This window comes from Salmo trutta, chromosome 30 (assembly GCF_901001165.1).
Source record: "Salmo trutta chromosome 30, fSalTru1.1, whole genome shotgun sequence".
Classification (NCBI taxonomy): domain Eukaryota; kingdom Metazoa; phylum Chordata; class Actinopteri; order Salmoniformes; family Salmonidae; genus Salmo; species Salmo trutta.
Genome location: NC_042986.1, coordinates 12749803 through 12821891, shown reverse-complemented (window position 1 = coordinate 12821891; position 72089 = coordinate 12749803). Strand labels below are relative to the sequence as shown.

The window sequence follows — 72089 nt, the reverse complement described above, 5'->3', positions numbered from 1 at the left end:
TGGGACCTTTTAAATTCAGAAATAAAGAGTTTTTGTTTTTTTTTATAAAATTTTCTTCCTACGCCATACTGCCACCGACTCCAAAAGACTCCATAGTCTCTGGAAACATGGGTGGTGATGATGATGTAAGGTGGGGCGACCACAGACCTCCATAAAGGCTACATGGCATCTTTCTTTTCAGCTGATATTATTTTGGGTTTGACGGGCAGTGTTGTGTCTGTAGAGCCCTGGAGGAGAGATATGTTGAGAGAAGGAACGAACAGAGGGGAGATGTTATAGCCAGATACACTCTCCCTGTCTGCTGAAAACTCACATTAGAGACAGTGTAAGAAAAAGAGATAGCGAAAGCGATAAAGACTTCTCATGATGGATTCCAGAGATATTGTTGCTGAGTTTTGCTTCCAAAAATATATGCTTTATTTTTGTATGTGTAGATTTTGATCTTATCAGTTGCAGTGGAAACACCCTCTTGTTACATATATGGACATTGTTGTACTGTACAAAGGCATAGGTTGTATTATAACACGTTATAGGGTGCTGCCGTGGCCATCAGAAAGACGTGGTTCTATGTCATGTCCTGTCCTGCTCTCTGTTCTCCTCAGACAGCATTACCATTCGTTATCAACATGATACTCCAGACCAAGTGGACAGAACCCAGCTCTGACTGTAACCCATCAGCCCTGTACAGGAACCCACAAAACGCATCCGCATCGTACGGAGAACGGACCTCCTCTGAGGGGGTCAAAGTTCAACCAGCATGCTTATCGACCCCAAACCCCTGTACCCTGTGTGATACGAGGAGATCCACAGGCCCACAGAGCATTTAGCTTATAAGGACAACAACAACCAGCATCCTACTGGTTTCTAGAAGACTCTCCTCTGCAGTAACGCCATCTGTATGTACTGTGAATGCACAAATGCTGATGGGACTTTTTCATTTGAGTTTGTTTATTAAACAAATAGGAGTTAGTTGAACAGAACTTTAATGGCAAGATAGATGGCCAACTGAACATCCGTCCAAGTCCCTTTACCCCTGTCACCATCATTTACCCTGCTACCAAATCCTCTATCTCTACCGTAAGAGGGTGTGTACTATACAGTCTGTAATGTAGCCGTAGTTGCCGTGGCTACGCTGCTCTTAACGTACAAATGCCATAATATACTGGAGACTAGATTGTAGAGTCTGCCAAGCTGGGGACTGAGGCTGGCGGCAGGAGTGAAAACACTCCGTTATATAACTGCTGTTTGTATCGCTTTAGGGGGATCGGATCAAATGTGTGTGTAAAACTTGCATGCATCGTATCACATGTCAGAAGAAGTGTTTTCAAGTCCATCTTTGTTTGTTTTTGTAAGTGCCAATGGATCAGGCCAGCTAGAGCTGGCCAGCGGCTAAACGCTAGCGAACTGAGTTTTCTACCCAACTATGTACCAACAACGTCTTTCCAAACGAGAATAAGAAAAAGCCTGTGTAGTGCCAAAAGATCCCGTTGTTTTAAATGATTCATCGGTTAATGCTTTACAGAGGGGGCCATCCAAGCCCTCCAACTGAAGTAAAGAGCCTGTAGAGAGGTGCTCATGTAACTGTAAGCTTGTGAACAAGCAGCAGGTACGAAAGCAGGACAGTCGCAGGCTCAGGAGAGAGACAGTTCTGTACAATATATAGTTACTTGTCGAAAGTTGTCATTTTTTTTTGTTTTTGTCAAGAAGGAAATATCTGAACTGCTAGCATGGTCAAAAGAGGATATAAACATTAAAGATAATGTGTGTTACAGTACCAGGTAGATCTTTGGTAAGATTGGATTGTCCTGTACCAAACTTAACCCATTTATGGAAGGATAGATCGAGGGAACCTTCATGTACTCATCCTAGCTGGATGACAACATAGTGTAGATTCGTTCTGCTGGTTTGAATGACCACCACCATTCTGTTTTCTCCAGACTTCTTTGTTGGCTCACTGTTTACATCAAGTACTTGAAACTAGGTAGTATTAAAGGTGAACAGTATGATGAAATGATTTATGGAGGGAGAGAGCATAACACCAATGTTAATGGATCTGCTTGTTTTGTCTGTGGCTTTAGAACACCAAGCTAACCAACCAACCATCAAAACCACTAATCCACCGCCTCTGTTGGCACCGTTTTGTTGAAATTGGCACGGTCCTTTTGATAAGGCACCTGTCTTGCCACGGTGTGTAAAGACCTGTTTGAGAAGGATAGGAAAGGTGAAGAGGTTATGGCCTGTTGCTGTACGGGCAGGCAGTGCTTCAGCCGTCTCGCCAGAGCTGTTTGAAGAGTAGAGCTCAGTCAGAAATGAGAGCGAGAGAGAGAGAAACCGCTTTAGCTCTAGTTTCCTGCTCCCGGCTTTGAAGCAGTGCTTTGATCTGAGTGTAGTCGTGTGCAGAGTGTGATCGGGAGATGAAAAAAAAAACACATCAAAAACAGGCATAGAGAAATGCAAGGCGATCACATGATTGACATGGTATTAATGTGTCCTGCCAGGAGGGCGGGCTGGCTGTTGGCCCTCTGCTACACAAATATCTATAGGTACACTTTAAATACAGACACACGCTCAAACACGAATATGAAGCATCCACCGTGGAACAATGGTGTCCTCCCTTCTATTCTCTTCCTCTCATCCAAGCGAACCAAGCCCCTCTCATGCCTCATATTGCTTGTCTGTGTTCTGGTGCCTTTTATATTCCATGTGATGAAACCTCCTTATAGTATGTGTTCCACTATATTCTCCATTTGGCTTGATAGGAATGGGCTAAATGAAATAGAGAGGCCTAGTTTGACTGAAACAAAGTTAGTTTTTCTCTTGAGGGACCGTTGCTTAATGTTCTGTTTTTGACTTGTCTTTATTTTCATAAACCGCTATCTGCTGGTTATTTCATTACCGTTCTAAAAATCTAATCCAACCTTGTCTTCTGGCCAGCATGTTATAACACCATGACCTTGCTAGTCAATAGAAAATATGTTTCTACATCTTGTTATTATTATTATTATTATTATTATTATTATTATTATTATATCTTATTATAAGTCTTAACTCACTGCCGTTTTGTGAAAGAGATTTGAATGAATTGTAACAGATTGATGTCATACTGTACACTTTGGAGATGATGACGACAAATGAAAAGGTGGAAGTTATCATTATAGTTTGTTTACCATTCTGCAGCTCAGAATTGAATTTCACAGCCAGTTAGTTGTCTCTGAGACATTTTGCAGTTGATGCACGTTGAGGATTATTAAAATGGCAACTTCCATTTCCGCTACAGAAGAGATGGAACCTAATTGAAGAAGATGCAGGATGTTGTGCACTTTTTTACTCTTGGCTTACGTGGTGGCGAAGTGATGGGTCTACTGGCATGCTTCATTACTTACAGAAAAACAAGACAATAATTCACTTTTTTTTCTTTTCTCATGTCATCAGTCGGGTGAATCGAAAAGTCAACTATTATTCTCAAGGCAGAAGTATCAATATGAAATGAATATCCTTCTTCCATTCTAAACACAACCCAATGTAGACAACCCTTTGTAGACACTGGAGTTCTGTAATTTGGTATATACAAATGACGATAATAATAATAATGGCTGTCTGTTCTTGTTGTTTTATAAAAGTGCTGTGAAAATTCTAAGAAAGTTTAAAGTATTTAAAGTTGTTCTCGTTTTTTTTGTTGTTTTTTTTTGCTTAGGTTTTGTTATGATAATATATTATTGTGTACCTATTGTAAATATGAAGCACCTATTTTGCAAGCCAGGAATTCACTTTTTACTGTTGTTATATATAAATAAACTTTGCTGGTTAAAAAAAAAACGCATAGACCTGAAATACACTGCCTTGTCTCGTTGACATTAGAAGAAACAAACTGCCTCAGGAGGGTCAGACTAGGAGAATCCTTTCCAAGCATACTGTATGTGTTAGCTACTGTATAACAAATACAGAGAGGTAATCAGAAGTAGGTGATATCCAATAATGTTTTTGATGATGATGGAACTGCCTAACATTAGTCAAATTCCTGGCTGGACAGTTGATATAGCTACTGTGGTAGATTCCTATAGTAGCCTAGCCACTCCACTTTATGCCCTTGCCACAGGCCATCAGCCTACAGGGAACAAAGGGCTGCTCTCTCATTCATCCCATTTAGCCTGGGTTATTCCTGGGATTTAATCTAAACCCTGCCATCAATGGACACACACACACTGAGGCTAGCCGCTTAGCCGCTAACAAGATAACCCATCAATGGACACACACACCGAGGCTAGCCGCTAACAAGATAACCCGCCAATGGACACACACACCGAGGCTAGCCGCTAACAAGATAACCCATCAATGGACAGTCACGCCGGGGCTCTTAACAAGATAGCCCATGCCTCTAATATGGAGAAGTGCAAACGTTTGTCTTCTTCATGCAGCAACATTGACTCAGGCTGCACAATCCTCCACAACACCGGGGATGGAAGAATCCCATTAGGATGGTAAATAGATGGCCCCCGGCTAGTCTGATGCTGAGGTTGACCACGCTGCTCCTGTCTGTCCATATTAACCCACCAATACGAGTGCCTGAAAAAGCCATAGTAGGGCTCTAACGTAAAATATTCGGTTATCTATCTAACTGGAGACCCAGGACAATAGTTCCTTATCTTAAACCGGCCCACCTCTTGAAAGGTGGTGCTCCTATTATGGTCCTACGAGACGGATATGAACCAGCGCATGGTTGCTAAACAACACAGATTATAGAACAGTGCGTCTAACCCTCGGTGAATAAGTCCCTCCGACTGCCATGGTTGGGAGTCAGTGTGTAATATGCAGGATAAGCAGGCGTAGTCATAACCCAGTACATGAAGTCCAGAAGATCTTAATGATCCTCCATCAATATTCAGCCAGACTGTAACTGGACAGACAGGCTAGGCAGCTGGAGATGGCTGGATATTTGACCAGGTTTTCTGTGCTGAGGAGACTCCAAACAAGGTGGGAGACTGGGGTGGAAGAATCTTCATATTCGTGAATGAATGAAAACAGGATGTGTCACACTTTGCATAGGTATTTCACTCATTCTGCATATTTTCTGATGGCAACAGATTAGAAACAATGCATCTGAATCCATCTCTTGCACATTACATGAGATGAGTCAGTCCTGGTGGTTTGGTTCCTAACAGTTAGAGATATGGATCCAGGTAATTGGCTCTGGCTCATCTGATCCAGCTCTGTGTAACTGAGAGCTTTGGCTGAAGGTGAGGTGTCAGTGTCAGCAGCTCTAAGCGGATCCTCAGTGGGACGGGACTCGGATATACTTTATCCCCCGTACCCCATCCCCATCCAGGTCGCAATTGTAAATGAGAACTTGTTCTCAACTTGCCTACCTGGTTAAATAAAGGTGAAATGAAATGAAAATGAAATATCCCCCAGCCACCCAGCCCCAACCTTATCCCCCAGCTCCAGCCCTATCCCCCAGCCACCCAGCCCCAACCTTATCCCCCAGCCAATGGGTCACCCCTGGTCCTGGATTTACTGCAGAGGGCTAATCCTCACATACTGTATCCCCCATACCCCAGCCCAAACTCCAACCTCTATCCCCTAGCCCCACGGCGGGCTACTCCAATTCCCTATCCCCCAGCCCCTGGGCTACCCCCTGCTCCTACCTCCAGTATTTCCTAAGGGGAGGGCTAATCCCCACAGTGCTGTAATCCTGTACTGATGAGACCAATTCAAACCCACATGGGACTTAATGCCCTGTAATGCCTTTACAAGGATGTTGCGTAAAGCTGACATTCCATTTGTTCTGGGTGGGATTCCCTGCTAGGATTACAAGACAAATTCTCAAATAATGAATGCAAGATGGCACAAGGGGTAGGCTATGATATTTCAACCTGGTTTGTGATGCATGGGATATTAACTTCAATATGAAACCAAACCAGACCCTACTCTATGTACCTTGTTAGCTATCGCCAGACAACTTTGGGTTAGTATTGTTCCTTCTGTTGGGTTTGCATTGCCTTGGCATCCTGATTCAGGAATGCCTTGAAGCATTGTGGCACTGTACTTAACACCTGTCACCTGCCTGCCACCTTACCTTTCAGAACTAGAGTGCTCTGTGCTCTGAACACAAGTGTTGTTGCTAATTGTATATTCCACTGACACTAGGGATTACTGCTGAAGGTTTCTTGCATGACAGCAAACCGAACAGCTAAGACAGAGTTCCCCGTGTGTATTCCGGGGCTTTCTCAGTAAAAGCACTCGGATCATTGAGGGCTTTTTGGAAGTGGATCTGGCCTGTTTAACTTTGCATAAGACTCCTCCACTCCAATGTCCATGGCTATCAACTCTCACTGTCAGTCAGAAAGGATGATAGATCAGCTGGGACCTCTGGTAATGATTTCTTAGAGAATGAAAGTGAGGCTTTTCCTCATGAAGCTCCTCTCTCACCTCCTACCTGTCTGAATGAGAGAAGTGGAGTGACAGACTTGGAGAGAGAAGGACATATAGAGAGGAGAGAGGGAGGAAAGGAGAGATGGAGTGAGTGGAGTGAAAGGGAAAACAGTCAGAGAGATGAAGAGATAATGATTTGGAAAGTGAGAGGAAGTGCAGTAGGAGAGAAAAAGGGACCAAGAGAGAATGAGAGAGAGAGAGTGTGAAGGAGAGTGAGAATCCAGGTGTCATCAGCTTCTGGCACTGGGTCTATTTATAGTGTGGTGTCCTGCTGTTTGTCTGTCACTCTGTGTGCTCGCCTGGTCTCTCTCTCTCTCTCTCTCTCTCTCTCTCTCCATTTGTGTGCACTCTGCATATTTCAAAGGTCAGAGGCTCCTCCAGCAGCACACGCCCACTCCACACAGACATGCATGACACACACACACACACACACACACACAAACAGACTCACAAATGCATTTAAAAATGGAAAAAAAGCTTGTTCTGTACTGTGGACACATAAATAATGCACATGATGTAAACACACACTTATATGCTCAATTTCAAACCTAAACAAATATTTGTATAGGTACACCGACAGACACACACACAGGGATATAGACATGCAGCAGGAACATTTTTCACATTGTAGGAATGTTGACCAGGTGCATGGATGGACTATAGGAAGTTACTGGCTTTGTAAGGGTTACAATTTGTTTCCCTCTTCTTGTCCCTTCTCACCAGTTAGTGTCTCTCTGTGGGTGTCTTGTCTCTCCTCTCATTGATGGTAATGAGGACGTGTCCTCTCCTTTAGCACCGCACAGGAAAAACTAAGAATGGGTAGGGAGGCACACAACCCAGTCCCCCTGTTCCTTAGTAAACTAAAACTGAAAGTAAAACAAAAACTAACAATGAAAAAACGATTTAGTAACCTGAAATAAAATAATTAACAAACTATACTGAAACTATTATCTTTGACTCCTCAATGGGGGTTTCAATGGGGGTTTTCAAGCTTTTTTTTCGAATTGGTTTTCAAGTTTCTGAATCTGGCAGGCCACATTGAGATTGAATTGAATTTAAAGTTAGACTCAGTGAGATGACGTTGCCACAAGCAACACCACAGATACTGGTAGCGTTCACCTGCTCGGACGTTGCGGATGCATGCTAGATCTTACAACGCCTGGACAGCAGTGGAGGCTGGTGAATTGGAAAATGGAGGAGGATTGGAGACCCACGGTATAAGCGCGGAACACACGGAGACCACAAAGTGTGTTTTAAAAATCGTCAAAGACTAATTATTTTAACCTAAAGCATTTTATAAAGACATTTATAGTACAATATTTTGTGGGAATGGGAATGAGAAGGCTACTTACACAGTGTTGGAAAGGGATCACAGTAGTTATTGAATGAGGGTATGAGGCATGAGTTGAGGTGTTCAGAGGCTTGACCAGTGCAGGACAGGATTTTACTGGCAAGACAAAAAACAATAACACAACACACTGCACAGTTAGACAAATGAGCTTAGAATGAGTTAGTCCAAGCAAGGAGTAAATTCTTTCATGTGTAAAAATGTGATTGTGTATGTGATTGACTCTAAATACAGTAATGAGAGAAAATTGATAGGGGTACTCACAGTGCTTGGGCTGAGCTTGCTTTATGAAAGTGCAAAACCTACTTGAGCGCATGCAAAAAATGTGCTCTCTCTTTAATCTAACTTTTAATGGAGGATGCTATGGAAGCTATCAAATCATTCGGAGTTGTTTTCGACATCCCAGGAAAGATGTGCAATTACAGGCGGCTTGATGATAGGCTGCCTGTTAACCAGCTCTACTTTTGATACCAGTTGGTATTGAAAGCCCTCACCTTTTCATCCTTCTTCGTGAAACTGATCTCAGGCAGAGGTCGATACTCGCTTTTAATTCACACCTTTTCCGTGTACCCAAGAGAATGAAAAGTGTTCTTCAACAAAAAATCCACAACATTTTCGGCAGTGTTGGCCATTGTACCATTCTGGCGAAGAAAACTGCACATTCACGCTGGTAGCAAGCTAGCAAGGCAAATTTAAATACTGGACACAAAAATACAGTTCTAAACCCAGGAAAACAATGTATAACATACCTCCTCCATCTCCTGTAATTTGAAAAACAAATTTGAATTGAATAATGTCCCAAAAATGCTCAACTATCACTCCTCACTCTTAATTTCTATCCAACAATGTCACCAAGCTTCTCAACACATAGAACCCCCATAATGCTCTGTGGCGCAATCCCAATACAACACACTAGGTTCAGTCTCTGATCCTACATCTATGATTGGATGGACAACATGCCAGATCATACTGCAAAAGCTTTGATTGGTTGGAGGAGGTCCTCTGGAAGTGGTCATAATTACCATGTATATCTGTGGAAGGGGGTGAGGCCTACAAACCTCCTAGGTTTTGTATTGAAGTTAATGTAGCCAGAGGAGGATGGAAGCTAGCTGTCCTCCAGCTACGCCATGGTGCTAGCCCAGACAGTGCTGTTGAAGTTACTGTAGACCTTCATTGCAAAACAGTGTTTTTTAACCAATTATTTGGTGACATATGAATATATTCATTATAGTTTTATCTAAAAAGAATAACTTTTTAAAATGTTAAACTATTTTTATTTTTATGAAATTTCACTGAAGAGGATGGTCCTCCCCTTCCTCCTCTGAGGAACCTCCACTGCTGGACAGGTATTTTGCGTCTCAGCTAACCACATCATATGGCATAGGAGTCTGGTGCCCGACTGCACCATGATGTGGTTAGCTAATACGTAAAATACCTATCCAGGTGTTGTAAGATCTGGCAGGCGTCAGCAACGTCTGAGCAGAGCAACACGCCCATGGAGATGAGCAGTCACAAAGAGTCATACTGCTACAATGGGGTAGCTACGGGACCAAAACAGCGAGTCAAAACAGAGTAGAAGTTTAGCCTCACACTTCCATTACTACTGTTTACTGTGTGAATCTAAGTCATCTGGCTGAGTCTACGCTTAAAGCTAACCTGACCTATGAACTGACCAATCACCTTTATGCATTACTGCCCCACAGTGGCAAGAATGGGCATCCCCAAAAACACACAAACTATGCAACACATACATGGCTCCTAGCCTCCCACGGATAGGCTACTTTGTGTCCCTAACACTGAAACTAAAACTGAAACAAAACAATATAAAACGAAATATATATATTTTTAATGAAACGTAATCGAAATAAAAACTAGTAAATCAGATCTGAAGACTAACTGAAACTAAACTGAATTTCAAATACAAACTTAAAAATAACAGAAATAAAAACGTATATGTAAACATTAAACTACAATAACTTAGCCCTGGTCCTACCCTGCCATCGGCACTCGCTGCAGAAAAACGCTGGCGTATGTATTTCTCAGCCACGCAAATATACACAGAGACAGAAACACACACGTATGCACAAACTTACACACACACACCCCACTGTCAGTCGAGACGCAGGTGAGAAGCGCCTGCCAAATTTCCCCTGCAGACGCCTCATTTTCATATGCAGATGTTAATTACCACTGGAACATGTCTCGGCCAATCAGCAGCAGGCCGTCTGGAACAGCTTGTGCCTCTCCTCTCTCCCCGCAGGTCATCGTTTCTACGGTTACTCCCCTGGCTGATAATAAAGATACCCACCTCAGTTTTCCTTCATGCCTAATTTCTCCCGTCCCGACCGGTTGCTACAGTACAGAAAGGTTCTAGTCTAGCCTGTCTCTCTCTGATTCTGATTCTCCACAGCCAGGCCTTATCAGTATACTGCATGACAGGGCCAGGGTAGGTCCACACCATACACAGACACCAGAAGAGACCGTTTAGTCAGAGTCTCAGAGGCGGAGATGTGATTGGCCTTGGATTAGCCCAGAACGTTTGATGTGGTCGTGATGATATTATGTGGGTGAGACACAGGCCAGATGAGATCTGATACTATGATGGGCTGGCAGCTGGTGTGTTGTTAGTGCCCAGGCGGGGAGAATATTTGCCTGACGACTCATACTGAATCTAATCCCGCTGCTCTATCGATCGCTCCATACATTCAGTCTGAACCTGCCATCTTAGAAGTTGTTTGTGCTGACGTCAAAATGAAGGGTGTTGTGCAAAACAAATTCACCAGGGATTTGATTGTCCCTAACAAACCAGAGTATCAAAGCCAATGACGGCTCTGGCCCTGGCTCTGGCCCAACCCATCGGGATCTGGGACCAATCAGAATGGTCAGAATGTGTTCGCATTCTACACAATGTCAGGGAGGAAAGCAAATCTAGATTCATTGTGGAGAGGAAATGCTGGGCGTGGCATTTAGCTGGAGCGATGAGAGTGGGTAGTCAGGCTAGGAGAATAGGGAGACGCTGAAGGACATTTGAGGCTCTTTTGGTATGGTGTTGGTCATCACTGTGGTGTCACAAGGGTGGTCTGCCTTTAAATGGCTGCCAGTTGGAACACTACACCTCCCATAACCCCCTTCCCTACAGGTCACCTAACCAATTAAGCATTGGGTATCTGTGTGATGGGTTAAATTGGCAGTACCTGTGCTGCATTGGGAGCCAGCCACAAGAGAGAGAGCAGCATGGCCTGCTGAAGGCTCTCCAACAGCTCTGTGGAAGGACATTTGACTCATTTGATGTTTTGAGTTCCATGCTCTAGAGTTACAGAGCTAGGCTTGTTGATTTTCAGCTTGTACCATGTCACTAAAAGCCCTTTTGACCCTGAAATCTTTGTGCTGTTATCATCTTGCCTGTTCATGGTCCTGGTATCTCTGTGGTCAACCCCTGGCTACACCACTGCCACAATGCAGGTAAGCATTCACGAGCTCTGGACAATTTGTTTTATGATACACTACATGGCCAAAAGTATGTGGCCACCGGCTCGCCGAACATCTCATTCCAAAATCATGGGCATTAATATGGAGTTGGTCCCCACTTTGTTGCTATAACATCCTCCACTCTTCTGGGAAGGCTTTCCACTAAATATTGGAACATTGCTGCGGGGACTTGCTTCCATTCAGCCACAAGCATTAGTGAGGTCGGGCACTGGTGTTGGGCGATTAGGCCTGGCTCGCAGTCGGCGTTCCAATTCATCCAAAAGGTGTTCGATAGGGTTGTGGTCAGGGCTCTGTGCAGGCCAGTCAAGTTCTTCAACACCGATCTCGACAGACCATTTCTGTATGGACAGACCATTTCTGTATGCTTTCTGTATAGGGGCATGCCTTCCTCAAACTGTTGCCACAAAGTTGGAAGGACAGCATTGTCTAAATGGTCATTGTATGCTGTAGTGTTAATATTTCCCTTCACTGGAACTAAGGGGTCTAGCTCGAACCATGAAAAACAGCCCCAGATCATTATTCCTCCTCCACCAAACTTTATAGTTGGCACTATGATAGTGTTCTCCTGGCATCCGCCAAACCCAGATTCGCCTGTCAAACTGCCAGATGGTGAAGTGTGATTCATCACTCCAGAGAATGCGTTTCCACTGCTCCAAAGTCCAATGCAGGTAGCCTAGTGGTTAGAGAGTTGGGACAGTAACCTAAAGGTTGCTGGATCGAATCCCTGAGCTGACAAGGTAAAACTCTGTTGTTCTGAGCAAGGCAGTTAACCCATGGTTCCCCGGGCAATGTGGATTCAGGCAGCCCCCCACACCTCTCTGATTCAGAGGGGTTGAATGTGTTAGACACATTTCAGTTGAAGGCATTCAGTTGCACAACTGACTAGGTATCCCACATTCCCCAATGGTGGTGAGCTTTACACCAGTCCAGCTGACACATGGAATTGCGCATTGTGATCTTAGGCTTGTCTGTGGCTGCTCGGCCATCGAAACCCATTTCATGAAGCTCCTGACGAACAGTTCTTGTGCTGACGTTGCTTCGAGGCAGTTTGGAACTCGGTAGTGAGTGTTGCAACCGAGGACAGACAATCTTTTATGCGCTTTAGCACTCGGCGGTCCTGTTCTGTGAGCTTGTGTGGCCTATCACTTCACGGCTGAATCGTTGTTGCTCCTAAACTTTTCCACTTCACAATAGCACTTACAGTTGACTGGGGCAGCTGTAGCTAATTTGACAAACTGACTTGTTGGAAAGGGGGAATCCTATAACAGTGCCACATTCAAAGTCACTGAGCTCTTCAGTAAGACCATTCTACTGCCAATGTTTGTCAATGGAGATTGCATGGCTGTGTGCTCGATTTTATACCTGTCAGCAACGGGTGTGGCTAAAATAGCCGAATCCACTCATTTGAAGGTGTGTGTGTGTGTGTCTGTGTCTGTGTCGTCCACACTCTATTCCTCTCCTACCCTAAATCAGACATACATGTGTCCTATGCCCATAGATTGATTAGTATTTTGTCAGTAGACAACAGGTAGCTAGTTTTCACTCCTTCCTCCCCCATTTGCTTTCAAGCCTTTATTTAAACCGTTCACTATTTGCTAAACACAGCATGTTGTGCAGTGTCCCCTACCTCCTCCCTCAATTACTGTTCAAAGCAAGCCATCTGTAATATACAATGTAAAGAATACATCTAAACCAACCCTGTCTGTTTCTCTCACTCGCTTCCTCTTTCTCTCACTTCTTTTCTCTCCTCTCACTTTTTCCGTTCCCTCTATCGTTTCCCTTTGTGCTCCCTTGGATCTATTGTCCAGACAGTGAACGTGCCTGGGGTAGCAAAGGCTTGCTTTCGGCACACTTCTTTGAGAATTATTTAAGGCTGAGGAGTTTCAGTGAAATGAATATTTGATGTAGAGGACCTGAGCGGAGTGCCTCTCCCCACCTCCCCTCTTCCACTGGCCCAATGCAACACTTCAGAGATGGGTTGAGGTGAGACTCCACTCCCCCCTGCCTCCACCTTCACCCCCACTACAAACACACTCCACCCCATACCTTTTTTTTTGTCAAGGGTGGAGTAACATTCTCAACACACAGGAAGAGCTGGTATGTTACACGTGGATATACAGTGCCACATATATGTGCTGATCCAGTTCTATCAGATCCAGTCCTACTGCTTCGAGAGCAGTCTTTTTTTTTTTTTGTCTCACACTTCTTCCTTTTCCATGCCTCTCCAGTTCTTTACCACATAGTGTGCTGTCTGTGTCAAGAATATCGATGACATAATGCCATGGTTCTTCAGTGTTTTAATCATGATGCTTTTTTTTAATGAACTTTTGATTCCTAGAATGGCCACAAGAGGAAGGTAACGAGTCCGACAGAAATGACTTTGCTTTCTATTAACGGCAGCTTGGTTTTAGAAACCTAGTCTTACAGTGGCATCTTGTGGCCAACTCAATAGTTGTCCTTGTTTGTACTCAAATTCACTATAATGTATCACAAGGTCATGGCCAGAAAAGCCTGAAAGCAAAGAAGTCAAGCTACACAAAGTACAGTGCCTTCAGAAAGTATTCACACCACTGGATTTTTTTCCACATTTTGTTATTACAGCCCGAATTTAAAATGGATTAAATGTAAATGTTTGTCACTGGTCTACACACAATACCCCATAATGTCAAAATGGAATCATGTTTTTTGATTTTTTTTACAAATGAATTAAAGGAAAAGCTTTTTTAGTCCTGAACTTATACACATTCAATTATCTGTAAGGTCGAGCAGTGAATTTCAAACACAGATTTAACCACAAAGACCAGGGAGGTTTTCCAATGCCTTGTAAAGAAGCGCAGCTATTGGTAGATGGGTAAAAATAATAATAAAAAGCAGACAATGAATATCCCTTTGAGCATGGTGTTATACACTTTGGATGGTGGATCAATACACCCAATCACTACAAGGATACATGCGTCCTTCCACTCAGTTGCTGGCAGTGGTGAAAAGTACTTTAAAGTACTACTTAAGTAGTTTTTTGGGGTATCTTTACTTTAGTATTTATATTTTTGACAACTTGTACTTTACTTCACTACATTCCTTAAGAAAATTTCCTTGACACCCAAAAGTACCTGTTACATTTTTAATGGACAGGAAAATAGTCAAATTCACACACTTATCAACAGAACATCCCTGGTCATTCCTACTGCCTCTGATCTGGCAGACTCACTAAACAGAGAACATCCCTGGTCATCCCTACTGCCTCTGATCTGGCAGACTCACTAAACAGAGAACATCCCTGGTCATCCCTACTGCCTCTGATCTGGCAGACTCACTAAACAGAGAACATCCCTGGTCATCCCTACTGCCTCTGATCTGGCAGACTCACTAAACAGAGAACATCCCTGGTCATCCCTACTGCCTCTGATCTGGCAGACTCACTAAACAGAGAACATCCCTGGTCATCCCTACTGCCTCTGATCTGGCGGACTAACTAAACACACATGCTTTGTTTGTAAATGATGTCTGAGAGTTGGAGTGTGCCCCTGGCTTTCTGTAAATGATGTCTGAGAGTTGGAGTACGCCCCTGGCTTTCTGTAAATGATGTCTGAGAGTTGGAGTACGCCCCTGGCTTTCTGTAAATGATGTCTGAGAGTTGGAGTACGCCCCTGGCTTTCTGTAAATGATGTCTGAGAGTTGGAGTGTTCCCCTGGCTTTCTGTAAATAAAACAAGAAAATGGTGCCACCTGGTTTGCTTAATATAAGAAATTTGAAATGATTTATACTTTTACTTTTGATACTTAAGTATATTTTAAAACAAAAACTTTTAGACTTTTACTCAAATAGTATTTTACTGGGTGACTTTTACTGAGTCATTTTCTATTAAGATATTCTTTCCACCACTGGTTGCCGAAGAGGAAGGAAATCGCTCCGGGATTTCTCCATGAGGCCAATGATGACTTCAAATGAGTGACAGAGTTTAATGGCTGTGATAGGAGAAAACTAAGGATGGATCAACAAAGTTGTAGTTACTCTACAATACTAACCTAATTGGACAGAGTGAAAAGAAGGGAAAAAATACTCCAAAACATGCATTCTGTTTGAAATAAGGCACTAAAGTAATATGGCAAAAAATGTGTGTCACTTTTTGTCCTTAATACAATGTGTTATGTTTGGGGTAAATCCAATACAACGCATTACTAAGTATCACTCTCCATATTTTCAAGCATAGTGGTGGTTGCATCATGTTATGGTTATGCTTGTAATCGTTAAGGTCTAGGGAGTTTATCAGGATAAAAAAGAAATGGAATGGAGCTAAGCACAGGCAAAATCCTCTGAAATCTGGTTCAGTCTGCTTTCCTCCAGACACTGGGAGATGACTTCACCTTTCAGCAGGACCATAATCTAGACTGGAGTTGCTTACCAAGAAGATAGTGCAGGTTCCTGAGTGGCCGAGTTAGTTTTGACTTAAATCTACTTGAAAATGTATGGCAAGACCTGAAAATGGTTGTCTAGCAATGATAAACAACCAGTTTGACAGAGCTTGGAGAATTTTGAAAAGAATAATGGGCAAATGTAGCTCAATCCAGGTGTGGCAAAGCTCTTAGACTTTCACGCGTGTAATAACAATAATCCATGCGTTTTCATGTCTAGGAACACACAGTAACACAAATCAAATTAAGCTTTATTTACACAGCACATTTCAGACATGGAATGCAAATGCAATGTGCTTCCCGGGAAAAAACAAAACAATGAAATAAAAAGACTATTCCAGCGACTGGGGGCATAGTAACTAGAAGCTGCCTCTCTATTCCTCTTGGTCCTAGGCTTTGGGATAGTTAAAAAGGCCAGTGCCACAGGACCTGAGGAACCTACTGGGCACATAACTTATGTCTGGGGTACACAATCGTGGATTGATTTAAAAACCAACAGAAGATTATTAAAATGAATTCTAAAACTCACAGGCAGCCAGTCCAGAGGCCTTAAACCCGGTGTAATGTGTGCTCTCCGTCTGGTCTTGGCCAGTACCTGTGCTGCAGCATTCTGTATGTTTTGCAGTTGACCAATGGCTTTCTTGGGTAGACCAGAAAGGAGAGCATTACAGTAGTCGTGCCTGATTGTAATAAAAGCATAGATGAGTCTATATCAGCCTGAGAGAGAAACAGACGCTCCTTGAAACCGAAGTCATTCACCAGAGACCAATGACAGCGATTTGTATTTATTGGGAGTAAAGTTAAACTAAGCAATGACCTAACTGACACACGAGGCAAAGTATCAAATATTCTTGGTAATTTTTTTGAGTTAAGGTATATACACTGAACCCAAATTTAAATGCAACATTTAAAGTGTTGGTCCCATGTTTCATGAGCTGAAATAAAAGATCCCAAAAATGTACAAAAAGCTTATTTCTCTCAAATGTTGTGCAAAAAAATTGCTTACATCCCTGTTAGTGAGCATTTCTCCTTTGCCAAAATAATCCATCCACCTGCCAGGTGTGGCATATCAAGAAGCTGATTAAACAGCATTATCATTACTCAGGTGCAGCTTATGCTGGGGACAATAAAAAGCCACTCCAAAATGTGTAATACCACAGATGTCTCAAGTTTTGAGGGCGCATGCTGACTGCAGGAATGTCCACCAGAGCTGTTGCCAGAGAATTTAAAGTTAATTTCTCTACCATAAGCCGCCTCCAACGTGGCTTTAGAGAATTTGGCAGTACATCCAACCGGCCTCACAACCGTAGACCACGTGCATGACATCGTGTGGGCGATCGGTTTGCTGATGTCAATGTTGGTGGGGTTATGGTATGGGCAGCCATAAGTTCCGGTAGGGATGTGTGGGTTGACTCATAACCCACAGTTCCGTGGTTATATCTGCAGGGTGGGCGGTTTTAGGGTCATGAAATATTGTGTTGATGGATGGAGGGAGCGAGTGTGGGTGGGTTGAATAAAGAGAAACAATTCATTAAAAAAATCCATAAATGTACAGTACCAGTCAAAAGTTTGGACACACCTACTCATTCCAGGGTTTTTCTTTATTTTTACTATGTTCTACATTGTAGAATAGTAGTGAAGACATCAAAACTATGAAATAACACAAATAGAATCATGTAGTAACCAAAAAAAGTGTTAAACAAATCGAAATATATTTGAGATTCTTCAAAGTAGCCACCCTTTTGCCTTGATGAAAGCTTTGCACTCTCTTGGCATTCTCTCAACCAGATTCATGAGGTAGTCACATGGAATGCATTTCAATTAACACTTTTTGTTTACTACATGATTCCATATGTGTTATTTCATAGTGTTGAGGTCTTCACTATTGTTCTACAATGTAGAAAATGGTACAAATAAAGAAAAACCCTGGAATGAGTAGGTTCGTCCAAACTTTTGACTGGTACTGTATAAGGGACTTATTGACATTGGAACCCATTATAGAGCTGTCAACGCCAACTCTGTCATCCCACACAGACAGACAGTGTGCGAAAGAACCAAACAACAGGCCGCAACAGAGAAGGCTACACTGTCTGAGTCATTCAACAAGGCTTTAGATTACAGTGGCGTTGCCATTACCACAGACGTGGACGGATGATTTCAACAAAAGGGAAGATTGGGAAGACAGAAGATTGGCAACTGAAAAGTCATGTCATCACCACCATGGAGTTTGACCCAAACCTGAGGAAGACAGCAGAGAGCATCCACGAGCAAATCAGCAAGGAACTCAATGACTTTGGAAATCCAGGTGAACGTCTCTCTAGAGTCGTCTTTGTGACCAAGATGCAAACAAAGGCAGCGCTGCGCAACTACCACTGGATCCCTTACACAGCTCATGTGCTGAACACAAGAAAAGAAGGCACTACAGTGTGTTCGTGAAGTTACTGAGCTGATGGAAGCATGCAAGAGCCTTGTGACTTACCTAAAGAAGACCAGTGCTGTCACCAACTTGTGCAGTAATCCAAGATTGCAGGACTCGCTGGAACAGCAAGGCTGACATGCTGGAGTCGGTCAGCAAGCAATACCCAGAAATACGACAAATGCTCAAGGACAAAGACCCACTGGATTGAATGAAGGGTATTTACCAGGATGACCTGAGTACTCTCATCGACTTCATGGCAGCATCTGTAGCGCTAGAAGGAGAGATGTACCTCATTCTCCATTTGTTGATGCTCTGGTTTTACAAACTAAAACAACACTGTGAGAAACACATATAACAAACAACACATATGGAGCTCTACTATAGATGGAGATCCACCCTGCATGGTACATATCCAGGCGCAACCAACTGAAACCTGGCACAGTGAACACTATTCTGTTTCCTAACAGTGCAACCCAAAAAAACTGTACAGCGCATTTTGGATATTTGCGGGTTAGGGTCTGGTGCGGGCCCTAGATTTTCAGTATGTCACATATAGTCTGGCGGATGGGTTATCAATTGCAGGTGAGTGATAGTGAACAAACAGCTGACCTGCGCATCACTAAGCTACGGACAATGAAAACAATTGCATTTTATCCATCTCAATTTGAATGCACAGAGATACCGTGACGAGATCCTGAGGCCCATTGTTGTGCCACTCATCGGCCGCCATCGCCTCATGTTTCAGCATAATACAAGACCCCATGTCCAAGGATCTATACACAATTCCTGGAAGCTGAAAATGTCCCAGTTCTCCCATGGCCTGTATACTCACCAGACATGTCATCCATTGAGCACGTTTGGGATGCTCTGGATCGACGTATTCAACATTGTGTTCCAGTTCCCGCCAATATCCAACAACTTCACACAGCCATTGAAGAGGAGTGGTACAACATTCCACAGGCCACAATCAACAGCCTGATCAACTCTATGTGAAGGAGATGTGTCATGCTGCATGAGGCAAATGGTGGTCACACCAGATACTGACTGGTTTTCTGATCCACGACCCTACCTTTTATTTTTAAGGTATCTGTGACCAACAAATGCACATCTCTATTCCCAGTCATGGGAAATCCATCGATTAGGGTCTAATGAACTTATTTCAATTGACTGATTTTCCTTTTTATCAGCTGTAACTCAGTAGAATCGGTGCATGTTGTGATTTTATTTTTGTTCAGTATTGAACAAAACTGAACCCGTTGGAACGCAAAATAAGTTGTGGTTTATTGGTGATCTATAGGCAAAAAAAGAAGATATGAGAGAAAAATATTCATTTGTGAAGGTCACCTGATGGTCTGGTCGACGGAGGCACTGAGCAGCTGGCTGCTGTCCTTGCAGGAACTGATTCCGGTGACACCTTTTACTGTGGGAGTGTTCAAAGCACCGCAAGCACTGGCCACTCTGGATCGTCCACACCTAATCAGAGGAGAGACAAGTTAGGGAAGGTAATGTGAGTATTCACTCAACCAAATGTAAGAGTTTGAACAAAGAGGGAAAAATGACACTCCCATAATGTCAGTACAGACCTTTTTATATTTCTCTGTGCTGGGCCCCTGTGGCCAGCATCTGTCCCCCTGCTGGAACACATAAACAGCACTGTCGTCCATCATCATGACATTATCCTGCGTCACACTCACACATACATACATACATATGCAATATGTCTGAGCTGTGTGAGGAAGCGTTCCTCCTCCACATCCTTCACTGCAGCCTTGCACCTGAATAAGTCAGTTGTTATGCCTGGGGTCAGGAGACGCTGGTGATACTGCCATTTTAGGGACAGCGGGAAGAGGTTAAAATGCTAATCAGCCGTCTCAAATGGGAGAAATCAAGCTGCTGCAACAGAATAATAAGCCTGGTTGCAGATCAGACTATGTGCCGAATTAATGTGAAAAAGACCCTATGGCTGCCCAGGTGTATGGGAGCATGTAACCTTTCCCAGCAGGGCCATGAGATGGGAGGGTCGCACTACGCTGACCTCCCCAGCCAAGGCCTCAGCGATAGCCTCGTGATGCTTCTCTTTGCTGCTGCCATCTGGGTAGGCCTGGAGGACACACACTGAGAAATGACACAAACACAAGACTGCAGGAGCTCGTAAGAGCCCGTAACAAACAGACCAAGGTCATTTCTGAGTGACAAATGTCTACTTTTTCTAGGATTTCAAAAACCAATGATTGCAAAGTTAAGCCAACCATATAACTCATTTGAACAATTTCCACAGAAAAGTTTACAAACATTTACTTGAACAGTGGTAAAAGAATGACAGCTCGTTCTGTTTCTGCTGTCATTCTGTTACTAAACTTCATCTGCACTGTTCAAGTAAATGTGTTTTGTCAAATGATCCTCGTGCATAGAGTTGTATGGTTTGTTTAACTTTGCAATCATTGGTGTTTGTTTGACATATACATTTTAATGCAATAAATATGAGTCTCTGCATCACTCTTAACATGGACTCGCCCTTCTAACACGGGGCTGCCGAATGAACTATTGACTAACTGATGGACAGTATGACTTACGTAATTGTAGTGGAAGGGCTCCAAAGATGAATGGATCCATCCAGCAGTAGAATAATCAGAGCCATCTGGGCGCTGCTTAATTAATTAATCCCACAAGCCTGATCTGGCAACACGGCCAAAGTGGAGTCAGTTACAGCCATCTCCCTCTCTTTCTCTAGTAACTCACAGGACGAAACTGAAGTGGAAGTATTGTACTCAATACTGTCGCTGTACTAGTTTCCTCCAAAACCAATGCATTCAGTTCGTTCTGGGCTTGTAAGTAAGCATTTCAAGGTAAAGTCTACACTGTATTTGTATTCGGTGCATTCAGTGCGTTGTATTCGGTGCATATGACAAATAAAGTTTTGATTTGATTCCACACAAATGCCTTTTTCTACTGCATGTACGCTTATACTGCATGTGCATAATCAAATCTAACTGTATTGGTATATGATATAAAGGTAGATGGACGTGTAGTAATTCAAGACAAAGGGTGTGACTAAAACCACATTCTTTTGCGCTGACCAGGGTATAAGCACATACTCATGTTTATCCATCCTTTCTTTACTCCTCCATTTTGTTCTTCTGTAGAAGTTAACCCCATAGTTCAGGTCCTCTGTGAGACCCAGAGAACCTTTTCTTTTTTACCCTACACATAAATCACTTCAAGAAGCCTGCCCAGCCATCAAATCACCGCCAATTAGTGGTTGTTCTGAGACTCTCCGCTACTCTTTGTCTCTCCCCTGGCTCTGGCCCTGCACTACAGGGAAGGAGGGAGGAAGGGAGGGAGAGAAGTCCAGATGATGAGTTATTGAGAAGGATGGATGGAGAGTGAAGGTGAGAGGTCCAAAACGATGAGGCAGTCAAACTCACACTGATGCTAAAATTGGCCAACTCTATAGAAGCAATTGAGAGAGTTCTGAGTAGAAGCATGTTTGTTTTATCTAAGTTGTTGTGCTTGTTTTTCCAATTTAACATGTCTTGTTTTTTTGCGTGGTGCTTCATAGAATTTAAGCTGTACAGATGTGTTAGCTGTTTGGTTTATCGTCATTGGAGATGTTATTATTTTTTGCTGGACTGCGTTGGTGTGTGTGTGTGTGTGTGTGTGTGTGTGTGTGTGTGTGTGTGTGTGTGTGTGTGTGTGTGTGTGTGTGTGTGTGTGTGTGTGTGTGTGTGTGTGTGTGTGTGTGTGTGTGTGTGTGTACTGGCGGGGCTCTCTGGGTTGGTTTTATGAACATTAAAAGTATGCGCTCTCCTGAGACAAGCTTTATTAAATCGGAACATCTGTAGGGAGAGGAGAACATAGAAGCAAAGGAACTTGGCTCTACTCTTCCCTGTTTTGGGAAGTACATTACAGCCTACTCCAAATCAATAAAACAAGCAGGTCATGCATGTCAGAAATGAATGGATGTAGATTGAGAGAACAAAGCACCTGGACTATATTGCAACATATTGACAGGAGCCAGTTCAAGTGGTCAACACTGTTTGGGCTACAATAATAATAAGGTAACATACACTTTTTAGAATACATTTAGGTGATGTTTACATTAAAATGCAGTGCTGCCTTCCAGGAACATAATGTAACACCATGGTTGTTGCGAAGGCTACAGGGTCTTTCCTACCTTCCTGTTTGCCTCTGTCTCCCCTGACAGTCACCGAGATGACGCTAGTGTGACAAGTCCGTAGTCGTCCCTCTGTATCAGCAATGGCATCAGGTCTTGACAGAACCAGGGTTCCCTGATCGGTCTTCACTACGGACAGGGCTGGGCTGAACAGGGCCTCGTCATTGGCCAGCTGGACTGTCTGGAGCCTCTCCGTTGTCCAGCACTCATAACAGAGCATTTCTATTGGCCTATACTTTTCAGAGCCTTAACACACATACAGTGTCAAGCCCCTGAGATTAGTGAACAGACAAACAGCAGAGAACATTGGACATGCTCAGAGCCTGTCAGTCTTCTGCATCATTGTGTAAGAACCCTGGCTGTGGAGAGTTGAGGCTTAGCGCTTCCATCACCTCGTCCATTAAATTGTCTCTCTTTCCACTACATACAGCACATTCGGAAAGTATTCAGACTCCTTCCCTTTTTCCACATTGCTACATTACAGCAATCTCATCAATCTACACACAATACACCATAATGACAAAGTGAAAACAGGTTTTTAGAAATGTTTGCAAATGTATTACAATTCAAAAACATAAATCTCTTATTTGCATGAGTATTCAGACCCTTTGCTATGAGACTCGAAATTGAGCTCAGGTTCATCCTGTTTCCATTGATCTTCCTTGAGATGTTTCTACAACTTGATTGGAGTCCACACTTGGTAAATTCAATTCATTGGACAGGATTTGGAAAGGCACACACCTGTCTATATAAGGTCCCACACTTAACAGTGCATGTCAGAGCAAAAACCAAGCCATGAGATAGAAGGAATTGTCCGTAGAGCTCCGAGACAGGAATGTGTCGAGGCACAGATCTGGGGAAGGGTACCAAAAAATGTCTGCAACATTGAAGGTCCCCAGGAACAAAGTGGCCTCCATTATTCTTAAATGGAGGAAGTTTGGAACCACCAAGACTCTTCCTAGAGCTGGCCGCCTGGCCAAACTGAGCAATCAGGGGAGAAGGGCCTTGGTCAGGGAGGCGACCGAGACAGAGCTCTAGAGTTCCCCTGTGGAGATGGGAGAACTTTCCAGAAGGACAACCATCTCTGCAGCTCTCCATCAATCAGGTCTTTATGGTAGAGTGGGCAGATGGAAGCCACTCCTCAGTAAAAGGCACGACTCTGGTCAGGGTCACCTGTTAGTGAAGAGATTTACAGCAGAGAAATCCCCATAACCCACTGCCCCTCTCAGCAGCCACAATCACAAGGTCAGGAAAGCCTTCGCTTTGATTCTGACTGCTGGGAAAACTACCGTGCCTGCTGCCACGGTGATGGGTGCTCCTGGCTGGGGGCAGGTGTGTGTGCGTGTGTGTGTGTGCGCGTTTTGTCGACCCTCCCACTCTGTCTGCCATATTCTTTCTCTTTGCTCTTGTTTTCCTTATTAGGATGTCGGCGGGCGGAGCTGGGAGGGTGGTCAGCGACATGGGACACACCTTGGCCCGGGTGTGTCCCGGGATAAATACACCTCTTCCCCCATTCATTGAGGAGACTCTCTCCATGCAGACACTCTGATAGAGTTTGGTTGGGGCCTTTTTGTTTGTTTGCTTTGGCACCTTTCAACACCCCTCATTGTCACATTTATACACGCAACCACTCTCTTACACTGCTGATTACTGACTACACACCATTGCTAATTGTATTTACGTTACCTCAGTTAATAAATATATTTTTGTTATTCCTAATCTCCACCTTGTCTCCTTTTTGTTACGGACTTTGAGCCGGTTCGTGACAGCGTGTGCATTCAGGAATGTGTGTACTACGACCTAGTCTGCTCAGCATTTAGAAAGGGTGGGCTTGAGGAAAGGGTCAGTAAAGGGATCGGATTACCATACCCCAGTCAGTCCCTAAAGAAAGTGAACATACCCAGGGACTAGCAGGAGTGTCCCAGTCCCCGACACTTGCCTGCTCTTGCCTTGATTCAGCCCCATCTGGTCTGATTGTTTGACCAGCAATTTTGCAGGCAATCCCCAAGAAACACCAGTCTGGCTGCATTAACAAAGAGAGAGAAAATAAACTGCTGGATCCCAAATGTTGCTTGGATAGGGTATGAGATTGCGAAACACCATGTGTGTTTGCATATGGCATGGGTGTATAGGGTGATTTTGTTTGTGTGTGGGGATTTCTGTGGGTGTGAGCAGCCGCACCGTGTGTGTGTGTGTGGGGGGGGGGGGGGGGGGGGGGGGTTCAGTGGATGACCCATCCCAGTATAACTAACTCACCAGTCCAGGGACAAACTTAAAGCCCAGGCGGAGTAGAATGGAGTGATGCGGAGAGATGTGATGTCTGATGCAATGCACTGCTACAGGCCTCTGAGCTATGCAGCACAATATTAAGCAGGCAGGCAGACCAGGGGAGATCGCTTCCTGTTTACCAGGTGCATCTTCAAAGCAGAACCGATCAGACGAGCCCCTCCAGAGCCAACAGGCTGACTGGGATGTCTCAGTTAGGGGTAGATACAGCGAGTCATGTTGGGGTCTACTCCAAATATACAGCGGAGGTGCTAGTTCACTGCTATCGTAAAGCTTGGTTTTAGGGATCGTTAAAAGAATGCACAGTACAGCAATAGCTTTCCAGGATTGTGGAAATAGCTGGATAGGTTTGCTGCTCCAGACAACAGCGCACAAATTCAGAATAGACAGATGTGATGATGCACACCCGGATTATATTACCACTCACACAGACCTACTACGCCCTGCTCACGCCCTGAATCACTTTCTACACACACACACACACACGAAAACGTCCAGCTGCATGAGAAGAGTTCAACTCAGCCAGTAAGAAAAGGGGTGTGGTGAAGGAGACTGAGAAGGAGGGATAGAGAGAGAGGGGGCAAAGGAGAGAGGCCATATGAAACCAGCAGAGCATAAGCCACGCTTTATCCTGCCAGTCTGTCCCGCTCCGCGAGCACAGGAAACACGCGACTCCCCCAGCCCTCACTCCCTCATTCATCACTCTCTTTCACACACTTCTACAGACACACACACACAGCGGCTCACAAAGGACTGGAGGATGGCTGTGTCCATGAGAAGAATGAATGGGTCCCGGAGAGGGATGGCTCTAGCCCTGGTTCTCTGTACTCTGCTCCTACACGGTGAGTACTACACCTCTTAAAGCATCTCCACCTGGCTCTTAAGTTATCTGTGTCTTACATGCTCAGTCTTAAACTATGGTTGAGTCAGTAAGTGAACTCTGTCAGCATGGCACCTCAGTAAACGGAACCTTGTAGTCCTTTGTCTTCTCTCTGAATCTGAGAAGCTAGGAGAGAGTTAGAAGATGAAAAAAAAGGCATAGTAAGGGAGAGAGAGTTTGTGAGCAAGTAGGATGATGCAACATGAACTCGTAACTTAAACTTTATGCCAAGATGTGAGCGTGCCAATCAAATGTACCATGATGTCATTTCCAGCACCTTAAATAGCATGTGAGTTTTGTCACAAGTGTGTTCAGTAATGCTTGTGTTATTATGTGACATGAAGCAGTTTGGAGCGTTATAGGGCTGCTGAAAAGTTGTAACGGTGGCCAGCTGACAAAGGGACCTCATGCAACTGCTCTGGAGTGGAAAGTTGCCGTTGAGAATAATTAGGGACTACATCCTGAGAAGGGTTTGTGTGTGTGTGAGCATAAAGATGTTTTATTGTCACACACACCGCATAGGCGCAGTGAAATATGTTGTTTTACAGGGTCAGCCATAGAAGTACTGCGCCCCTGGAGCAAATTAGGGATAAATGACTTTCTCAAGTGCACATTGACAGCTTTTTCACCTTTGTCGGCTCGAGTATTCGAAACAGCGACCTTTCTGTTACTGGCCCAATGCTCTAACGGCTGGTCTATCTGCCGTGTGTGTGTATGGGTGGAGAGCAAGCTTTTTCCAAAACGGGCTCTGCTCATTTCTGAAACATGGAGGTCCATTAAGCATAAGTTATTCAGATGTAATCTTTTTAAATGGGGAAATAAACTTCTGGGAGTTCAATCGGCATCTCTGCAGTGTGTTTGGGGGTCTTTCCATCTGTGTCCAGAAGTTTAATAGGAGAAGGAAGCTTATCCTGTGTCTGATTCCTGCTTGTCTTCTGAAGATGCAGGATGTGTGTGTGATGGGGAATTGACCATACATTATCTGTTGATTCAGCAGGGAGTAAAAATAGGTCCCTTAAGGGACGCCCCTTAAGTGGTGGCAACCGTCAAACTGTATGTGTGGTGGGGGGGGACCTCTTTTTCCCTCGTGTTGGGAAGGTGAGGGTAGAAGGTTCAGCAGTCTGGTCCAAATCACACTGTTAAGTCTGTTAATATAGATGATAATTGCATTGTGTTACGGCTTGGAGAGGAGACCGGTGGGACTGGTTTTGGTCTGGGATGACTTCTCCAGAGCTTAGTACTGGCTCATCTGGGCACTGGGACAGTAAAACATTAGTTCTAACCAGGAGGAGGAAAATAAACGATGAAAGCCTTAATGTTACTCCAAAGTGGACCAGAACGTGTCCTAAGAACATGTTCTATACGCACGGCACATTAGAAAGGCACATGTGTCACGAACCGGCTCGAAGTTCGTAAGAAAAACGGAGACAACGTGGAGATAAGGAATAACAAAATATATTTATTAACACCTTAAACTAAATACAATTAGCAATGGTGTATGTAGTCAGTAATCAGTAGTGTTAGTGAGTGGTTGCGTACATAAATGTGATAATGAGGGGTGTTGAAAGGTGCCAACGCAAACAAACAAAAATGCCACAACCAAACTCTATCAGTGTGTCTGCATGGAGAGAGTCTCCTCAATGAATGGGGGAAGAGGTGTATTTATCCCGGGACATACCCAGGCCAAGGTGTGTCCCATGTCGCTGACCACCCTCCCAGCTCCGCCCGCCGACATCCTAATAAGGAAAACAAGAGCAAAGAGAAAGAATACGGCAGACAGAGTGGGAGGGTCGTCACACATGCCAATTGCAGCAGTCTGGTTATTAGATTCACAAGATTTTAATGGAAGTTCATTAAGTGACTGCCCCCCCATAGGCCATGAAGGATGCGGTTTACTTCTGGCATTAAACAGCTATACTGTGATTTTTCCTTTTGATCGTATCATTGGAGAGTACCCTAATAAATGGTTAGATGTTCAACTGACTATCAACTGTTTGGGTTTATATTGTGAAATTGTTAGAATTAGAACATTACTGTACCTCAGTAAAACGTTACCCTTCCCGTTTCAGGTTAGCAGCTCTTTTTCAGCTCTTGCGTCTCACTTAGAGAATCAATAGCACAGGGGTGTTGCCACAAGTCCTCCCTATCTCCTCCCCCGTTCCAGACACAGCCAACCACACGCCACTGGTCACACTCACCTGCAACATAGTTGACACTTGTGCCAAAGGCACCGCTATGTGAATTTGCCAATGAATGGTCAGCATTTGGAACACATTTGAAAAACCTCTGCCAAACACAGAACATAAACGGCTATAGATTGTTGCCAGGATGATTCAGTTCTGTGTGTATGGCCTAGATCATTGGCATGTTTTGTAGAAGCTGGTGGTACTGATGTTGAAATGTAAAGATATTGAGTCTATAGAGAGGCCCTGTGTTCCATAGGTTGGATGTTAAGTTCCACGAAAATGACATATTGTCAAAGAGAAATACTATTTTAATGTTTCACAGTGAATTAACATTGTATCTATATTGGGGAGGGTTTTTTATCATGTCTTGGTAAGTTGATGCATCCAGCATCAGTCCAGAGGACAGTTGTGGTCTTGTTCTTGGAGGGTATTTTCTGTGGATAAGGTTTAATCGATGACACAGTGGAATTAGGACCAGTGATGTCATCAACCCAGGGAGGAGAGGCAGCTGATTCCAGAGTTCTATTAAATGACCTTGTTTGTGCTTCTACTCAAAAGAGCCAAACATGAGCCATTACAGTACAGGCCTCTGGATATATCTGGAAACTAATAAACTCATTTCCCAGAGGCCACTGGGCTTATCTTTCATACAAACATGCATGTTTGTGGATAGTCTGCTGCCTCTGGGGAGATATCATTGAGGTCAACCACATGACCCCCCCCCCCCCCCCCGACACTGGAGCTCCACTGTGGTGAGTTACAGTTGGAAGCTACAGTTAGTTGGGCCGTCATCTGCAGCAGTTGCAGCATGGCTATGGTGACTCAAGGTTTACTGTGGGTAACTGAGATGGGAGTCCTCTGTAACTGTAGTCCTTAGGGCTCCTAAGCACCTGACCACAGAAGGCCATGCATTCCAGTGGTGGATGCAGGGCTCAGATGTTGCAGCAGGAATGCCAATGCAAACCTTTTTAGAGGTGTCAACCACTGAGACCAACAACCCAGCCAACCAAAATTGGTTGTGTGGACGTTCCCACAACATTCATTAGGTCGCGGCAAATGTTCTTGTAACACAAAAACTGTCCAGTCATGCTGATGATTATAGAATTTTTGTATAAAATATTTGCCTGATGTTCTAAGAATGTTACTAGAAAACATTTAATCTCTTCTTTTAAGGTTCCCAGAATGTTTCATTAAGTTGTGGGATAAGATATGTTCCCAAAACACAAAAACTGTCCAGTTGTGTGGATGATTCTAAAATGTTTATTTTAGGGTGAAAAAACCATTCACCTGATGTTAAAAGAACTTTAACAGAACACATTTGGGCTGTTCTGTAAAGGTTCCCAGAACGTTTCTTTAGCTTGTTGGAACATTGTGGGGATATGATGAAAGAAAAAGCTTTTTTTATACACACTAATAATTCCATAATCATAATAGTCGAAATCGAAAACGCCGATTTAAAACATCTGATTTTCTGAGCAGTCTTTCAGATGATCAGGACAGGTTAAATCATGTTCCAGCGGTGTATTTGAACTATGCAGGTGCCAGCACCAGCAGCACAAGCCTCCCTCTTATGCGCGAGTGAAGTGAGTTCTGAAAAACTCCAAATATACGTCTTAAAAATAGTTCTCACACACAAACGTTATATGTCCGTTATTTTGGGGAATAGGCTTCTCAAAAATAGCATGGTCGCTGTGGTAGAACGTTTTATTTTGATTGCCGATTTTCCTGCATTTATCAAAGTCCTATCAGGTAGTCTGATTTCAGATGTGTCCATGTAAACAGGGTTATTAGGGAAATTGTTCTTCTTACAAAGCATGCAAACATTTAAATAAAACTATATTAATCTGAATATTCACAATGATCATATTATTGTGTGCATGTAACCAGTGCCGACCCGTCATTCAGGGCAGGTGCGGCTCTACCCCAACTGTTTTGAGCCCCACATTTTTAGCAAAAAAAAATATTACTATTTTGGCATTAATACATGTCACATCAATTTGCAAACAATGTAAAAAAATATATATCATTGAGTTAATAAAGCCGCATACAAACATGGCCTCTCTTGTTTTCTTGAGTAAGGCAGCTCCAAAATGCAGGTTTTTCAGCATAGCTCAGTGCTCTCTGTGGTGGTGGGGCAAGCTAGCAGAAAATAGGAGCGTTGTGCCATGATTGGCTTAGTGTTCTGTCACTCATGGGGACACTACATCACCACCAAGTGTAAGTCCTTAGTAAGGGTAGACATCGAAAGTTCAAGCCCTTTGGGTCCTGCCATAGTTACATTAGTAGTGCCCTTCCAAGAAGGCTCAAGGTCATTGGCCACAGATAAAATTACATCCAATCACGTTATATTTACAGTAGCTTTGATTGGACTGACTTTGAAAATCTTAGCTAGCAGTCATCATGAATCAAGTCGACAATCTACTGGCAAATACTTTTTAAATTATAGATAAAATGTATTGGTGCTCATCGGCCATTGGACATAAACATTGCACAACAAGTCGCAAATTCAACAATGAGTGGTTTGAAAGGAATCGGTGACAGTGGCTAACGAGCTCAGACTGGGAAAATACGTTTTGAACGGTCATCCAACTCGGAATTGTAAATCCGTCCTCTTTCTCTTTCGTTGATGAAATTGTTTAAATGTAACCTTTATTTAACTAGGCAAGTCAGTTAAGAACAAATTCTTATTTACAATGACAGCCTATCCAGGACAAACCCGGACGACGCTGGGTCAATTGTGCGCCGCTCTATGGGACTCCCAATCACAGCCAGATGTGATCCAGCCTGGATTCGAACCAGAGACTGTAGTGAGGCCTCTTGCACTGAGATGCAGAGCCTTAGACCACTGCGCCACTTGTCAAAAATGTATTGTATGCTGCTGCATAAATGATGTAATATGCCAGGGAGATATGTATACTGTAGCTAAGAAAGTAATACTATGCGTATGTTGTGTAGTAAGCTGGGTTAGGGTTCATTATTGACTACGTCCATCCTGGCTCGCTCATTAATGTCTTAATCGAAATGATGGATTGCCTCTATGCGCTTGTCGTCCCCTTATGCCATAGTTTGTACATCTCAATTGTCAGTAGAAACCACATTTTGTTTAAGCTAGTCAGCCATATCAGCTATGTTTTTTTAAAAGGCAGTAAATGAGGCTGAATGAACAGTTTCGCTGCCAGACAAGGCTCCTCTGATAGCCAGGTGTATTCATGGTAAGATGTTGGGACTACTGTTGGGACAGCTTTATGTAGGCCCTAACAGTTTGTGGGCACAGTTTGTCACCGTTATAGTGTAATTCATGTATTGTTTAGTGTTGTGTTGTGTCTTTGCTGGCATGCATCCCACTTTGTTTGTTTTTTGCCCCACCATGATTTACATGCTCAAATCACCACTGCATGTAACCGTACTCTGAATCAACTCAATGGTGTGTTAAGTGTGCGTTAAGCTAAACTAACGTTCTAACGTAATCTAGCGTTCTCTTCATATCCAAACCTGCTGTTTAAACTACGCACTTTCATTGATTCAGCATCTACACAGTCTCAAATATGCATCACTGAAATGGACCGGGTCATAAATGCTGCATGATGTCATATCAACGCCTCTTGGAATACATTAATGTGAGGAGCCCTAGCATCTGTAGAGAGGGGGGAATCTAGCTCTACCTTTACAGCTATATGGAGAAGAGAAAATACACTTGAATGTGTTTTAATTTCACGGTTGGGTTGGTATTCCAGTAGTTCGCTAAATGTGTCACTAATTCAGTGCTTGTGGCACAGTAGAGTGAGCCATTGTATTCCAAAGTATTTGCATCCATTCCAAACGGCTGAAGAGGGACAGACACAATGTGCATTCCTATCATTTGGGGGAATTCCAATCCTTGGCTCTCCTCACACCACATCCTTTTACATGTCTGAGTATTTTGTCTCTATGACAACCGCTTGATTGACCTTTTGATAGCCCGGCTAGACATTCAGGGTGGCGTGAAGCATGAAGCCTGGAAAAAATATGGACACCCAAAGCAGCACAGTGAACACCAACACAAAGAGGAGTGATGGCTCGATGTTTTAGCCGGTTGGACACCAGAGTACCAGTAGTTGGAGTGGGATCGGTTCTGAATCTCTTTTCTGTGCTATAAACTAACGGACAAAATACAAAGTTCAGTTTAAGGAGAGGCATTCCATTGCCAATTGGGAGATAAGATTGTGCCCTTCAAGTCTCCGTGCTTTGACTCTGCAATGGTCTCAGACAACCTCTCCGGCCAACATAAACAAGGGCAGAATATTGGCACTTTTTTTCTCATGGCTCCCTGCTATTGACAAGCATTCCATCAGTCCCAAGTCAGAATGGTTCACGGTGGACTCACATCATCCAGAAGGGGGTGTGGGGCTTTTTACATAACCGGTTGGCAGATAATGGTCTTATGATCGAGTGAGAGCAGGGTGTTGGGTGTGTGTCCTCTTTGGACTAGAGCTGGATTACAGTTAACTGGCAGTTTCCTCAGTGGTTTTGTAAAAACGAATATGTACCAGTCAAAATGAAGTTGAAATCATTTTGTTTGTCAGTGTCATTTCTGGCTAGAGGGTTCGACAGGAAATTTTCTCACAAACAAACACGACCGCTCCCCTTGGTCCAGTCGATTTCCTCGAACTCCGGACTATATCAACAAACACGCGTGCCATAACAAAGACCTCCTCCAATAACAAAGAGCTGTTCTCTTCAACAGAAAATCTCCATTTGGGCATTGGCTTCTAAAAAACGAAAACGAAGGCAACAAACCCAAGGTTAAGCACAATCACTACTGCCGACAATTACCTTTTTAGGACAAGGGACTGGACAAAGGCAAAATACTGTAGACTCTAGCAACAATATTTACCCAGCTAAACAGTCTTAATGAATTACAGACGGTGTGTTACCATTCAAATATTGCTGTCCTCATTATGACTGCTTCCAGCAATCTTTTTGTTCCTTATTCCCCTGGCAGTTTTACAGCTGTTGTGGCATTAACAAAAAGCTGCATCCCAAATACCACCCTCTCCCCAACATGGTGCACTACTTTTTAACAGAGCCCTATGGGCCCTGGTCAAAATTATTCCACTACATATGGAATTATGGTGCCATTTGGGATTATACCAAGGAGCAACAACATTCTCCTCTCTGCCAAGTTCTCTTTCATTTCAACTCACCACCGCAACCTGCTAGAGAGCAGAAACATTTTGGGAGCTTCTAGACAAAACTCCTCCACACTAAAGTCAGTGAATCTAATGAACAACCATGAAATTAAGGGACATTTCAAAACATCGACATGGACTCACGCTGTATCTGTGTGTCTTTCGCCAATGCTTACATGAGCTCAGCCTCTGTGTTGAAACCATATCACAAATTTAGCACATGGTCATTTGATGTGACAGATTGTCAGAATAGAAAACCACAGTGGGTTTACAAGAACAGTAAGTCTATGGCAAGTGTACATCTAAGGCAAGACATGCTTGTCAAGAGAAGGCAGAGTGAGGCAAGGCTCTCAAGGGTATTTAGTTTAGCCTGGGAAATAAAGGATTTTTAATGAGGGTTGGCTGAGGCCCTTTCACTGCTAGAGTAATTGCTCCTGGTAATTAATGTTCAGCTAGAAACTCGTTGGGGCCCTTTATGCTGCTGGCTAATTTGAAAACATAAGATTACATCCTGTTCCTGCTTTCAATGGCACTCTGTCTGTCTGTCTGTCTGTCTGTCTGTCTGTCTGTCTGTCTGTCTGTCTGTCTGTCTGTCTGTCTGTCTGTCTGTCTGTCTGTCTGTCTGTCTGTCTGTCTGTCTGTCTGTCTGTTTGTGTAGGGGCCCTGGTGTCTGGGAAGGTCTCTGCGGGGTAATCAGGGCGTTTTAACCAGTCAGTCTTTTATTCTTCACACCCTAAACCACTGCATAAAGCCAGCCAGTGGAGGAGGACTATAAATGTAGATATCCTAAACACAGCCTCTCCCCATTCTCTTCCCACTCTGATGTCAAAAAGCTGTGGGAACTCATCCAGCAAAATTTGCACTCAGCAACAGTAACAGCCCAGGCAGCTTTGGTTCTGACAGTGGGAGCTGTGAGGCGAGGAACAGGCCTGTCAGAGCAGCTGGTATTTGGTCTATATCCCAAATGGCACCCTATTCCCTACATAATACACTACTTTTGACTGGAGCTCTATGGGCCTTGGTAAAAAGTAGTACACTATGTAGGGAATAGGTTGCCACTTGGGATGCAGATTTGGTGTAGAGGAGCGAGGAGCCGGCCCAGCCCTATCCTTCAGTAATGAGATGAATGGACTATTTAGGAAACAGAGGCTTAAGTTACGGAGGGGCTGCCTGCCCAAACTATTTTGATGAGAGCGTTGTTAGTGCTGGAAAAACACCATGCCCATTTATTAAGCTTATAACAAAGCCTCATCCACATTCAGGCCTTTTTGCCCTAGAATGGATTTCGAAAGCAGATTTATGGAAATCGATTCTTGGCATAGTTCACAACAAACTTGTGACAGTCACAATATATAGAAATATTCCTGTGGCAGTATAGAACCTTACATGTAGCCTATGAGTGATGGCTGTCTGTCGTTATGGGGTAATTGGTGAACCTGCTGTGTGTGTGTCTATGGGAGGCCTGCTGGGTATTGTCGATGGCCCCAGCATACTCACCTCTGAGGCTTAGTGAAGTCTCAGCATGCCGCGTGCCGTGAGAGCCATATCCTGTCCAAGGATGTGCATGGATCATAACATTCCACCGTCTGTCGCTAAAAACACTAAGATGTTGCCGCAGTGGATAGCAGTCGTTTTACAGGCTGCTGACCAATTCTGCTATTGTTTTTTATGCTGATTTGAACTTGTTCGAGACTATCCTATCAACGGGACTTGAACTGTAATATTCTATGTTTCAAGGAGTCGTCCCCACAGTACATATGGACTTGGTTGACTTGCTGACTAGTAGGAATGGGATCCCTTTTCAGCCTCCCTGGAAATCCACCCTGGCCTGTTTCTGAGGTGGGGTGCGTGGGGGCTCTATTAGGAGAACACATGAGACTTCCGTTTTATAGCACAATTGAAATGTAAAGGTAATTACCAATTGAGCCGACATACAGTATCAATCAAATGTTTGGACACACCTACTCATTCAAGGTTTACTATTTTCTACATTATAGAATAATAGTGAAGACATCAACTATGAAATAACACATATGGAATCTTGTAGTAACCAAAAAAGTGTTAAACAAATCAAAATATATATTTTATATTTGAGATTCTTCAAAGTTGCCACCCTTTGCCTTGATGACAGTTTTGCACAAAGAATATTCCAAAACATGCATTCTGTTTGCAATGAGGCACTAAAGTAATACTACAAAAAATGTGGCAAACTAATTCACGTTTTGTCCTGAATACAAACTGTTATGTTTGTGGCAAATCCAACGCAACATATTAATGAGTACCAATCTCCATATTTTCAAGCATAGTGGTGACTGCATCAAGTTATGGTTATGCTGGTAAATCGTTAAGGACTGGGAAAATCAATCTACACTGGAGTTGCTTACCAAGAAGACAGTGAATGTTTCTGAATGGCCAAGTTACAGTTTTGACATAAATCTGCTTGCAAATCTATGGCAAGACCTAAAAATGGTCTAGCAATGACCAACAACCAATTTGACAACTTGAAGAATTTTAAAAAGAATACTGGGCAAATGACTCACTGAGAGACTCACTGCTGCAATCGCTGCCAAAGGTGATTCTAACATGTATTGACTCAGGGGGTTGAATACTTATCTAATCAATATACTATATATTAGTGTGTATTTTTTTTCCATGTTTAAAAAAAAATAATACAAATGTTAGCATTTTTCTTCTCCTTTTGACATTAGTATTTTGTGTAGATCATTGACAAAAAATGACAATTAAATACAATTTAATCCCACTTTGTAACACAAGAATGTGGGAAAAGTCAAGAGGTGTGAATACTTTGAAGGCGCTGTATATGTACTTATTATTGCTAATAATGCTGTGTGCCTTTTTAAAAATCTATAACTGTGGTTCCTGTTGTTGCAGGAACTGTTATCTATGTCAAAGACTGCTTGTGGAAATGAGTTTGTGGTTAACAAAATGTACCTGTTAGCGTGCATTAAGACACATTACCCAAGGGAGGGGGAAGTTCCCGAGCCCAGAATAGAAATATTGGTTCATAAGCTTAGCCAAGTGTGCCAGAAGCTGACGATGCATTGACCAACGCATTCCGTCTAAGAAGTATTGATGAAGTCATAGCACACTGTATTGACGAAGTAACTGCTGTGTTAAGGAAGTGCTGCTTAATAGTCTTGCCGTCCTAAGGAAGTTCTGTTTGTGTATTATTTGAGTCCGCCTGCACTTCAGTTCGGAGGTGAGCCCAAGGGTGTAGGCTGAGCCTGAGGCCTGTCTGTCTCTGAGTGGCTCCTGACGTCAAGGGGCTCTTGATCGTCTGCCTGAGACTAGGCAGGGCTAGGGAGAGAGACAGACAGGGGTTCCCCAGGGAGACTGACATCTGCAGTGCTGAACCCCACCCTGTTGGAGGCCCCCAGGACCCTACCCTGCTACAGGCCAGGCCACATCCACAGCCCTCCCCAGGCCCTAATTACAGAGGGGTTAGAGAGGCCATGCTCTCTGTGCGCCCCTTTTAATTCAGTGTGGAGATGTTTGTTTTGTTTCAGTCTCTATTCTCCTTCCCCACCCTGCATCCCTTACACTAGGATAACACAAAGGGTCAGAGATGGCTATCGCAATGGGAAAAGGTTTCAGAGGGAAGAGTAGAGGGAGCGAGGAAGAGACAGGGACACGTGAGAGTAAGTGCGAATAGCAGACGTCTTCACAATAAATGATCAAAAACTTCACAATATTTACATGACATTTGAGTCATTTTCAGATGCTGTTATACCAAAAGCAAGCATCTACAAAAGAACCCAATAAATCAGGGTTTAATGGTCTGTAATTGAGGCATTGTGGTGGGCGACGAAAGCAGACAGATACGTGGCACGGCCAGTGGTACAGAGTAAACATGATGCCACACAGTTTGTTGATCTCTCCACACGACATTCCTCCTGGCTGGGCTGGGGAGTCGGCCCGAGTTCAGCCAGATCGTTTACAGCAGCCAAATGGCAAAAGTCACTCAAACCTCAGTCGTGTGCTCCTTAGACCCTCCTGGGGATATGGGGGGACACTGGGTCCTTTTCTAGTGCAAGGTCACACACACAGATACCAAACGCACACATGAAGATTCACTGGGGCTTGAGGTGAGAGAACATGTTCCACTGTTCTCCATGACCTCTTCTATTAGATGTGCTCATCGAGACGTCTCTCTGTTTCCGTTCAAATCAAATAAAAGTGTACTGGTCGCGTGCACAGTTTAGCAGATGTTATAGCGGGTGCAGGGAAATGCTGGTTTTACTAGCTCCTAACAGTGCAGTAAAATGTCAAACAAGTACACAATCAAAAAAAAATAATTAAGAAATGTCAATGAATCCAGTTAACAACTCTAACACTATCAGTAATCCAAATGCAATCTATGCGTATATACACCAAAAATATATACCAAGAATGGCCCTTGGACAGAGTGATCTCCAGCCTTGTCCTCGTCAACACTCACACCTGTGTTAACAAGAGAATCACTGACATGATGTCAGCTGGTCCGTTTGTGGCAGGGCTGAAATGCAGTGGAAATGTTTTTGGGGGATTCAGTTCATTTGCATGGCAAAGAGGGACTTTGCAATTAATTGCAATTCATCTGATCCCTCTTCATAACATTCTGGAGTATATGCAAATTGCCATCATACAAGCTCAGGCAGCAGACTTTGTGAATATTAATATTTGTGTCATTCTCAAAACTTTTGGCCACGACTGTACACAGAGAGTTAACATTAATAATATGCATGTCAATCTCTCCTGGCTCAAAGTGGAGGAGAGTTTGACTTCATCACTACTTGTATGTGTGAGAGGTATTGACATGTTGAATGCACCGAGCTGTCTGTTTGAACTACTGGCACACAGCTTGGACACCCATGCATACCCCACAAGACATGCCACCGGAGGTCTCTTCACAGTCCCCAAGTCCAGAACAGACTATGGGAGGCGCACAGTACTACATAGAGCCATGACTACATGGAACTCTATTCCACATCAAGTAAATCATGCAAGCAGTACAATTAGAATTAAAAAACAGCAGAGACTGTAAAGCAACACAAACACAGGCACAGACACATGCATACAAACACATGATAACATACGCACTATACACACACGAACACATGGATTTTGTGTTGTAAATATGTGGTAGAGTATGGGCCTGAGAGAACACACTTAATATTGTGTGAAATCTGTTATGAATATATTGTAATGTTAAAAAAATGTATAATTGCCTTAACTTTGTTAGACCCCAGGAAGAGTAGCTGCTGCCTTGGCAGGAACTAATGGGGATCCATAATAAACCCCAGGAAGAGTAGCTGCTGCCTTGGCAGGAACTAATGGGGATCCATAATAAACCCCAGGAAGAGTAGCTGCTGCCTTGGCAGGCACTAATGGGGATCCATAATAAACCCCAGGAAGAGTAGCTGCTGCCTTGGCAGGAACTAATGGGGATCCATAATAAACCCCAGGAAGAGTAGCTGCTGCCTTGGCAGGAAATAATGGGGATCCATAATAAACCCCAGGAAGAGTAGCTGCTGCCTTGGCAGGTACTAATGGGGATCCATGTACAAAACATTATGAACACCTGCTCTTTCCATGAGACAGACTGACCAGGTGAATCCAGGTGAAAGCTATGATCCCTCATTGATGTCACCTGTTAAATCCACTTTAATCAGTGTAGATGAAGGGGAGGAGACAGGTTAAAGAATGAGTTTTAAGCCTTGAGACATGGATTGTGTATGTGTGCCATTCGGAGGTTGAATGGGCAAGACTAAAAGTGCCTTTGAATGGGGTATGGTAGTATGTAGTTTCCTGTGTGTATCAAGAATGGTCCACCACTTGACACTATGGCATTGGAGTCAACATGGGCCAGCCCCCTTGTGGAATGCTTTCGACACCTTGTAGTCCATACCCTGACTGAATGGAGGTTTTTCTGAGGACAAAAGGGGGTCCAACTCAATATTAGGAAGGTGTTCCTAATGTTTTGTTCACTCAGTGTATGTACAACAGTATATATTTCAGTGAGCTATGTCAAGAATCCAGTAGATTAATACACAGTGTGAAAACATTATAAAAGAAATGGTCCAGTGTTTTAATGTCTTTATATACTGTACATGGGACATCAGCGTTGTGTGTGTGTGTGTGTGTGTGTGTGTGTGTGTGTGTGTGTGTGTGTGTGTGTGTGTGTGTGTGTGTGTGTGTGTGTGTGTGTGTGAGAGAGAGAGAGTTCAGGAGTCTGTGTGTGTAGCTTGTGTGTGTTTTGTGTGACTGAGTGTTTGTTACTATGTGTGCAAAAAAGTCTCCAAGGTGCAGGACAGAGTACTGGCCCGGTAGACAGCTTGTGATTGCTGTTCAATAGTCTGATGGCCTATCGATAGAAGCTGCTTCCAAGCCTCTTGGTCACAGCTCTGATACACTTGTACCGTCTGCTAGACTGTAGCAGAGTGAGCAGTCCGTGGCTGAGGTCCTTAATGACTTTCTTGGCCTTCCTTCGACACAGTGCTGTAAATATCCTGGAGGGCAGGCAGGGAGCCCCGATAGCATGCCGAGCTGACCGTACCACCCTCTGAAGGGCCTTGCGGTTCAGGACTGTGCAGTCGTTGTACCAGGCGTTGATGCAGCCAACACTCAACGGTGAATGCGTGGACGTTTGACTTCTTCAGCCGCCTGAGGTTGAGGCGCTGCTGTTCCTTCTTCACCACGGTGTTGATGTGATGGGACCATCGACCACCGTTGGTCCTGCTGTGATCAAAACGTTTTTACCCCGAGATGTCATCATCTCACCTGGCATGGGTCCTGTCACATCTGCTCCCTGTGTGTGTGTGTGTTTTCCAAGTGGGTTAGGTAAACTGGCTGCCCTGTTCCTGACCCACAGACTCACTACACTGCTCTGCCATGTGCACTAGCAGTGCGGAACAAACAAATGATCCTTTTGCAATCTTTCCCCTCTGCGCTCTTGCAAATCTGGCAACCAAATGTTATGCGTTTCGCTTTGGAGACCCGAGCTGCTCAGGAGCACAATCTGTTCCATTGGTGCCATGATGACATCAGAGTGAGGGGCCAGGAAACACTCTCCACAGAGCTGGATAGGGCCTGGACCCTGTCTGAGAGGAGCTGGCGACACACACACACACTGGACTCCTCTCTGCACAAACACAGACACACCCACACCCAAAGTCACATCTCAAACTCTCACTGTAAGAGTCTGTCCTCAAATTAAACAACTACATCCGCCTGGATTGACGGATCCTTTGGTTTCATTGTCTGTGTACCGCTGTGTACATGTGCAATGAATTGAACTGTAAAAACAGCAGCCATCAACTATTATGGGCGAATAGATTAATGTGTATAACTCTCTTTAGTCCCCGTGATATGCAACTTTTCAGGGAAGCCAGGAAGCAATACACACAGCCAGTTACGAAAGCCAAAGGCTAGCTTTCTCAAACAGAAATGTGCATCCTGTAGCACTAATTCCAAAAAGTTTTGGGTTACTGTAAAGTCCATGGAGAATAAGAGCACCACTTCCCAGCTGCCCACTGCACTGAGGCAAGGAAACACTGTCACCACCGATAAATCCATGATAATCGAGAATTTCAAGAAGCATTTCTCTACGGCTGGCCATGCTTTCCACCTGGCTACCCCAACCCCGGCCAACAGCTCTGCACCCCCCGCAGCAACTGGCCCAAGCCCCCCCTGCTTCTCCTTCACCCAAATCCAGACAGCTGATGTTCTGAAAGAGCTGCAAAATCTGGATCCCTACAAATCAGCTGGGCTAGAAAATCTGGACCCTCTCTTCCTAAAATAATCCGCCGCCATTGTTACAACCCCTATTAGGCGTCTGTTCAACCTCTCTTTCATATCGTCTGTGATTCGTAAAAATTGGAAAGCTGCCGCGGTCATCCCCCTCTTCAAAGGGGGAGACACGTTTGACCCTAACTGTTACAGACCTATATCCATCCTGCCTGTGTTGTTGTTTGTGTCGCAATGCTTTGCTTTATCTTGGCCAGGTTGCAGTTGTAAATGAGAACTTGCTCTCAACTTGCTCTCAACTGGCCTACCTGGTTAACTAAAATAAAATAAAATAAAATAGTCCAGACACAATCCCCCAAGCTCGCTCGCACAGCGTATGCGTGTCAGGATTAGGGTTAGGGGGAGGTACAGAGGGCCCATATCTCAGATTTAGCTAGAAGGGCCAAATGGAGGTTGCCTGGCTGGTTGGGAAGCAAAAACAAATGTGGGATCTGGCATTCGTACAGACATCAACACACGTAAATTAATGATAAGAGACATCGTCCCTCCCGCTCATAATCCTCTCCCTCCACTCCCCCACTCCTCCACGGTTGGTTTGCCCCGAGCAGCGATGGGAGGACTTGGTCTCTCTCCAGGCCAGGAGCAGAGCCCATGGGGCCTCTAACATCTGCTATGGTAACCTTGTTTGCTATGGCAACAGGGCCAATAAAGAGAACTACTCTCACAGTTTTTTTTGTGAGTGTTGTATCAGCTCCAACAGGGGAGTTTCATGGGAGAAGAACCTATTATGTGTTTGTGGGGCTTATGAATGTACCATAAGTTTTCAGGTCTGCACATTTGGGTGTGTGCGTTCATAGTGACAGTGGTGGTGGCTCATCGTTAAAACGACCTGCGATTTATAAATACAATTTATCCCTTGTGACCTCCCTTGAACTCTCGATATAAAAAAACGATTGTGTACAGTCGTGAAATACACACTTTCAGGAATAGTGCACATGTATTTATGGATATGTAGATACTATAGACAGTCACGCTGTACATATATCAAGTATGTCAAGTCAGTGACCTCATCCAGTGACATACACCGCTCGCCTAAGACAATATAACCATGGAGTCAACCTCCTCATCATAGATCAACCCAACAGAAATATCTACAGACACGTCTCTGCAGTGTGTCAGGCAGATCGATGGCTGTCCTCTCCTCTTATTTGGCCATAGAACCTTACTACTAACTACTGTATCATGTGCCAACAGTGTAATTGCGGTTGATGGGTTAGGCCACAGCCAGGCTGTAGAGGCAGACCACAGGCCACTGTCACGGCCACACTGCAACCCATGATTTAGTGGCCTATGGTGGCCATGCCTCATCACCACACTGTGAAACGTGCTAAAACAGACAGGGTAGCATTGGCTGTGGATGGCTGAGTGTATTGAAGGGATTGTGGCCACCGCCTCACACTAGGTCAATGGTTTGACTTTCACTGGTTTTCAGGCTCAATGCTCCAAGACCTCCAAAACAAAACACACTCCTACAGGAAAGAAGAAAAGGTGTGTGTTTATGTGGAGTGTGAGTTTTTTTAGCGTACCTGTGTGTGTGTGTGTGTGTGTGTGTGTGTGTGGGCTGAGAGCAAGCTCATGTGGTGGTCTGACACGGTAATGGAGTGAGGGGCTAATGGAAGGGCTTGGCTGGGGGTTAGGTAAGATTTCTCAATCAGCCCTCAGCTGTGCAGTGTCCACTGAAGCCTCCCTCCCAGACAGGCTTAACACATTCTAAGCTCGCTTCGAGGCAGACAATACTGAGTCATCCAGGAACGCTCCGGACGACCAGGTGTTTTCGCTCTCCGAGGCTGACTTGAGGAAATCTCTCAAAATAATAAATACTCACAAAGCCACCAGCCCAGATGGCCCCTTGTGTGTGCTCTGACCAGCTGGTGGGCATCTTCTCAGAACGTTTCAACCTGTCCCTGTCCCAGGCTGTAGTCCCCACTTGCTTCAAGGAGACCACCATCATCCCAGTGCCCAAAAAGACCAAGGTGACATGTCCAAATGACTATCGTCCCGTCCCACTCACTCCGGTCATCATGAAGTGCCTTGAGAGGCTGGTCATGGCCCATATCAAGGCCAGCATGCCAGGCACACACTCCAATTTGCCTACCACTCCAACAGATCCCCGGGAGAGCCACTTCCATCGCTATTCACACGGCCCTAACACATCTGGGCAAGAAGAACACCTACGTGAGAACGCTGTTCATTCACTACAGTTCATTGTTCCAAAACTCCATCCCACCAAAACAGGCTGAAATTTCAAGCAGTCTTTTCAAACGGCTCTTACACTAAAAGGTCATTATCAATTTCACGGTATTATTCCAACCTCATAGTGTGGAAATGTGTATATAAAACACAGGAAATTCACATTTTTGACTGCACTGGGCCTTTTTTAAAAGTTGAATTCATTCCCAGCTAAGCCAATTAAAATGTATACCCCGCTCTGCACAATGTCAAGATTGAATTGTAGCACATTTTACAGGGCTTAGTGTGCAGTTCTGTACACACGCTATCACTGTGGCTACTTGGCAGCTATTAGCCAAGGAAAATACTGAGGTAATGCTTTAAACTTGTTGACGATTCTCGCTAACTAGAACTAGCTAACTTTCTAATCCTTACAAAGACGTTGGCTACCATCCACATCTGTGGTTGGCAGTATGTTCAATTCTTGAAATCATCATCGCAATAGAAGAAAAAGGAAGTTATTAAGATAAACAACGTGTTGCGGTGAGGTGTGCTCATAAGCTCTGATTAGGCCGCAGTGTTGGGTAGAATACTGTTCCAGTTATAGATAGGGCTTTACAAACCACACTTGTTTCCACCCACATCAGGAAGTGTTTAAACTGTTAACTTGCAGTGTAAAGCTAGCGCCGGTTAACCATACACAGATGTTTTTATTTATTTTATGTGTGTTTTAAAAAACTGTGTTTTGTTAACTTTAAAGGGTTGTGGCCAGAGAAATGTACGTGACATATATGCGAAGTTTACATCTTTGAGCCGGTGCCCAGAAAACAGTGGTTATCTTCATGTACTGTGCCATATCTCGGTAAACCTGCTTTTAACAACTTGTACACACGGAGACAAGCACAGGGCCTCCGCTGTGTTAGGGTAGAAGAATACGTGTGTCTTTGTCAGTGTAACTAAATAGCCCAGCTGAGGGTTATTGACGGTTGTGGAGCACGGCCAGTCCTTTGATGGAGCATTAGTTTGCATTCTGGAGCCTGGGTGACAATGAGTTTGGACTCTAGAATGCCAGCTCAGCAACATTTGGACAGACAAATAAATCATATCAAATTATTTTCAAAATGTACTTGCTCGTTATGAATCAGCATTCTAGGGTTAGGCTTAAAGCAACATTTGTCAGTTATCTTAAAAATGTCCACTCTGGCCCCAATTGCAAGTGTAGAACCAATAAGCCTATAGCAACCGTAGACTCCAACAATAACAAAACATGATAAAATAGGCCTATAACCCATTAACCTCATATAAACTCAGATGGATAAATGTTTTTCTATAGTTTCACTTGACTTTACCAACATCCAGGCTTGCCTGCAACAGCTAACCAATCTTATTGTAGAAATGTGATCTTTCCCTGACCGTTGGTGTAGAGTCAGGGGTCCTGACTTTAGAGGGTAGGGTTTATTTGTGCAGGCTGTAGAGGCCAGTACCACACACTTTGACCATTAACTACCTAGGGTTACTGAGCAAACAGGCCAAATCAGTCCACTGTGCTAAAAAAGTCAACCTACAAATTAGCCATCTGAATCTGGGGTGTATAGCTAGCTGTGTTAGCATTAGGTGTTGACACGTAGACCTACATCTACAACCGGACTACCACAGTAAGTAAGTTACCACAGACAATTATTTTAAGAGTGCCGAGCTACTTTATGAAAGGAAGTAACACTAAATAAAGAAGTGTTTGAGCTCTCCCTTCTGTGCAGTATACAAAGGCCTTGGATCAAGGCTACATACACTATATACACAACAGTATGTGGACACCCTTTCAAATGAGTGGATTTGACTATTTCAGCCACATCCACTGCTGACAGATGTATAAAATCAAGCACACGTCCATGCAATCTCCATAGACAAACATTGGCAGTATAATGGCCTTACTGAAGAGCTGTGACTTTCAACATGGCACTGTCATAGGATGCCACCTTTCCAACAAGTCAGTTTGTCAAATTTCTGCCCTGCTAGAGCTGCCCCGGTCAACTGTAAGTGCTGTTATTGTGACGTGGAAACATCTAGGAGCAACAAAGGCTCAGCCGCATGGTGGTAGGCCACAAAAGCTCACAGAACGGGAGCCCCGAGTGCTGAAGAGCGTTGCGCGTAAAAATTGTCTCTCCTCTGGACTCTGGAGCAGTGGAAACGCGTTCTCTGGAGTGATGAATCACACTACCTGCCCCAATGCATAGTGCCATCTTTAAAGTTTGGTGGAGGAAGAATAATGGCCTGGGGCTGTTATTCCAGTGAAGGGGAACCTTAACGCTACAGCATACAATGACATTCTAGATGATTCTGTGCTTCTAACTTTGTGGCAACAGTTTGGGAAATGCCCTTTCCTGTTTCAGCATGACAATGCCCCCAGGCACAAAGCAAGGTCCATACAGAAATGGTTTTTGAGATCGGTGTGGAAGAACTTGACTGGCCTGCACAGAGCCCCGACCTCAACCCCATCGAACACCTTTGGGATTAATTGTAATGCTGACTGCGAGCCATGCCTAATTGCCCAACATCAGTGCCCGACCTCACTAATGCTCTTGTGGCTGAATGGAAGCAAGTCCCCGCCCCAATGTTCCAACATCTAGTGGAAAGCCTTCCCAGAAGACTGGAGGCTGTTATAGCAGCAAAGAGGGGACCAACTCCATATTAATGCCAATGATTTTGGAATGAGATGTTCGACAAGCAGGTGTCCACATACTTTTGGTCATATAGTGTATCTTAGCAATGGTATCAGGTCTACATGTTGATTCATGTTGGTTTCTCTCGCCCAGATGAAGTTCACTGTCAAGATTCCATTGATACACCTTATACATCCGATGCCAAAGATGCCCCGAGTGCTGCAACCACAGACGCCCCAGGTGCTGCACCCACAGACGCCCCGGGTGCTGCAACCACAGACGCCCCAGGTGCTGCACCCACAGACGCCCCAGGTGCTGCACCCACAGATGCCCCGGGGGCTGCACCCACAGACGCCCCGGGGGCTGCACCCACAGACGCCCTGGCTGCTGCACCCACAGACACAACAGGTAAGATCTTAATAAGATCCCTGACCAAAGTCCACATCAAAGCTTTGAAGTCAGTAGTTAGGCCTATATGCTATATCCAAGGGGATGACAATGGATCATGATTTTAAGATTGTCTCTCACTACGCCTATTCAAATTCTAGGAACATAATATTGCTAGAAGTAGAGACTTTGTATAGCTCTGGATAATGAATATAGGGTAGAGTAATGAGTATAATACCTTTCCATTAACCATTGGTCAATCATCTATAAGTGAATTACATTCCACCCATTCGTAATGCATTTAATGACAGTTATAACCTCAGCAGAGCTAGTAGGCCTAGTGCTCAGAGTTCTATCACACTGCTCTTCCGGTTTAGGAGTCACAGCCCTCGCAGACGACACTCAAAATACTGATGCTGATTATTATTTCATCTGATTGTCCTCTTACTTCTTGTTCTTCATTTCCTTCTCTCTATTTAAAGAAAACAGAACTAGATACTAATTATGTTGATTAAAAAAAAGATGTTGCTAAAACCGAACACAACTCGTCCCCAATAACAGTCTTCCTCCCAAATGAACTTCAATCCACTTGACCCTACATTTGGTCACTTCCCTTTTGCAACTGTCGGTTTGTTATTATACGTTGTCCTGTCCACCTGTCCAGTCTGTTCGTCTCTACCAGTACCCGTTGCATGTTTGTTTGTTTTCTTCTTCACTTCCATTGTCTTCCATCAGGTGACTGGGTTAGGATAGGTCAAAAACTAGGGTCGTGATGGGGCATGTGGGTGGGATTGTGAGGATTCCGGAGGGTGGTCAAGGGGACTGGGTATTCGGAGCTGTATGTTTTCAATAAAAATGTTTTAAAAAACAGGTACTGATGCCACCATCGAACCCCAAGCCCCTGTAGACGACAAGGCCACTACCGTCGCTAACTCCACAGCTGACAACACTGCTGGGAACAGTACTCCAGTACCAGACCAGGACACTGCCTTCACTCCAGTACCAGACCAGGACACTGCCTTCACCTCCATGGTGCCAGAGCATGACCCTTTAGCCACAGGTGACACCTCTGGCACCACAGCTGGACCTGGTGTTGACACACAGGGCACTAAAGCTACTGATGACCCGGGTGCACCTGTTGTGCAACTGGGGCACCAGGCCCCTGTTTTTGTTCTTGTGAGTAATACCCAACTACATCATGGTGGGGAATGCCTACAATGTATTTAGATGCTGTATCATATTAACATGCTAAAAGAAGGCTCAAGACAGTACATTTCCTTCAAATTCCCTGTATCATAAGTCAATGTAAAGGGGCTGCTGCCTATATACATAGACTTAAAATCACTGGCCACTTTAATAATTGGAACACTAGTCTCTTTAATAATGTTTCCGTATCTTGCATTACTCATCTCATATGTATATACTGTATTCTATACTATTCTACTGTATCTTAGTCTATGCCACTCTGACATTGCTCAGAGATACCATATATTTATATATTCTTAATTCCATTCCATTGTGTGTATTGGGTATAAATTGTTAGATATTACTTGTTAGATATTACTGCACTATCGGAGCTAGAAACACAAGCATTTCACTACACCCAATAACATCTGCTAAACACCTGTGACTAATAAAATTGGATTTGATTTGAGGGTAGCAGATGATTAGTGAATGGAGAGATACGTTTACAAATCTGATGTCAACTAATGAGTGAAAGCTTTATGCCGTCTCTGTTTCTGCAGCCCATTGTTGAGTGTGTGGACAAGGAGGCAGTGAAGGACAAGGACACAGTCAAGGTGGAGCTTTCTTCAGAAACTAGCTGTGTGAGTATCGACATGTTTTACTGTTATTATGAAATACATCCTTATGGACTTTTCCCATGCCCTATTAGCCTCTGTGGTGTACCACACGACCCAGGTCTCATCTGTTACAGTACAGTATAGTCTAAGCCATTAACAAGGGTATCTCTGGTACAGTTACCCTGCCCCCATCCTCTACCAGTGTATACTGTGCTGTACTCTTTTCCCAACCGCAACGCTAACAGAGATATCAGCCTGTACCAACCAGCTACCTGTGAGACCGACATACAGACAGAGATAGACAGACAGGAGGAAAAAGTTGGGGCCCCTTACCCCTCAACCCTGCTGCCACATTCCTTTATACCCTGGCCCTTATCTGGCTCCCAGCACCTTGGCCTGGGAGGAAGTCTCTGTTTCATTCCACTTAGCCACGGGAAGATTAATACACCTCAAACTGTTCGTTGGAAATATGGGGCCTGATATAAAGGCAGATGTTTTCTCAGATATTCTTTAGCCGTTCTAAATCATCCGTCCATCTGTCGCCATAGATAAATGAGGAGGAGGACTGATGTCTCCTCCCTGGGCGCCTCTGTGGGCTGTATGGGTCTAAGGTCAGTGGAAGAATAGTAGGGGTGTAGCATGGGTCGCTGGCAACTGACTAGGTATTAACCTTTCCCTTTCCATGAAACGAGATCCATTCCAAAGAAGAGGAAAATCTCTCAATGAGAAAAGTCATGTAATGTGGTCTCCAAAAAATGTGCCCTGTAAATTCCCATGGGAAGCAGTCCCTTTTTCTGAAGAACCAGTCAACACTCCCTATAAATAGCAGCACCTAATAATAACACAATTATTATAAAGAACAGACACATTAGTCTCACTCAAATGTCAATAACAAATAGCACTCTCGCAGACCTAGAAATAGAAATGCAGACATGGAGTCGTGGTTTAAGAGTGAGGCGCGACGGAGAAGGGTGACATCTTACGAGTTCCAACCCGACTTTGCTATTTAGTGACTTTTTTGTACAGAAAAGTCATACTATTATTACATATGTCAAAGCACTTCTGGACATCAGATTACTAACCTTGATTTTGACTTCAAATCCGACTTCAACTTCTACTAAGCTGTTCCCTTGTTCATGTACGGCCTTAGCCCAAATGACAGATGATTGGCTAAAGAGTAAGGATGACAGGGAGTTAGTGGGTGCAGTGTTGTTAGACGTTAGTGTTTCTTTCGATGTAATTGATCATGTACTATTGCCAGGTAAACTCAAGTGTTATGGATTCACATCCACTTCTCTATCCTGGATGGAAAGCTATCTATCCAGAAGAACACAGATTTCTATTAATGGGAGTTTCTCATACAGTATACATCTAAGCTGTGGGATTCCGCAAGACAGCTGTCTAGGTCCCCTCTGCTACATTTTTACAAATGATTTACCATCTGTAATTGAAAAGCAAGTGTGGTAATGTATGCTGATGACTACTATGTATAGTGCTGCATCAGCACATAATGAGTTAACTGATGTACTGAAAACATGAACTAAGAAATGCGAGTGGGTTGCTAAGAACAAATTGGTGTTTCTAAGACCAAAAGTATTGTGTTTATCCCTAGAAATATGCTTGCTTCTGAAGCGCAATTAAAATGTTTCAATGGCTGGAGTGACTGTAGAACAATTGAAAAAGACCAAACTACTTGGCATCAGAATTGGATGCATCGCTATCCTGGTCTGATTATATCAACAACATTGTTATTAAAATGGGAGAAGGTTTGTGACAAGAAAATGCATTTACTTTGTCAGGTGATTCAATCTTTGGTCCTGTCACACCTAGAGTGGTGTCCATTAATATGGTCATCTGCAGTAAAAATATATCCAGTACCAGTCAAAAGTTTGGACACACCTACTCATTGAAGGGTTTTTCTTTATTTTGACTATTTTCTACATTGCAGAACAATAGTGAAGACATCAAAACTATGAAATAGCACATATGGAATCATGTAGTATTAAAAAAAAAGTATTAAACAAATCAAAATATATTTGAGATTCTAGATTCTTCAAAGTAGCAACCCTTTGCCTTGATGACAGCTTTGCACACTCTTGGCATTCTCTCAACCAGCTTCATGAGGTAGTCACCTGGAATGCATTTCAATTAACAGGTGTGCCTTGTTAAAGTTAATTTGTGGAATTTCTTTCCTTCTTAATGCGTTTGAGCCAATCAGTTGTGTTGTGACAAGGTAGGGTTGGTATACAGAAGATAACCCTATTTGGTAAAAGTCCATATAACGGCAAGAACAGCTGAAATAAGCAAAGAGAAACAACAGTCCATCATTACTTTAAGACATCAAGGGTCAGTCAATCTAGAAAATTTCACAAACTTTCAAAGTTTCTTCAAGTGCGGTCACAAAAACCATCAAGCGCGATGATGAAACTGGCTCTCATGAGGACCTCATGAGGACCGCCACAGGAAAGGAAGACCCAGAATGACCTCTGCTGCAGAGGATAAGTTCCCTCCTGTATTCCCTGTACTCACTGTTCACCCATGACTGCACGCCTCCAACTCAATCATCAAGTTTGTAGACGACACAACAGTAGCTGGCCTGATTACCAACAATGACAAGACAGCCTACAGGGAGGAGGTGAGGGCCCTGGCAGAGTGGTGCCAGGAAAATAACCTCTGCCTCAACGTCAACAAAACGAAGGAGCTGATCGTGGACTTCACGAGACAGCAGAGAAAGCACATCCCAATCCACATCAATGGGACTGCAGTGGAGAAGGTGAAAAGCTTCAAGTTCCTTGGCGTACACATCACTGACAATCTGAAATGGTCCGCCAACACAGACAGTGTGGTGAAGAAGGAGCAATAGCGCCTCTTCAACCTCAGGAGGCTGAAGAAATTTGACTTGGCCCCTAAGACCCTCACAAACTTTTACAGATGCACCACTGAGAGCATCCTGTCGGGCTGTATCACCTTCTGGTACGGCAACTGCACCGACCGCAAGCGCAGGGCTATCCAGAGGGAAGTTCGATCTGCCCAATGCATCACCAGGGGCACACTGCCTGTCCTCCACGACACCTACAGGAATCCAATGTCACAGGCAGGACAAGAAGATCATCAAGGACATCAACCACCCAAGCCACTGCCTGTTCACCCCGCTATCATCCAGAAGCTGGAACCGAAAGATTGAAAACAGCTTATATCTCAAGGCCATCAGACTGTTAAATGGCCATCACTAGCCGGCCTCCACCCTGTACCCTCCCCTGAACTCAGTCACTGTCACTAGCCGGCTACCACTCGGCTGCTGCCCTATGTAAACAGACATGAAATCACTGGTCACTTTAATAATGGAACTCTAGTCACTTTAATGTTTATATACTGTTTTACTCATTTCATATGTATATAATGTATTCTGCTGTGTTCTAGTCAGTGCCATTCCGACACTGTTCTTCCTAATATTTATATATTTCTTAATTCCATTATTTTACTTTGATATTTGAGTGTATTGTTGTGAATTGTAAGATATTACTGCACTGTTGGAGCTAGGAACACAAGCATTTCGCTACACCCACAATAACATCTGCTAAATATGTGAATGTGACCAACAAAACTGGATTTGATTTTTGCTGCTACTAATCTCTTCTTTATTTTACTTTTATTATCTATCCTGATGTCTAGTCACTTTACCCTGCATTCATGTACATATCTACTACCTCAAATACCTTATTATCTATCCTGATGCCTAGTCACTTTACCCTGCATTCATGTACATATCTACCTCAAATACCTTACTATCTATCCTGATGCCTAGTCACTTCATGTACATATCTACCTCTAATCCCTGCACATTGATCTGGCACTGGTACTCGCTGTATAAAACTTTATTCTTGTGTATTTTATTACCCTTGTGTTACTATTTTTATATTCAATTTTTTACTCTGCCTTGTTGGGAAGGGTTCGTAAGCAAGCATTTCACAGTAAAGTCTACACCCGTTGTATTCGGCGCATGTGACAAATAAATTTTTATTTGAGAGGCCCACTGTGATGAACATAGAGATCCAGAACCCTGCTTTAAAGAGTCACTGGTGAGTGAGTGAGTGAGTCTCTTCCATTACGCAAAGGCTTATGGCGTGGTGAACGCACGGACATAACAGCCTACTGTATTGAACACGATGGAAGACAGAGAGCTGGTTTCAAGTGCAGGGCGCAGCAGGTGTTTATTGTAAAGGACCACAGGAGGAGGCAGGTAGCTGGGTCCAGGGGCAGGCAGAAGGTCATACACAGGGGGTCCAAAAAGGCAACAGTACAGGCAGGGAAAAGGCTAGTAACGTCGTCCAGGAGATCAGGCAATAGGTCAATAACAGGAAATTCGATAGGCTAAAATACAGGCAAAAGGCATCATTAGTGAGGCAGGAAAAAACTATCATACACGGGAGGTGTAAATTACGGTAAACCCAGCGCTCCGAATAGAAGTGTGTCACAAAACAAACAATACCTCACAATGATGGGGTGCAAAGAACTGAACTAAATAGCGTGTGAGAACAAACAGATTAGAAATCAGTGTTGTGGTTTTAACACATGATAAATAAACGTATGTTTATAGTTCAAATAGTGAGCAAAACGATATGATCATTAATCTGAAACCTTTTTCCCATAGTCAGTGACCAAGAGAATCATGGAGGATTCAGCCTGGTGCACAGGAGACTGCAACCTTAAACTGTTCCAGGAGGAGAACTCTAACACACTGGTTTTGACACGAGCTAATGGTAGGTTTACCTGTATTGTCTTATGTACTAGAATGATGTGTTTGATTTATTTATTTTGATTTATGGGGGGGACTTTGAGTATTTGAATGATTAGAAATTGAAAGGTGCCTTTTTCACAACTGCCATTTGTCTCTCCCCTAACAGGTGGAGTCAAAGAATTGTCAGAGAGCCTGAACAGCCAAGACATCAAGGGCCAGGTGTGATCCCTGTTAGCACTAGAGATGGAGTCTTCAATACTGTATTTATTCATGTTGTACTATCTTTTGTACACAACTCTGAATGTACTGTGACACGAGTGCCATGCCGGCTTTAGTTAGTAGTTTCATAGCAACCGCGATTGCAATTTGTTTATAGGAGAGACACAGAGAGTATAGGGAACCAAATGGGGAAGGGAAACACAAGGCCCCACTTACAAATCACTTTGATTTAATATAAATCCCAGGAGTGAACAGTCCCATCACCAGGGTGAGGAATCTCCCCCAGCTTCCCAGAGTCCCCCCCCCCCCAATGACGTCTCTACCAACTGACACGGCCCTGTGATCACAACACTGGCGACAGTCCCTCCTCCCCCTCTCTCTGTGATGTTGTCTTGTCCTGTGTATCCCTGTCTAGGTTACAAACTCTACCTTGGTCCCCTCCTAGATACAGTTATTGAGCCCATTCACTTTAATCACTTGAACAGCCATATTGAAATGTGCCTGAACTAATCATGTCAACTTCTTGTCACTTATTGTCATGCCAATGAGTGAGGTTAAGGTTAAGACTGTTGGTGCTATCATTATTGTCATGCCATGTTTCCAATTGGCTCATTCATCCCACCTTCTCTCCCCTGTAACTATTCCCCAGGTCGTTGCTGTGAATGAGAATGTGTTCGGTCAACTTACCTGGTAAAATAAGGGTTAAAAAAATAAAATCAGCAATGGAGTTCAATTGGCAAGAGATCTGGTGGGATCTAGGTTAGCACATTGGCTAGCTAGCAAGCAATCCTAGATTCATGAGCAGAGTAGCTAGCTGCCTGTCTTTTATTTTTTATTTTTGGAAAAATGTATTTGCTGCATTGCCGCTGGCTAGCAAGGTCACCAATTCATTGCCGCTGGCTGTCAAGGTCACCAATTTGAAAACTGTCCATGTCTTCATAATTTACACTTTACTGAATTCACAATTAGTTTAGCTTTACATCTACACTGCTGATGACAAGATTGTGTACGAAGCTAACGTCCCTGCAAGCAAGCATAAAAATATACCGTCTATGTCGTAAATGTCTCCTTCTTTGACTGCTTTCAGCATCCGTCTTCATCTGCCAATTTTTTTTTAGTTAGCTAGCTAATTTGTTGGTGGCACATTTTGCAAGTTTCTGGTCCATCTACACACCACTCTTTGAAAGGCAACTTTCCCTGCGAAATCCAATATGGCTGCCAACTGATAAAAGCCTTTTCACTTCTTTAGATGTTCTGTGTTTTTTGTATGTTTGAAAGTCTAATTGCCTGAAAAATAAGTTAAATATAACAGATTTGCAGTAGGGTCACTATGATTATATAACTCAGTATTAACCAGTCATCTCTGTCTCTCTCTTTATTTATTTATTTGTCATTTGTTCGTTCTCTTTCTCGTTTGTTCATTCTCTCTCTTTCTCTCTTGTTTGTTCGTTCTCTCGATTTCTTTTTTTTCTCTGTAGCTGGGTGTGGTGGAGGCAGCTCCTCAGTGGGGTAAACACTCTTCCACCATACTGGTGTCTCTGCTCATCACTGGCCTGCTGCTGGCTGCTGCCCTCATCGGAGGCTACTGTCTGAAGAAACACTGCAGACACAACGCCAAGGGCATGAGGCTGGTCAGTCATCGTTGTTAGGCTATTTACTTACAGTCAAATCAAATCAAAGCGTCACGTGCGCCGACTACAACACCTTACAGTGAAATGCTTACTTACAGGCTCTAACCAATAGTGCAAAAAAGGTGTTAGGTGAACAATAGGTAAGTAAATAAATAAAATAACAGAAAAAGACAGGCTATATACAGTAGCGATGCTACATACAGACACCGGTTAGTCAGGCTGATTGAGGTAGTACAGTGTGAACACGTAGGGCTATTCACCGGTTTACTGTTGTGGTTGACCGTTGTTTCAATGCATCTAGATTCTAGTTGCAATATGTAGGCTACCCTAGATCTCATTCGTGTATGACCTTAGGGTGGTACCCATTAGTTGTACTGTATTGTATTACAGCACTGATTAACCTTGAGCATAGGCCAGATGTGCCCTGTCCACTTAGCTGCAGCTCCACCGGGTTAAGTTGTCAATGATTTGATGTAGATGGTACACTGTACAGCTTATGGTGAAATGGAGTTTTTATCATTGTGTGATTTCAAACAATGTTTTCACTGACCTGTGTTCCATTAATTCAACATGCAAAGCTCGGTGTTTTCAATAAAATTGTACATTCCCCCAAAATATAATACACGCATTTTTGCAGGCAAATTTTTCTGTTTCATGATATTTCTAACACTGATACAAATCAAAATGGGAAAATAATATAAACACTTTATTTTAGAGGAATTGTTGCCTGCCTTGTAATTTGTCACGGAGGAACTTTATAAATGTTTTCGTTTATAAAGTTCCTCCGTGACAAATTACAAGGCTGGCAACAATTCCTCTAAAATAAAGTTTTTATATTATTTTCCCATGTAAACTTTTATTTGTCAAGTCAGTTAAGAACTAATTCTTATTTACAAAGACGGCCTACACCGACCAAACCTGGACGATGCAGGGCCAATTGTGCGCTGCTCTATGGGACTCCCAATCACGGCCGGTTGTGATACAGCCTAGATTCAAACCAGGGTGTCTGTAGCGACTCCTCTAGCACTGAGATGCAGTGTCTTTGACCGATGCACCACTCGGGAGAACTTACAGCAACACTGAGTTCCAGCAGCACACGCCCTATATAATGAGATTTATACAGCTGTGTGCGCGTGCGCGTCTGCGCATGCAACGGTTTCAACTCCTTGCCAAAGAGCTACAGCTGTTTTTTTCTAAGACCAGTCAGTACTGAGGTCACATGATAAAGACCCTCACCGGGTATGTGCCTTAGAGAGAAACCCAGAGAGAAGAGCCATATTGTGGACGTCACTGCTTTAGTTCAGTTACAACTGTAGCTCAACTCCTCTAAGGGTTTTTGATACTTACAATCTATTCCAGTGATTTATTAGATTCTAACATTCAAAATTGGTGGTGTGTACTGTATACAGTAGCATATTGTTAAATATATCCATCCATGTTTGTTTGTAATAGTCCAGCAGCATGTTGATGTTATGTTGATCGTGTTCGTGTGTTTGCCCAGGCTGAGGATGCGTACCCAGTGGATGAGGAGAACCAGGGGAACACCCTGGTGTCTGTGGCTCCTCTCAACCCCCTTGAGACCCAGGAGAAGCCTGCTAACGGGGATTCCCATGAGGCCGCCAAGACTCAGCCCCCTCCCACCAACGGCCACTCCACCACCAACATGGCAGACACAGAGCTGTGAAGACCCCCCTAGAACCCCTGGAGAAGAATGAAACTTACCCCCCCCCCCCCCCACCATCCCTCTAACACCAACCCTTCCCCTCAGAACACGGCAGAACTCCAGAAACCCCATCCTACAGTGGACATCAAGGACGAAAAACTGCCCCTCATAACCCCAATAACCCCCACATAAACACTCCTTCAGACTCTCCATGTCCCCCACTTCGGCTACATACAACTCCATGGTAAAGACAGATAAGATTGATGATGATAAGGCTTGATACTAATGTGAATGATGATGATAATAATGATGTCGAGGGCTTGTGTCCCTGTCCCTTGGATGCTTTCATCATCCAGGCCTGGAGGCTGGGCCGAGGCAGGCCTGGAGGCTGGGCCGAGACAGGCCTGGAGGCTGGGCCGAGGCAGGACTGGGTGGGGAGGGAGGGTTTTACGTTGTTAATCACCACTGGCTCCACGACGGCAGCTGGGGTCACATCAACCACGTCATGTGCCCTGACTGCACGTCATCAGGTTTAAAGCTTCCTTCCAAAAATCCGTTAACCCTAAATTGAAGCAAAGCTTCACGTTCAATTCAAATTGGTCCTTAGACCTTAGTTGACCGTACAAAATAGCAACAAAAAAATGTAACATCCTTAAATCTGTTTACAAAGTTCTGAGTGGAATAAAGGAGCGCTCTGAGCTTGTTTGTTCATCTTTGTGCATGCTTGTGTGTTTGTGCTTGTTTTCTGTGTATGGGTGTGTATTTGTGCTAGCAATTTTGTGTGTGCGCAAGACTGTCTGCGTGCGTGTTTTTGCGTGTGTGCGTCAGCTATACATTTTTTTTCTTCTCAATTTTGTAAAATGAGTAGACAAGGTGATGGCTTAGGGAGTTAGGACCCCAGTAGTGGCGATGAGAGGGGTCCTCTTTTGGTGCTTAATCTCACCGCCAATCTGTAGGAGACGAAGCAGGAAATAATTCTCCCCTTCATTACTGCAAGCTGAACCCAGATCAGCCAATGGTCTGACAGGAGGTAGAAAAAGAAGATCCACACAGTGTCACCATGGCAACTGCTGAAAACCATACCAGACTGATTTGTATAATGTCTGGGGCACGGTGTAGTGTATATAGAGGTCAGGTGTGCCAATCCTTTCAAATAAGTCAGTATTATGATATTTGTAATACCTTTTGTAATGGTATAGAATTAGACACTTAATACATACAGTATTATACTGAACAATGTTAAATAATATGCTTTTGTTTTATCATGTTTTTGTGACTCTTGTGTACTCACTCACACTTGCATTGTTCTAAGCCACAGAAGTCCTTTTCACCAGCTTGCCATGCAAACATTCTGTATAGGAAGGAGTGATCATATGCAGAAAGTACTTGTAGCTTCTTTTTGTTTCATTTTAATTTTATATCATATGAATTCTGAGGTTAAGGTATTGTTTGGGTCTCTTTTAGTGTGTCTGAAACATGTCTTTAGCCTAGTGGTTAGAGCGTTGGGCCAGTAACCGAAAGGTTGCTAGATCGAATCCCAAGCTGACAAGGTAAAAATCTGCCCCTGAACAAGGCAGTTAAGCCACTGTTCCTGGGCCGTCATTGTAAATAAGAATTTGTTCTTAACTGACTTGCCTAGTTAAATAAATAAAAAATATACATGTTGCCCAATGCTTGGCAATACATTTGAGCAGAACTGCATTTAAAACACAGCCCAATGTATTGTTTAAAAGTACACTTGGCATGCATAGCAGGGTGATTTCTTGTTTATAGACATCTACAAGTAGATTAACTCATATAGTCTACCCTTAAAATCAGGAACTAAGGGGAATATTACAATTTCCATTATGCATAACATTACATGACTGTTTTTGTTTGATCTAACTAGAGGTATTTGCCATTTTAAGAAAACATTTGAGCACATAAGTTACCTTACTTTCATTTCTACTTTTCAGAAATGTTCTATATTTTTAACATCACTGTTTTAAATCTACTAGCGTCCTAAAATTCAAGATAGGAATCAAGTTTGGAAAATAAAATGTTTTTATAAATTGACATTTTCATCTAATTCCCAGTGTAAAGAAAAGTTGTAGGCCTCTTAACCATAACTACATGTATCCACTTGATACCCTCAGTTGACTTCACTCGGTCTGTCGTCTGCTGTGTTGGAGGGAATGTAGTATACAGGCAAGGTTATGGCTGGGGGATTTTTTTTTTTTTAAAGCTCAATACCGCTGTAAATCCCATACAGCCAATAAGGTCACACAGCTGGTTTGCATAAGCAGTAGTAATGACATCACTTCACACAGTTTTGTCTTTGACTGTTTGGGTGGGGCAAAGAAAACATCCCACAGCTGTCTCTCTGTGTTGGTCGTGATAACCAAGTGCCAGGCAGGTTAAGATTGATAGGGAAACCGACAAGTTTATTATTTGCAGTCTCTTTATAGACAGTTTGTAAGATAAGCTAGAGTAAAATATTGCTCAGCCCACCGTGATATCTACACGCCCAAGCTATATTCAGCCTGTACTTTTGGATATCGCACTTTCTGTCAATTTATCTACACGGTTGGTCAACAGATATCTGCCACCATTTACACACCCCTCCCAGTAATCACAAGACACCCATGTGACCCCCCACCCCCGAAGGGAAAATATTAATCCAAGGCCGTTAGTAAGATCAGCAATATGAATGTGCCCTCATACCAAGCGTCAATGTGTCCCAGACACTAGACAAAAGCAAGGCCATGCCTGGGGACAGGCCAATGAACAACTCTGACTTTATACAGATATGCCTTTGTCCAGAAGAGGAGTATAAACAGTATATGACAGTAGAGAGGCAGTATTCCAATCACAGTACATAGTAGAGAGGCAGTATTACAATCACAGTACACAGTAGAGCCATAGCTTATTAGAATGACAGTATTCTCCGGCACCATAGCTTAGATCACATAAAAGCAGATGAACATTCTGTCTGTAAATCCATCTCTCTCCTGTTATCTTTTGAATCATCAATGAAAGTAATATTGGCAGGAATCTTGCTCCATATTGACAAATATCTGCATGATTTAAGGAATACCTGGGATAGGATTAAGTAATCCTTCTAACCCCCCCCCCCAAAAAAAAAAAGATATAGATGTACTATTGTAAAGTGGTTGTTCCACTGGATATCATAAGGTGAATGCACCAATTTGTAAGTCGCTCTGGATAAGAGCGTCTGCTAAATGACGTAAATGTAAATTATTTAAACATGATTTCACCAGGTCATTTTTCTGTAGAGGTGCGGCAACTGGACAGATGTGTCTGGGCTGGGGTGGAGCTGAGTTTTGTACTTACTGTGTGGGAGGACCAGAGGAACCCACCCATGTGAGACAAACGAACGACTGCCCCCTCTCGGAAGTTCAAGGCCGACCGCGGTACTGCAGGCATTGTTGACAGAAAACAGGATCCATGACAGTAAATGGTCAAATATCGATCTTCATTGTTCATCTTCGTGTAAATAAATAAAACATTCAAAGACAATCATGTTACCAATAGTTATTTCTAATAAACAAGATGTATGTCCTTGAACCGATTATTTTAAAATCGCATACAGAAGTAGTTGGAAGGATAATTTAGTTGCTAATGGCAGCCTGCAGTACCCCGGTCTGCCTTCAACGTGAGTTAACCAATGAGAGGCAGCAGCACTGAGTTAGCCTGCAACGTTACCGGCCACTTCAAGCCATTCACTCCTCCCTTTCACCTTTATACCACTCCATCCCTCTAGCCCGGCCCTGTGTGTGGCTAGGGTAGTCAGAGATTATGAACACAAATCAACTGGCTGTTTTCATGGCGGGCGGGTCTCCCTTGGCGTAGACACAGCTGTGCGTCACGTCATGTTTTTCCTCTTCCTGCCAAGACGCACCCCTGACACCCCATCTCCCCTCACTGACGGTAAAATAATATCGGTCAGGAATCGAGGGAGAGGACAGGGCCGTAGCAGGTATATCTGTCCCGTAGGATTACAGTGTCGCCAACACGTAATGGTAGAGACAAGACTGATGATGCAAACTGTCAAGTAAAAATGAACTAAATAATTCCCTAATCCCACTGATATTTTTTTAGGACTATGTAATGTTATAGTAGTTACATACTGCACACAGACTAAGGCATAGTTTCTCAACGAATAGTGTGGCAGCACAAGTATGTATCATTGTTCAATACTCACCAGTAGTCATTGAAGGTGGAGTCATGGCAACAACAACAAAAAAGTATCAAAATAGTTCCTATTTTTGATACGGGTGTGTTCGTAAATTCAATCTGGAATGCCAGAGAGCGCTCAGAGTGCGCTCTTGGCATTCGTAAAATCAGAGCTTTGTCAGATTGTCCATTCATAAATTCAGAGCGCACACTGGATGCTCTGGCGGAGGAGTAGGGTTGATCCGAGCGTTCTGACCTCACTACGGCAGCCAAGCACCCACGCTAACGAGCCTGCAACTCTCATCTCCCCAGCGTTGCACTTCATCAGTTATTTCATTGTGGAATCATAGCCATGGGAAGGTACTTCATCAGTTATTTCATTGTAGAATCATAGCCATGGGAAGGGTACTTCATCAGTTATTTCATTGTAGAATCATAGCCATGGGAAGGTGCTTCATCAGTTATTTCATTGTGGAATCATAGCCATGGGAAGGTACTTCATCAGTTATTTCATTGTAGAATCATAGCCATGGGAAGGGTACTTCATCAGTTATTTCATTGTGGAATCATAGCCATGGGAAGGTGCTTCATCAGTTATTTCATTGTAGAATCATAGCCATGGGAAGGTGCTTCATCAGTTATTTCGTTGAAGAATCATAGCCATGGGAAGGGTACTTCATCAGTTATTTCATTGTAGAATCATAGCCATGGGAAGGGTACTTCATCAGTTATTTCATTGTAGAATCATAGCCATGGGAAGGGTACTTCATCAGTTATTTCATTGTAGAATCATAGCCATGGGAAGGGTGCTGGACAAGTGCTCAGCACCCCTGATAAATTGGAATAAATTTGCCAAAGTTCAAATCAAAAACAAATAAAATTTTGTTGGTCACATACACATGTTTAGCAGAAGTTATTGCGGGTGTAGAGAAATTCTTGTGTTTCTATCTCCAACAGTGCAACAATATCTAACAAGTAATATCTAACAATTTCACAACAATACACACAACACACACGCAATTATAAAGTAAAGGAATGGATACAGAATATATAAATAATTGGACTAGCAATGTCAGAGCGGCATAGACAAATGTTTTTATATATTTTTAAAATGTATTTATATTTTAACCGTTATTTTACCAGGTAAGTTGACTGAGAACACATTCTCATTTACAGCAACGACCTGGGGAATAGTTTCAGGGGAGAGGAGGGGGATGAATGAGCCAATTGTAAGCTGGGGATGATTAGGTGGCTGTGATGGAATGAGAGCCAGATTGGGAATTTAGCCAGGACACCGGGGTTAATGCCCCTACTCTTACGATAAGTGCAATGGGATCTTTAATGACCTCAGAGAGTCAGGACACCCGTTTAACGTCCCATCCGAAAGACGGCACCCTACACAGGGCAATGTCCGCAATCACTGCCCTGGGGCATTGGGATATTTTTTAGACCAGAGGAAAGAGTGCCTCCTACTGGCCCTCCAACACCACTTCCAGCAGCATCTGGTCTCCCATCCAGGGACTGACCAGGACCAACCCTGCTTAGCTTCAGAAGCAAACCAGCAGTGGTTAGAGTAGGATATAGAGTAGAATAGAATAGAATACAGTATATACATATGAGATGAGTAGTGCAAAATATGTAAACATTACTAAAGTGACTAGTGTTCCAATTATTAAAGTGGCCAGTGATTCCATGTCTATGTATTTTTATTTATTTTTTATTTCACCTTTATTTAACCAGGTAGGCAAGTTGAGAACAAGTTCTCATTTACAATTGCGACCTGGCCAAGATAAAGCGAAGCAGTTCGACAACATACAACAACACAGAGTTACACATGGAGTAAACAACATACAGTCAATAATACAGTAGAAAAAAAAATAAGACTATATACAATGTGAGCAAATGATGTGAGATAAGGGAGGTAAAGGCAAAAAAATGCCATGGTGGCAAAGTAAATAAAGTATAGCAAGAAAAACACTGGAATGGTAGATTTGTAGTTTGAAGAAAGTTCAAAGTTCAAATATAAATAATATGGTGCAAAGGAGCAAAATAAATAAAATAAATAAATACAGTAGGGGAAGAGGTAGTAGTTTGGGCTAAATTATAGATGGGCTATGTACAGGTGCAGTGATCTGTGAGCTGCTCTGACAGCTGGTGCTTAAAGCTAGTGAGGGAGATAAGTGTTTCCAGTTTCAGAGATTTTTGTAGTTCGTTCCAGTCATTGGCAGCAGAGAACTGGAAGGAGAGACGACCAAAGGAGGAGTTGGCTTTAGGGGTGACCAGAGAGATATACCTGCTGGAGCGCGTGCTACAGGTGGGTGCTGCTATGGTGACCAGTGAGCGGAGATAAGGGGGGACTTTACCTAGCAGGGTCTTATAGATGACCTGGAGCCAATGTGTTTGGCGACGATTATGAAGTGAAGGCCAGCCAACGAGAGCATACAGGTCGCAGTGGTGGGTTGTATATGGGGCTTTGGTGACAAAACGGATGGCACTGTGATAGACTGCATCCAGCTTGTTGAGTAGGGTATTGGAGGCTATTTTGTAAATGACATCGCCGAAGTCGAGGATTGGTAGGATGGTATACCTAGGCAGCAGCCTCTAAGGTGCTTGAGATAGAAGCTGTTTTTCAGTCTCTCGGTCCCAGCTTTGACGCACCTGTACTGACCTCGCATTCTGGATGATAGCGGGGTGAACAGGCAGTGGCTCAGGTGGTTGTTGTCCTTGATTAACCTTTTGGCCTTCCTATGACATCGGGTGCTGTAGGTGTCCTGGAGGACAGGTAGTTTGCTCCCAGTGATGCGATGGGCAGATGGCACCACCCTCTGGAGATATGCGTTTGCGGGCGGTGCAGTTGCCGTACCATACAGCCCGACAGGATGCTCTCAATTGTGTATCTGTAAAAGTTTGTGACGGTTTTAGGTGCCAAGCCAAATTTCTTCTGCCTCCTGAGGTTGAAGAGGTGCTGTTGTGCCTTTTTCACCACACTCTGTGTGGGTGGACCATTTCAGTTTGTCATTGATGTGTATGCCGAGGAACTTGAAGCTTTCCACTCTCCACTGCAGTCCAGTCGATGTACTCCCTCTGCTGTTTCCTGAAGTCCATGATCATCTCCTTTATTTTGTTGGCGTTGGGTGAGAGGTTATTTTCCTGGCACCACACTTCCAAGGCCCTCACCTCCTCCCTGTAGGCTGTCTCATCATTGTTGGTAATCAGGCCTACTACTGTTGTGTCATCTGCAAACTTGATGATTGAGTTGGAGGTGTGAATGACCACGCAGTCATGGGTGAACAAGGAGTACAGGAGAAGCTGAACACACACCCTTGTGGGGGCCCTGTGTTGTTTCCTACCTTCACCACCTGGGGGTCAGCCCATCAGGATGTCTAGGACCCAGTTGCACAGGGCAGGGTTCAGACCCAGGGCCCCAAGCTTAATGACAAGCTTGGAGGGTACTATGTTGTTGAATGCTGAGTTACAGTCAATGAACTGCATTCTTACATAGGTATTCCTCTTGTCCAGATGGGATAGGGCAGCATGATGGCAATTGCCTGTGGATCTATTTTTTATTTATTTATATCCTATTTAAACTTCATTTAACTAGGCAAGTCAGTTAAGAACAAATTCTTACTTACAATGACAGCCTAGGAACAGTCCCTAAACTGCCTAGTTCAGGGACAGAACAACAGATCTTTACCTTGTCAGCTCGGGGATTTGATCTAGCAACCTTTCAGTTACTGGCCCAACACTCTAACCACTAGGCTACCTGCCACCCCTATTGGGGAGGTAAGCAAATTGAAGTGGGTCTAGGGTGTCAGGTAAGGTAGAGGTGATATGATCATTGACTAGTCTCTCAAAGCACCTAATGATGACAGAAGTGAGTGCTACGGGGTGATAGTCATTTAGTTCAGTTACCTTTACTTTCTTGGCTACAAATAAAATGTTATTGGTCACATACACGTTTAGCAGATGTTATTGCGGGTGTAGCGAAAATCTTGTATTTCTAGCTCCAACAGTGCAATAATATTAATTTAGTTCAGTTACCTTTTCTTTCTTGGGTACAGGGACAATGTTGGACATCTTGAAGCATGTAGAGACAGCAGACTGGGATAGGGAGAGATTGAATATGTCCATAACCACTCCAGCCAGCTGGTCTGCGCATGCTCTGAGGACGCGGCTAGGGATGCCGTCTGGGCCGGCAGCCTTACGAGGGTTAACACACTTAAATGTCTTACTCACGTTGGCCACGGAGAAGGAGAGACCACAGTCCTTGGTAGATGGCCGCGTAGCACAGTGTTATCCTCAAAGCGAGTGAAAAAGATGTTTAGTTTATCCGGGAGAAAGACGTCGGTGTCCGCAACGTGTCAGGTATTCCCTTTGTAATCCGTGATTGTCTGTATTCCCTGCCACAAAAGACTTGTCTCTGAGCCGTTGAATTGCGACTCCACTTTGTCTCTGTACTGACGTTTTGCCTGTTTGATTGTCTTACGGAGGGAATAACTACAGTACACTGTTTGTATTCCGCCATAATCCCAGTCACCTTGCCATGATTAAATGGGGTGGTTCGCGATTTCAGTTTTGCGCGAATGCTGCCATCTATCCAGTGTTTCTGGTTTGGGTATGTTTCAATAGTCACAGTGGGCACAACATCTCCTATACATTTCCTGATAAACTCAGTCACCGTATCTGTGTATTCGTCGATATTATTGTCAGAGGTTACCCGGAACATATCCCAATCCGCGTGATCAAAACAATCTTGAAGCATGGATTCCGATTGGTGTTATAGAATTACTGCCGTATGTTCATAAATAAATGAAATAATTCAGAATACAACATCAGGAGTAGACCTATAATTTACCCACAGAGGATCAATAGCTTATTTGTTTTGAAATAGCCTAGCTATGGATTGTGTGTAGACCAATCACAAGGCATTGCCTACAGTCGGGAACACTTGGAAAATCTGTCAGTGAACAGCATGCAGCCAAAATGACATTGAATTGCATGAAATGCGTTTATAAAAGCGCCTCTACTCTACTGCTCTAGTCTAGACCACTATTCGCATGGGATGATATGCATGCTATGCTTTAATATAAAGGTGATTTTCCGGAACCTCAGAGCTCCCAGGTCACCCCCCTCTCGTGCTCACATTTTGTTCTGGCACCTCCAGATTTACAAATTAAGTACTGTTTACATCAAGGCCACCCATGCTCAGGAGTTTCCCATTAGGAAGGAATGTTTACCAACTTCCTGTTTCTCTCGGCAGTGTAGACTCAACATCTGGCCTGACAGAGCAGGGCAGGATAACCTCTGGTAAGAACCCTTTCCACAGCTACAGAACAGATGTCCACGTAGTGTCTATCTGAGACCCTCCCCTGGTACCCTGTATGGAAATGGGAGAGGGGTTTTTTTTACCTAGGAGTTGATGGAGAAAATTGGCATTTTGCTGGTTATTGGATAGTGGTAATGTAGTACAACAGATAAGGATATGTACTGTCCTTTATGAACATTTTAGTTGATACATGGCACTGCTTTATGATAATAACGATTGGCCCAGGAGACAAATATGAAATCATTTAAATGGCAATGTCATTCACTCCCTTGACTATACAATAACAGTCACCATATGGACACATCTGAACCTTTAATGACAGTGGAGATGCATGTAATGATTGAAATCAATGGAGAAATCCATAGAGTTCTAAGTGGAATCTCTTGAGCTCCAAAAATGTTACACTGTAGTCCTGAGGCCAAACAATAAGGCGTAGAACAGAATCCCAATCGGCTAATCTCAGTTTTCTAAAGCATGGAGTCAATGAGGCGGGAACAACGGCTGCTAAAGTGCAGGCGGGATATCTGCAGAGTCAGGGGAATCTAGAACTGTCTGGCTGTGTTCTCACTCTGTTTAGCCCTGAGAAAGCAACCTCTCAGACCCTCAGTTTGTTTCAACAGATCTGTAGTTGCAGTGTGGAGGGCGGAGAAGAGAACAGATTATAAAAGAGATCTTTCATCAGGAACACAATATAGGCTGTCAGTTTGCTAGCCTAGGATCAGGTGCTTTTATCACCGAAGGAAATGTATCATTTTGACAGGGCTTTTCTTTTTTTGGGGAAATACCATTCCAAATTGGCACAGAGAGTTTTACTGTAATGAGCTACAACATGAATCAACATGAGCATAGAGCTGTAGGGATGCTTGTATCAGCTGGCCATTGAGATGAGAAAAGCATGTCAAGTTCTCATTTCAGAGGGGGGAAGGTATATCTCAAAGAAAGTAGGCATACATTTTTTTTAACCTTTATTTAACTGGGCAAGTCAGTTAAGAACAAATTATTATTTTCAAAGAAGGCCTAGGAACAGTGGGTTAACTGCCTTGTTCAGTGGTAGAACAACAGATTTTTATCTTGTCAGATCAGGGATTTGATCTTGCAACCTTTTGGTTACTAGTCCAACGCTCTAACCACTAGGCTACCTGCCGCCCCTACTAGGCTACCTGCCGCCCCTACTAGGCTACCTGCCGCCCCTACTAGGCTACCTGCCGCCCCTACTAGGCTACCTGCCGCCCCTACTAGGCTACCTGCCGCCCCTACTAGGCTACCTGCCGCCCCTACTAGGCTACCTGCCGCCCCTACATCTTAACCGGAAGGTCAGCTAAGGACAAAATAACTGCAGCAAACAGATAACTGTCCAATGTCTGGGTGGGTGCAGGCGGTGGGGGCTGAGCTGGACACATTGATCCCCATTCCCAACTAAAGGTTAACCATGTCAGGGTAGTGGTCAGATTAAGTTCCATATATATTAGGCATCATGGCATCACGCTGTGCATAATCAGACATTTTGCAGATGTTATCTCAGGTGCAGCAAAATGCTTTTGTTTCTAGCTCCAACAGTACAGTAATACCTAACAATACAAAACAATACACACTAATCCCAAAAATAAAAAGAACGAGCAATGTCAGAGTCCGGAATATAAATATACACTGAGTGTACAAAACATTAGGAACTCCTTCCTAATATTGAGTTGCACCCCTTTTTCGTTCAGAACAGCCTCAATTCATCGGGACATGGACTCTACAAGGTGTTGAAAGCATTCTACAGGGATGCTAGCCCATGTTGACTCCAATGCTTCCCACAGTTGTGTTAAGTTGGCTGGATGTCCTTTGGGTGGTGGACCATTCTTGATATACACGGAAAACCGTTGAGCGTGAAAACCTCAGCAGCGTTGCAGTTCTTGACACACTCAAACCTGTGTGCCGGTCACCTCCTACCATACCCCGTTCAAAGGCACTTAAATCTTTTGTCTTGCCCATTCACCCTCTGAATGGCACACATACACAATCCATGTCTCTATTGTCTCAAGGCTTACAAAGCCTTCATTTGACCTGTCTCCTCCCCTTTACCTACACTGATTGAGGTGGATTTAACAAGTAATATCAATAAAGGACCATAGCTTTCACTTGGATTCACCTGGTCGGTGGTGAAAAGAGCAGGTGTTCCTAATGTTTTGTACACTCGGAATATACGTACATGATGGTGTGTATGGATAGTATATGAATAGAAAAGGTGTGTGCAGCAGTAGTTAGGATGAGCCTTGACTAGATACAGTATATGCGGTGCCTTCAGAAAGGATTTATTTTGTCCACATTTTGTTGTGTTCCAGCTTGAATAAAACATGTATTACTGATCTATACACACACAACACCACATCATGCCAAAGGGATTTCACCATGAGGCCAATGGTTACAGAGTTGAATGGTTGTGATATGAGAAAACTGAGGATGGCTGGACAACATTGACCACATTGACGTGTGCACAGTATTCCGGGTAGTAGCTCATATCCCGTTTAAGATCTTATTCGGGATAAGCAGTTTACATGCACCTTTTATATCCTTACCATGAGTATCATTGTATCCATGAATAAACAGAATATTCCTAATTTAAGTATGGATTAAATGGAACAGTAACTGAAATATAGACAATGACAGTAGGCCTATAACTTCTCACATGTAGAGTAATATAATATTAACTCCTGCAGAATTAGGCTATGTGTTTCCTGCAGTGAAATGATAAAATAATTGTTAATTTTGTCTCAGTAACAGGAATGGAGAAATATGATTTATTTATTTCAGCATGCGAATTAGTGTGTAATGTGTTGTCTTTGACACTGTTATGCAAGCAGACAGTATTTCAACCACATAAAATACAGTATGTACCCAAGACAAACTGAAGTCTTATCAGAAACGTGTTTGGTTTTCTCAGCTTTCATTTCCTTAAAACCGGTCAAACTGATGACATTTGGACAGGACCAATCTTTCCACTGTTTTGGAGTTTGCGTTTTCTCCCCGGTCTTAAACTAAACAGACAACTTTACCACTGTTAACTAGACTACTAATGCATTCATTCTATCGATGTAAGACATTATTCTGGTCAGCACTACTTAATTTATGCTTCTAGGTGAACAAGTTATGACAGAAGAGAAGCTGCATGTATCAAACTATAGTTGACAAACAAATGGCCAGTAGTAAATTATAGTAAATTAATTATAGTAGGCTAAATCATTACGGAATTATTGTGGTGGAGCGAACTGCACAGGTATCCTACTTTTTGAAGTGATTTGCTTGACAATCAGATGAAAACGTCATCACACAACAAACATGGTATGTGAAACAGCCTTTGCAGACCACAAACACAACAGTAAACGGGATAAGATGTTTACACGCCACAGTATCCCGTCTTAGATCAGCATAGCCCAAGGATCTTATCCGGGTTTCTCATAACCGGGATACAAGCTTTTTTGGGTTATTGTAAACAGGATATGATGTGTATATGCATCAAATCAAAAACAGAATACTTGAGTATCCTGAATAATAACGGTTTATTGGTGTGCATGTAAACGTGGTCTTTGTAGTTACTCCGCAATACTAATCTAAATGAAAAGAAGAAAGCCTGTACAGAATAAAAAATATTCTAAAAAATGCATCCCATTTGCAACAAGGCACTTAAGTAAAAAATGAGGCAAAGAAATTACATTATTGTCCTGAATAGAAAGTATGATGTTTGGGGCAAATCCAAGACAACACATTACTGAGTACCACTTTTCATATTTTCAAGCATGGTGGTGGCTGCATCATGTTATGGGTATGCTTGTCGTCGGAAAGGACAAGGGAGTTTTTTAGGATAAAAAGAAACGGAATACAGCTATAAACACAGGCAAAATCCGGTTCAGTCTGCTTTCCAACAGACACTGGGAGACGTATTCACATTTCAGCAGGACAATAACCTAAAACATAGAATCAAATCTACACTGGAGTTGCTAACCAAGACGACGTTGAATGTTCCTGAGTGGCCTAGTTACAGTTTTGACTTAAATCACCTTGAAAATCTATGGAAAGACTTGAAAATTGCTGTTTAGCAATGATCAACAATCAACTTGACTGAGCTTGAAGAATTTTTGAAAGAATACTGTCCAGGTGTGCAAAGCTCTAAGAGACTTACCCAAAAAGTATTCACATCTGTAATCTCAGCCAAAGGTGCTTCTTATATAAATGAGACATTTCTGTGTATGTACATATGGCATCAGTCTCTAAGGTGCAGAGTAGAGTACCGGGTGGTGGCCAGCTAGTAATAGTGACTAAGTTCAGGGCAGGGTATTGGGCGGAGGCCGGTTAGTGGTAACTATTTAACAGTCTGCTGGCCTTGAGATACAGTAGAAGTTGTTTATCGGTCTCTCGTCACAGCTTTAATGCAACTCTACTGTCTCCGCCTTCTAGATGTTAGCGGGGTAAACAGGCCATGGCTTGGGTGGCTGGGGTCCTTGACGATCTTATGGTTTTCCTCATTCATTGGGCTGATCGTACCACCCTCTGGAGAGCCCTGTGGTTGCCATGAAACAGCCTGACAGGATGCTCTCAGTGGTACATCTGTAGAAGTTCGTGAGAGTCTTACGGGCAAAGACTAATTTCTTCAGCCTCCTGCCTCGCTGTTTCACCTTCTTCACCACACTGTCTGTGTGGGTGGACCATTTCAGATTGTCAGTGATGTGCACACCGAGGAACTTTAAGCTTTCATCCTCTCTACTGCGGCCCCGTTGACATGGATGGGGGCGTGTTCTCTCTGTTGCTCCTGAAGTCCACGATCAGCTCCTTGGTTTTGTTGACGTTGAGAGAGAGGTTATTGTCCTGGCACAATCACCAGGGCCCTCACCTCCTCCCTGTAGGCTGTCTTGTCTTTGTTGGTAATCAGGCCTACCACTGTTGTGTCGTCTGCAAACTTGATGACTGATATGGAGATGTGAATGGTCATGCAGTCATGGGTGAACAGGGAGTACAGGAGGGGGCAGAGCACGCACCCTTGTGGGGCCCCCTGTTGAGGATCAGAGTAGCGAAGGTGTTGTTGCCACCTGGGGTCGACCCGTCAGGATGTCCAGGACCCAGTTGCACAGGGTGGCGTTCAGACCCGGGGCCCCGAGCTTAGTGATGAACTTGCTGTTGAAGGCTGAGCTGTAGTCGATGAACATCATTCTTACATTGGTATTCCTTTTGTCCCGATGGGATGGGGAGTGTGCAGTGCTGTGGCGATTGCGTCATCCGTCGATCTGTTGGGGCGGTATGCAAATTGTAGTGGGCCTAGGGTGTTGAGTAAGGTGGAGGTGATATGATCCTAAACTAGCCTCTCAAAGCATTTCATGATGACAGAAGTGAGTGCTATGGGGTGATAGTCATTTAGTTCAGTTACCTTTGCTTTCTTGGGTATAAGAACAATGGTGGACATCTTGAAGCAAGTGGGGACAACAGACTGGGATAGGGAGAGATTGAATATCTCCAGCCAGTTGGTCTGCACATGCTCTGAGGATGCGGCTTGGGATGCTGTCTTGGCCGGCAGCCTTGCGAGGGTTAAGACGCTTAAATGTCTAACTCACGTCTGCCACAAAGAACGAGAGTTCACAGTCCTCGTGAGCGGCGGTGGCCAGCGTCGGCGGCACTATGTTTACCTCGAAGCGGGCGAAGAAGGTGTTTAGCTTGACCAAGAGCAAGGCGTTGGTGACCACGATATGGCTGCTTTTCCCTTTATAATCTTTGATTCTCTGGAGTGCCTGCCACATAAGTCTCATTAGTACCGTTAGTGGTCGTTTTGGCAAGGAGATACCAGTAGTGGAGCATGCTCTGGAAAGCTTGATCCAAAGATCGTGGCAGAGACTATTTAAGGTATAGAAAATCTTTAATACAAGCAGCTGTAGGGGAGATCTGTCTCTCTGATCACAGATCAGGGAAGGACTCGGAGGAGAGATTGGTTGGATGTCCCTCGTATAGAGGGAGGTGATAATACAATCATATCGGTTATACAGCAATTATTTTATACAAGCAACAGTTCCAGAACCCAATGGCCTTGTGTTAGGGTGCAACAGTCTATGAAATGCAGTTCGTCACAGTTCAACACAGCACAGAGCATAAACCTTGAGAAGTTACAACAGCTCACCCCAAATTCCGCCACCACAATGCCTTTCCAAACCTGAGAGGGTTTATGAAATGGGGAGATGGAGAGATACACTGTAGCTAGCTGGCTCACATTCACATCATTTGACCCCTGTGACAGGGCTGGAATGTCCCACTGTACATCATACACACACTGTGTATGATTAAAACACACAGGCACACCTCACACATAAATATATATACACACACATGCACACTTACACACACTCAACAATATCCAACAGAAACACAGCTGTGACATAGTAAGATATCCGCCAAACTAAACGCATCATGGCAGATTTTCTCAAGAGGTATCCACCCCCCAATCGTGAGGATGAGCCCCATTAAAAGGGTGGGAGCCACATAAAGAAGCCAGTCTGGGTCCCCACTGACTGGTCTGCACACATGAGGGACTGACCAGACACATCCACCCCAACCCCAGCCAAACACTGTCCTATCCTATTCTATCAACTCACACACACACACACACACACACACATGCACACATGCACACCTTATCCCCAGCCAAACTCAATTCTCTCCTCTCCTGTTGATCAGCAAACACTCGGTCTCTGAGCAACCT

General features: G+C 43.6%; 2 protein-coding genes across 2 annotated transcripts in view; both read left to right on the top strand.

The window, feature by feature from the left end:
- Nucleotides 1–3831, top strand: part of LOC115168862 (plexin-A2-like) — a 110743-nt gene extending 106912 nt beyond the window's left edge. Inside the window, exon 28 of the mRNA XM_029724393.1 lies at nucleotides 1–3831. This exon is cut by the window's left edge and continues 228 nt beyond it. The gene's annotated coding sequence lies outside the window, so the exon portion shown is untranslated.
- Nucleotides 3832–25129: 21298 nt separating this feature from the next.
- On the top strand, nucleotides 25130–57921 carry LOC115167983 (hematopoietic progenitor cell antigen CD34). Its single transcript, XM_029722800.1, has 8 exons — nucleotides 25130–25399; nucleotides 45580–45834; nucleotides 46685–46989; nucleotides 47559–47639; nucleotides 52267–52375; nucleotides 52520–52572; nucleotides 54051–54203; nucleotides 55705–57921. The coding sequence occupies exons 1-8, from the start codon at nucleotides 25156–25158 to the stop codon at nucleotides 55885–55887; spliced, it is 1383 nt and encodes a 460-aa protein (XP_029578660.1). The 5' UTR covers nucleotides 25130–25155; the 3' UTR covers nucleotides 55888–57921.
- Nucleotides 57922–72089: the final 14168 nt, after the last annotated feature.

Bases quoted from the DNA above. Each gene is read 5' to 3' on its own strand.
- LOC115167983 (XM_029722800.1), top strand. From the start codon at position 25,156: ATGAAACCAGCAGAGCATAAGCCACGCTTTATCCTGCCAGTCTGTCCC. The intron at 45,835-46,684 runs GTAAGATCTTAA...TTTAAAAAACAG, and splicing joins TGCACCCACAGACACAACAG to GTACTGATGCCACCATCGAA. The intron at 46,990-47,558 runs GTGAGTAATACC...CTGTTTCTGCAG, and splicing joins AGGCCCCTGTTTTTGTTCTT to CCCATTGTTGAGTGTGTGGA.